Source organism: Gossypium raimondii, chromosome 7 (genome assembly GCF_025698545.1).
Source record: "Gossypium raimondii isolate GPD5lz chromosome 7, ASM2569854v1, whole genome shotgun sequence".
NCBI classification, from domain to species: Eukaryota; Viridiplantae; Streptophyta; class Magnoliopsida; order Malvales; family Malvaceae; genus Gossypium; species Gossypium raimondii.
Genome location: NC_068571.1, coordinates 36,870,762 through 36,942,070, shown reverse-complemented (window position 1 = coordinate 36,942,070; position 71,309 = coordinate 36,870,762). Strand labels below are relative to the sequence as shown.

Below are 71,309 nucleotides of genomic sequence, written 5' to 3'. Positions count from 1 at the left end.
AATGTTTTTAGCCAGGCTTCTGATCCATTTGGAAGAATAGTGAAATGCATCAGGTTTCCTTTAAAAGAAACCGTCCTATAATAAATCTAATCCTAGTAGTGGTTGCATCACATAAGTTGAAGATTTGAAATTTAACATTTCTACCTGGTTTTTTTTTTTTTAATCCGAAGTTTCATCTAATTTCACAGCATATGTACACATAAAGAACAATATATAATGTTAAAATTTTATAAATAAATGAACATATACGTATATGTATATAAATGGTCTTCTCATAAATTTATGCAACAATTTTATCCATGGGTGTAGTTGCATTCTTGATCCTGATTGTTTCTTTATTTCTAACCTTTACCCGGATGAGTTGGATTCATTATTCATATAATTGATGAATATTTTTTTAAAAATTGTATTAATTAAATCTAAATTATAAGATAATATTGTATTGTTAAATAACAATGTTATCTGAGATTCATGAAAATATTGTACCGTTCGAGTTTAGTACGTATTTAGGGCAAATCTTAAGAACTATGATAAGAGGGATTGATTCTCTTATTTAGAGAAAATTTTAAGGTGTGGTCTTCAAATAATAAAAATATTGAGCTCAATTTTAATCCACTAAAGAAATACTTTTTTATAATTTCGACTAAGAAGGGAATGTCAGATGAAATTAGGTGTAAGGAGGAGATGAGTCATATTCCTCAAACCATGTGCTGGGGGATCAACCTTGATTTCCGCTCTATCTGCTTTTTCTTTTCAATTATTTATTATGTAGGGTAAAGTCGGTGGATAGCATCCTCGCATGGCTTCTTTTGCCTTCAAACAAACAACACTTGGAAAATATAAATGTTCCTTTTGCTGTCAAACAGGAATAACTACTTCAATCTTTATTTGATTATATTTAAAAGGAAATTTATAATAGCACCATTTCTTGGTGAAAATTAGAGGATCTTTCATGTTAATCATAAATCTATTTACTCATTTAAACGATACTCAATTTGTGATGTTTTAGTTTAGAATTTTTAATGGTGTTAAAAATAGGGACACATTTAGTCCATAAAAATATGATATCTGATATTCCTTTAACATGACATTGGCACTCATAAACAAATTTCAATTTTAAAATATATAGTATTCTATAAATTGCTTTCAATTTTATCAATATATATATAGAATACATATATAAATTTTAAAAAAATAAAACCCTGAAATTCTTTTATGATATATAAATTATTTACATAAAGAATTCAAAATAAAATAGAAGACTAAAATATAAAAGTTCTTAAATTTTATATAAATTTTGAAAAATTTAAAAAATTCACAAAAATATATCAAAATTTTAAAATATATTTCTCTGTAACATATATATATACACACATAAATATTAGTTTTTTAACATGCAATTAACAAACAATTCATAGCTTTTAAATATGTGGATATTTATTTCAAAATCGTATTTGATTTGGAATTTCTATTACTTCTAACTGAAAATGAGTGAACATTACAAATAAAATGAACAAGTTTGTATGTTAAAAGTTAAAATTTAAATCTAGTAAAATTCTATTAAATTGACTAGTCAATGTGAATCTAATAAAGAGATGGAACTTCACATTCTTCCATGAATTTTGGGTCGGACTTGGAAGAGAATATGTAGTGTATTAAATAATTATTATGATACGCAAAAATATATAGTGTATTAATATCAATATTATAATAAGTAAAAAGCTTATATAAAAAATAGATACAAATTTTTCTATTTAGGTACTTTAAAATTAAAATTAACATTAAGTAACAAAAATTCCATCTCTCTCTTTACCTCTCCCGCCCCTTCCTTCTTCATGTTCTGTGTCTTCATCATCTTACAATTTGTCATGTCCTCAAAATAGAGAAAATGGGCTTCTCTTTCTTTCCTGTTTTGATTTTTTAATATTGAAAATGGGGTTTGTTTCAATGGCAAAGAAGATGAATGTTTGTTTTAGTACTGAAAATGGAAGTTTGTTTTAATTGGAGAAATTTGGAGTAGAGTTTATTTTAAACCATTTTAAAAATTTCTTTGTAGAGAAAATGAAAATGATAAAATGAAGGTGGAAGGGAGAGATTGAGAGATTATATTTTTATTTTTATTTATTTTTATTGAATCTTAATTATAAATATTTTTATTTAATTAAAATGTCTCATGTTTTAATTTGATTGGTTTAAAATTTTCTTAACGGGAGTTAACTATTGGTACCTAAACTGGTGGCATAATAAAACTTTAGATACCTAATTTGACAAAAAAAAATACATCACCTAAATAAGAAATTGCATAATTTGGGCACTTATTTTTATATAAGCCTAATAAAAGTTGAATTTTGCATTAGTTATAAGTGAACACACATTTGAATGTAATGGAGCCCAGGTAATATTTTAATTAAATAAGATTTATTTAGAGAATTAAAAATTAAAATCACACACACACAAAAAAAAACTCAACCACCGTCTTTACTATGTTATCATTTCATTTTTCTCTATTTTAAAAATGTATAATTACGCGGATTAAGTCTTAACTCGATTAATATAATATTGTAGTTGTTAATACGTAAGGATGTGGGTTTGAATCTCCTATTTATCAGTCAAAAAAGAGCTTTGAATTCTTTTAAATATTGTATTAAAAAGAACGAATATCATCAAGAAGTTATAATCAGATTGTTAAAAAATATATATGTAACTAATTACAGAGGGTCAATAGAATAAGATAAGTAAATCCTAGGTGGATCTTGAAAAGAAGCGGCAAAAGCTTAGCTCAGGGAACCGGCGGGAAAAGATTGAGCAAAAGCAAATAAAGAGCTTGGCGAGTAAGAAAAATGCGAACTTGAAGGTATCCAACACATCTTCCTCTGTTGTGAACGTCTTAAATCCAATCCCACCGCTTTTAGCACTACAACTTCTACGGTTGTCCATAATCTCCACCTACAAATCAAAGCAATGCTTTTGTGAGAGACATAACACAACTATAGATGCGGCAAAAGACGAGAGAAAAAGAAGGATAAGGAGGAATGGGCGGCGGAGGGGTGACGGAATGGTGGAGAAGAAGAGTTGAGTGCTGATGTTGGGTTGGGTTGTTCTTTTGAAAGAGAAGAAAGAAAAAAAGAATGTAGAGGGGTTAAGTTGGTTTTTTATAGCTATCTATAATAATTTTTAGAATCAATTTGTTAATTTTTGTTTTTTAAATTTAAAATTAAATTAATAAATATATAAATATAATAAAAAACTCACATCAACATCTCAGATCATAACATGGAATGACTATAGTTTTCAAGTTTTCTATTGTCTACATATACATGAATAGCTTAGCCTTATAATTTTTTGAACTACATTATTATAAGGTCTTTGAAGTACTCAAAATTTTCAATTAAGTCTAATTATGATCCATTTTATACGACTTTCTTTGTTAGCACTAATTGCATTAATCAATAACATCTTTCATTTTCCTTTTATTCTACAGTTCAGACTTTTTTCATTCTCTTCTTCCTTCCCCTCTGCTTCCCTGGTCGTTTCTTCCCTTTCGACCTTGCTTCTTCTTCCACCTGTTTCCATCTTCCTCCGCCCACAAGCTCATGGTCGGCGTAGCTCCGGCCACCATGAGCTCTCCCTTCCCCGCTTTCTTCCATTTGCTCCTATCTACTGTTATTGTTTGCTTTTATTTTGTTTCTATGTGCTTATGTTTTGTTTTAGGTACGGATCTTGGTTGCATCCTTGCTTTGCCATGGTTTGACTTGATGGGCTCCCCAAAAGAGGGTATTTGGCTTCTGTACCGGGTAATCTCTGCCACCCCCTAATGCTCCAAGTTCGCAGAGCAATTCTAAGGTGTATGTTTCCGCCTAAAGGCTTTCGTGGTTGGAGGATTCCAAGTGGATTGCAATGTCTATCGAGGTGAAGATGAAGACTAAGGGATTAGAACTCGTGTTGGTTTTTTGGTGTTTAGAACAAAGTTGACGCTTTGTGGGGTTTAGTCTATTTTGTTTTTTGTTGGCCACTTGTGGCTTATTCTATTCGTTGGACGTGGTGGTGGTTTTGAGATTTTCTTAATGTTTGGAAGAAAAAAAACATTTGTATCTATTCTGCAAACGTGATTGGGCATTAATAATTAGGGTTTACATAGGGAATTAAGGACCCATTGTTTAGAAACCCCACCAAAGACAACTCCATATTGATCTTCTTTCACTAGAAAGTTGAAATAAAATTGACGGCTGTTATTTATTACCAGTAAAAAATGCAAGGAAATCACACGACCAAACAGCCCACCGTCCCTCATAGATAAAAACACACTGACTGACAAATACCCCTTTTGTCCACTCTGTAAGTTTCCCACCTTTCATCACCATTTAATAAAAAGGGGTCACCTTTTTTTCCACACCAAACCTTTTTTCCTTTTACTTTTCGTTTCCCTTATACTAAAAGACAGATCCCCTTCTTAATCGATTCCCTTTAACTTGTGCTTTACGTTCAAGCTTTTTTCAGTGTTTCTTGTTAAAATTGGACTTCAGCTTTTTCATCCTCTGTTTTCGTTGAAAAAAATGATGGGCGGCGAGGGGTTTAGAACAGCATCCGCCGCCGCCGGCGTAGCACCGGATAAAGCGGCGAGTTTTAACGATGTGGTGCGTGAATTCATGAAGGGATTGCTGGAGATGAGCGTGGAATTCGGGAGAGGTTGTCGGGATGTAGTGCGGCAGAGTTTGGTTACAGAGGATTCGTTTTTAGTGAGGAATTTCGGTAACGATTCTTACATTGGTCGAAAAATCAAGGTTCCTAAAGACAATGTTTTAAGGAGATTGAGATTGTTTAATGAGTACTTGGTTCCAGAAGACAAAGATCCTTTGCATGCTTGGTCTGTAATACTCTCCGTCTTCCTTCTTGCTCTTGCAGGTATTCTTAAGAAATAAAATGGAACATGGTTACTAGGATTATTTCTCAAGTTTTAAGATTCTCATTCAGATTCAAAACCTTATTATTGCCCTCACAAACATAGGTACCTTTGGTTTTTATTTTTCTGTTGATCAATTACTGATAAAAAGGAGCATTGCTGCAGTCTTGAGTTTAAGTATAGAGTATGATACTGCAATCCCGGTGGCAAAGAACGTGTACATACATCCTCCTAGTGCGGATCGAATAATTCTACCGGACGGTAGATATATGGCATATAGAGAGCAAGGCGTTCCAGCCGATAGAGCTAGATTTTCGATCATCATTCCACATTCATTTCTTTCTTCCCGACTTTCAGGTTTGGTATAGAAATGATAGAGTATATAGCAACTTGGTTTTATTGACCTATATGTGTTCATACAATTCATACTTAATTTTCTCAGTTTGTGTCCTTTTGCCCCCCCCCCCCCCAAAATGCTAGGGATTCCTGGACTTAAGGCTTCGCTATTAGAAGAATTTGGAGTGCGGTTGTTGACATATGATCTTCCGGGTTTTGGTGAGAGTGATCCTTACCCCTATAGGAACCTCGAGTCATCAGCATCGGATATGTTGTTCTTAGCAAATGCGCTTGGTGTTAGTGACAAGTTTTGGGTTGTAGGATACTCAACTGGTAGTGTGCATGCCTGGGCTGCTCTCAGATATATTCCCGATAGACTTGCGGGTACTAATTTCATTTAACTTCAGTAACTTAAGTTTTTACAACTGACTATGCACTCTTGGGGAAGTGATCATCTTTGGTTCACCATGGCTAATTTGCAGGTGCAGCTATGTTTGCTCCAATGGTCAATCCTTATGATTCACTGATGAATAGGGGAGAAAGATATGGAATCTGGGAAAAGTGGACTCGGAAAAGGAAATTTATGTATTTTTTGGCTCGAAGATTTCCTAAATTTCTATCTTACTTCTACCGGCAAAGCTTCCTCTCTGGAAAGCATGGTCAGATTGATCAATGGCTAGCATTGACACTGGGAAGAAGGGTGAGTGATTTTCTACACTATGAGCTCTCTAAGGTTCCGGAATCCAGTTAAGTACAGTGCATGATATGCAATTTTTTGTTTCCAAGGGCACTCTACGGTCTTAAATGTGGAAATGCATAATATTCTAAGCGAGTTACTAGATTTTTGCAGCATTTCACTTGTCAAGCATCGAATCTAAATTCATATATTGTCTTTACAGGATAGAGCTTTGATAGAAGACCCTATCTATGAAGAATTCTGGCAAAGGGATGTCGAAGAATCAATCCGACAAGGAAATGCAAAAGCTTTTGTGGAGGAAGCTGTATTGCAAGTTTCTAATTGGGGATTCAGCCTTGCAGACCTCAAATTACAGAAGAAACAGACAGGAAAAGGAATCCTAAATTTGATCAAGTTTTTTCTTAGTGGCTCTGAGGAAGAATATACTGGTTTTCTTGGTCCAATACACATATGGCAGGTATAATTTCATCCTATGTTGCTGTGACTCTTCCATTTTCTTGAACTACTCGTATCTTTCACTTGTGTCCAACACATATCTAGACATATGATCCTTCAAAGACCCTCCAATTACATGGAAAAACTTGTTAAAGAAAAAGAACATACCTATGTTGGAATGGACCTGTATCTGGTACTCAAACTCACCTGAGTAACATAGATTCCATCCTTATTCATACATTGCCGCTGCATTAAACTGTTCTGCTACACTTTTTCCTGTTCATTGAAGCATTACGTATTTACTGATCTATTGTTTTCTAGTGTAATATGTGATAGCTGAGAAGTTCTTTGCTTTAGAGGCTTCCATTTTACTTTTGTTTTTGTGGTTAATTTGTTGCCAACGATTATCATATTTAACTTGCTTTTTACATTTTGGATTCTTGAAGTCACGTTAATATAATTTCTTGGAACTACATTTTTTCCAAAACCTATTTGCTCAATTTGGTAACAAAGAAGCCTCCTTGTACTAATAATAAAAATAAAAAAAGGCTAGCTTTCTGGTATTGCTTAAACATGAAATGTCTAACCCATAGAGCACTTGATAGATGCTTAGTACATCAAACTTTCTTTTCGGAAGAAAGTACCATGGCACTGAGTTACTGCGACGCTTCATTTTTCTTGAAGAACCCCTTTTCAACTTCTATGTCCAGCCCATAGGTATAACCTCCATAGACCCACATGATATATGGAAAAACTTAGAAAAGCTTGAATATACCCATGTCAAAACCCGAGTCCTAGTAACAAAGCCTTGGTATATAAGATCATCAATGAAACAACATTTGGTTTTGATTCCCAAGATATGAACTTTTAATCTAAAATTGTACGAGTCCTAGTTTGCTTGCAACCTATAAACTATGGTTTTATTTTGCAATTTGAGAGCAGAACAAGACATGGATTTCTATTCCCAAGGAAATTTTAGTTGAACCTTCTTTCTTTTTAATTTTATTTGCTAAATTTTTTGGTGTTATACAGGGGATGGATGATAAAGTAGTCCCACCTTCAATGACTGATTTCGTTCATAGGGTTCTGCCAAGTGCTGCGGTTCATAAACTCCCATATGAGGGTCATTTTACATATTTATATTTCTGTGATGAATGCCATAGACAGATATTTACCACACTTTTTGGAACCCCACAAGGCCCTCTTCCTGTCAACAATACCATAGAAGTGGAACAAACACCATTGGATGATATACAAGTGCAGGAAGATGCTTCAACTCAGGATGATTTTAGGACAGACTGAGATATCAAAGTTTTCTACAATTAGGTTTGAGTTTTGACATGTAATGTAAGGTTGGTTGTATATATAGCATAGGTTTATTCTATCACTTGTGATTAGAAAAGTTGAATAAAATTTTCTCATATATTTATGTGGCAATGGAATGGAGATTTGAGAAACATTTTGAAGTTGTTGGCTGGCTACAATGGAAATAAACATAATCAAGGAAAAGGTGATGACTTGTTCTAATTTGTTGTTAGCTGCTTTCAATTTAATCTTGAGACAATAGTTTTTTTACAGCTTATTATTGTGAATTGTGTTATGGGCTGACCACCTAAGGCTAATTGTTGCCTTAGCTGTATCTAATGTCTGCAATAAGCCATGACCACTCCACTGCTAAACAAACTAGATTTAACTGTGAACTCTGATACCCCATGTCCTTAAGAGACTTTCCACGTTTTCTAGTCAATGTTTTCAGCGAAGTTAGGTTTGGCTGGGGAAACAAAACATAGAAATTTGGCTAAATTATGTGATAACATAGGGGATGGGATTTGATTAATGGTTTGGCCTTTAAATTATATCAAGGTACTTTGAACATTGAGTTAACGACGTATGTTTTAAAAATACAGTGACATGTGAAAATTATTATAATGCATTTATCCATGTTAGTGGCATTCACATAAATTAAATTTAAAAAAGATATGCAACAGTCTAAAAGTTTAAAACATATATATGCAGAAACAAATAAACACCAAAAATTAGATGAACATATTTAAAATTATAAAGATTCAAAAATGGAAATTAATAAAATATATAAATTTGTGAAGAATATATATAAAATTATAAACAATTAAATATTTTCAATAATTACAAAAATTCAAAAAAAATATTTTCTAAAATATTCAAAATTAAAAAGAAAAAGAGTTAAAAAGTTTTAGAAAAGGAATTTAGTTAAACTTTTAGAAAATTACAAAATTCAAAAAAATTGACTGACTTTGACCACTGTTGACTTGACTATCGTTGATAGATCATTGATGGACCATTGATCGGTATTGACTGATCAACAATGGTGAATTTTTAATTTGAATTTTTTTGTATTTTAGAATTCTTTTAGAAATTATATATTTCAATTCTTTTTGAGTTTTTGAAATTTTGAATTTTAAATTTCTTTTAGAATTTATATATATTTTTGTATTTTTACTTTCTTTTATAATTTTCTAAAAGTTTGTATTTTATTAATTTTAATTTATTTTATTAATTTTCAAAAGTTTTTAGAAATTATATATATTTTTTAATTTTAACTTTTTTTTTTTTTGAAAGTTTAGAATTTTTTAGAATATATACATATTTAAAAAAAAAATCCGTGTAAATGCCACACTATCGTTGACACGAATAAGAATGCCACATGATGCATTCTAATAAGCTTTCATGTGTCGGGTTTTCAAGTATCAAAGACAAAAAGAAGTGATATAATTAACTAATTAAGGGTCAAATCATCAATAAAGCCTAGAAGTTAAGATTCAATCTGATATCTTTTGCCATTTGCTGTTCAAATACACCTGTAAGGAATGCTTTATAACATCCTATCAAAAGGCTCACGGACAACTTGTAATACCAAACTTAACCAAACCAAAAGCATTATTGCAATTAAGGATGAAATGTGTTTTGACTGAAGCACTTGGGTTTTAGAGTTGATATGTAAACTAAATAATAATAATTGAAAATTGAAAAAATGTCAGTCAACTTTCTGCAATCCCAACAGTTATCAAGCTGTGTAATAAATTCATGACTTACAAGTTCAACTTTATATCAGCTTCTTCTACTATCATGTTCCAGAGCTAGAGTTGGTAGAATTGCCATGGCCTCACCATCAAGAACAAGAAGCTCGCCATTCTTTAAGCACTTTGTTGATAGTTTTGCTCTGAACCGTGTAATAACACCGAAACCATTAAGTCAAACACTACAATCTGTTGTTTAGTTGTGCAAATTTTCAAATTAATTGAGGGCATCTAACTTACATGTATCTCTTCTTGCTTTGTTTAATGCTGATAGCTTTTACCTCACCCACAATTTCATCTCCAACGTAAACAGGAGACCTGAAGTGCAAGCTTTGGGAAACATATATAGCTCCAGGCTAAAAAAATTCAGGTATTCAAAGTGTTAAATTTCAGTCGCATAATAACACTTTACTGAAATAAGGAAAATGCTGTCCGAAAAGAGAAGATAAACTAAAAGGACAAATACATGTTTCAATGAACTTAATTCCAAATTTCCACTTAAAAGTGCTAAATAGATAAGAGATAATTCATATAAATCTTACTAGTTAGAATCCATGTATCCGCTTCAAGAGATATTTTGCAAGCAATCTAACTTGGTCATCCAAAACAATTGTACCTTTTCCTACTGTCTTTTCATTCTAAGCAAAAAATCATGATCAATGTTATTTTCGTTAAAGATTGGTGAGTTTAAAAAGAAAAGAAAAGAAAACTCTTTTATTGAATATTTAGTAAGTCCAAAAATTTATGCAGTCACACCTTCAACAACATTCATAAACACCCTGTTAATTCCTTTTCGTTATTCTTCACTTACTCCCCCACCACATTAACAGTGAGGCAACCACGGACATTGCATCGAAACAACTAGTAGATTCATAGAGAAACCAAGAATACATCTTATGGATGCAGCTAGATGTGTAAAATAACTATTGGTTTTGGACTTCATAAAGGGGTATTCCATGCCAAGTTATAATAGGTTAGTTGCAATGCTGGATATGGTATACCTGGTTACATGCTCAGTCTTGGGTTCAACATAATCTATTGATGTAGCAAAGACAACCTACAGTATTGTTGTCACTTCAAAAGCGAAATATGGACCAGCAGTTGTGGCAACATAACAAAGCACGAGGTTGATACAACTCACACCAACTGATTGATTCTCTAGTGCAACTCCATTCCCATAACAAGTCAGCATACACTAGACCGAGAATTCATTCAGAACCAAACACACAAACATGCACTCACTTTGAACGAGAAAAAGTGATTCAACATTAAGTTGAACTAAATATATCAAGACTGAAGAACAAGTAAGTGACTTGTAAACCAAATGGGCTTAATGATGCAAAACTCGACGAGTCAAGAAGGCAGCTTGGCAGGACTACCAAACCAACATCAGGAGAGTAACCAATGGGGGAGTATTTAAATTGCTAACCATTCTCTAGAATTCTCTTCCCTCTGCTTTCTTTAGATTATATTTTAACACACATAATAGAATGTTCTAAGTTGGTAACAACATCGATCTAAGAACCTATAAATAGAGCTTTTCAATTTAGTGTGCTATGCGTGGAGTGAAGTAATCAATGAGGAATGAGTTAAAAGTTTAAGTCTGAGTAAACATGAGTAGGTGGTGCTTAGTAGGGTGTGACCTGAGTGAAAGAATGACTGACATGAGGTGAGTGTATGCAAGAGTCAAGTGTGGAAGTAAGTGAGAATAAAGAAAAGGAATTAAGAGAATGTTTATGAGTGCATAGTTTTTTTTTGCTCTTCCTAAACATTCAATAAAATTATTTTTTATAACTCGCCAATCTTGAAGAAAGTGGTATCAAAGTTGGTTAGGGGACTGAAAAATCAAAGCTAGAGAATCCAAGGGGCTGAAATATAAAAGCCCGCCAATCGAGGGATACATGTGGTTCATGAGAATGGAAAAGACAGGCAGCTAGGGTTGCTTGGACTTAGACAATTGAGAATTGCAATTATTGTAGACAGAGCAAGTCGTGTAAAGGGAACCCTGGAGTTGTGCCAGAGTTGTCACAAAAAGAGGTGAAAGCCACTGCCAGAGGAAAGAGCAAGATAAGCATGTAAAATCTTTCTCAAAGACATGGAAACTCAGACAGACATGGACTTCGATAGGATACAATCTTGAGGCATTTTCAAGTTGAAATGGAAGATTTTTCAAGTATTGTTAGTAAGATTTAGGTAGTATTCACTTGCAACTTCACCTTGAGGACAAGATTTATCAAAAAATAAAAAAAAACTATTAGCAGGGATAATACAATGCCACCAACGGATGTCGAAGAAATTCCTCAGGCAAGTATAGATTCCTCTTCATTGTTCTAATAACTAGATTCTTCTCTAGCGATATAAATGCTTGATATTTCCTTGGGTAAACCAACATACTGCGATGTTGTAAGTCAGTTTAACAATATGATCACCAGCATTGTATCAGACAATTAGATACCCCTAAAGAAATGGTTGAGGAATTCAGGAAAAAACCATTAGAATTCGGAGATACCATCAGAGCAAGCACTAACTTACAAAGTGGGAGGAAATAATCCAAGGAAACAGTGATGCAACAAGCAAGCCATGGACAAGCCGATCTTCAAACCCAGCAGCTCGAGCAGACTCAGAATCAAAGTGCAAAGGATTTACATCATGACTCAGTTTAGAATACTGGCCAACATCGTCATTTGAGAATGTTCTTGTTTGCCTTAAAACATCTCCAATTTTAAGTACACCTGATGACGACGATGAAGAAAAGTATCTCAACGAAGACCCTTTGGCTAAAACAGAACTCCTACCAAACATCTTCGTAAAAATAGGTAAAATGTCCTAATTTTTTCTGTGGGTCATTTCGGCAAACGTTTAAAGTGCAAGCCAGTGGTGCCTCTTGAAAATCTAATAAAACTCACCAGCCGAGGAGGGTCCCTATTAAATTAAAGGTTGATAAAATATGATTGGGATATCATATGAGCTATTGGCAAAGGCCTGGTTCAATATTATCTGCTGTATTGATTTCATTTTAATATTGTTAGGAATTGAAATTCGTGTTTGTTTTTACTATTTTAGGTTTAAAAATGATTTATTATTGTACAAGCAAAGGATACAGTCTCTCCCGAACATAATAGACAACTCAAAAGAAATTACAACTAAAAAAAGGGGCAAGACAACCATAAAAGGCCAAAAATAAAGGATTGGGCCCAAAGCCCCAAAATACAACAATGAGTACAAAAACAAGGTCAAGAATCCAAACCCAAAGAACCCTAAGTCCACTCTAAACGAAACCTTCAGGCCGGTCGGCAAGAATACAGCTCTCGTCCCTACCAATGGGGAGGAAGAGGTTTTCTTGCATAGCGAAAAAATAAAAAATTTTAAAAATCGAGTTGGTTTGTAATATTTATAATAATAAATATTTTCTGAAAAGTACTTGTGTTTTATGTGAGACGGATTCTTGACGTTCCTGGCTTTCAACTGAACGACCTTCTTTGCTATTCTCATACCACGAACTACTTCAAATGTAGGCTTGAACAATTTCAAACCAAACACAAAACTAGAAATTATTTACTTACTTTCGATAAGAAAGCATATCTCTCTCTTATAAAAATCGGTAAACTCACTATTCACGAAAAGTAGAATTTATACTTAGAAATAGATTCTGACTATTTTTGGGCAAAATAACAGTATTTCAAAAATTTGTATTTTTAGTCCTATCAGTATCACCTATGTATAGGGAGAGGAAGTGAAACCCTAGTTGAATTAGTAGAATGCATTTCATACATATTTAATAGAAACACAATCCCCTAATTGAATTAAGAAAGAGAGGGGCTAATAGGGTGTGTCATCCCTCATATGTATTATGATGGGGATTTGAGCCTCTCCACTATTTGGTTCAGTTATATGTGATTCCTGAACTTTTAACACAACACTTTATAATTTAATCCAACCCAATACATGTTTTTCTGTTTCCCAAAATAGATATTATTTATCAAATTAATTTTAATTAATTAATTTTTAATTAAATAATTTTCTCAACTTAATTCTAGTTTTGTTAAAATCATGGCAATTTTACCATGAAAGAATCTATGAGAAAATATATTTAATTTCTACATTCAACGGATTCGAATGACCAATTAATTTAATTCCATTTTCGAACTTCAATTAATTAAATAATAATTCAAAAAATTCATATTAATTCTCAGGTCATTTCCATACTTAGTGAGAAACATTATTCATTTTCGAATGTAAACTCATTTTTCTAACTTTATCATTTCTATCAAATTTTGTTCATTTGATTCAACGTGCAATTCATTTCTAATTTCAATGAGCTAGCGAAAGGACAAATTGAATATATGTAATTAGGGTTCAAATGATTTATAATTAAGTTCTAGCTAGATCTGATCATGGGTTGGGCCACCCACCCAGACTCGAAGACTCGCCTGAAAAGTGGAAGGGTTTAGGAAAAAATATAGGCCTGAAAAATTGGCTCGAATAAAAAATAATATCCATTTTCTAAACGGTTCAAGCCTCGGGTAAGAATTTTTTAGCCTGATCTCAACCTGAATTTGCCTTTTTTTTTTCACTTCTATTTACTACTATTTTGCTAGTTTTTGTTGTTGTTTGATGTTATTTTGTTGTTGTTTGATGCCATTTTGATGTTGTTTTGTTTCCATTTTACTATTATATTACTACTATTTTTTTGTTATTGTTTGAATATTGTATAACTCTTATTTTAATGTTATTGTTGCTACTATTTTAGAGTCATTTTTCTTGCTAAGTTGCAACTATTTTAGTGTTATTCAAGTATGAAGACTTTTTTAATGTATTTTCAATTTGTTGGAAAACATTTATTTTAATATTTTTAGTGTATTTGATGTATTATATTTTTTAAATTTTTTTATATAAAAAATACAAAACATAAAAAAAATTAATACAAAGGATCGAGCTGGGCTCAAGTTTAGCATTTTTTATCCGAGTCGGGCTTGGGCAAAATTTTAGGCCCATTTTCGGGTTAGGCCAGGCCCAGCCCTAAAAAAATGGGCCTAAAATTTTGCATTGGCCCGTCCCGGTCCATGATCAAGTCTAGTTCTAGCTTTTCACCAATTAATTATAAATTCATTTAGTCATGAAGTTATTCCACTATAGGATCATGATTGAGCTATCCCTAATTACATATCATTACGAAAGATACTCGATCAGTGCTCGTCCAATTACCTTATCATAAGTGTGCTACCCTCATAGGTTATCCTTAATCTCTTTGGGATAAATCCGCTCTCTCAATATGATCCTATTTTATCTCATGGTAACCATTACATCTTCCTTTATGAAAAGTCAATTACTATCAAATAGTAATTAAATCATTTATCACAAAAACAAATGACCCGTGGCCACATTTATTTTTCATCTATCATATAATGCCAATAGGAGGATATCATTTACCCATGTCTAGGGCTATGAATCCCACTATTGTAAATAATGTTACATACTGCAGAAGTCGTATATGTCACACCCGGATTTCCTTAAGACTTGGATTTAAAGAAATTTTGGGCAGTTAATTGAGCAAAGTAGAGAGTTGGAGAACTATATTGGGAAATTTTTGAAAGTTTTGTGTCGACCAAGCAAATAATTAGATTTCAATTCTAGTTTGGTTATGATGGAATCGACTAGTTCCATAGTGGGAGACATAATGATCTCTGACAATTGGCTAAAAAGTTTTAAGAAATCGTGTATAATATATATAGGTGAAAGTGGACATTCTGGAGAATAAGAAAATTCTTTTTAACTCAATCTATAAGTTTATTTGTATTGCTTTGTCTTCTTCTATTGCTTCGAAGAATGGGAGGACTTAGGAGAGCTCTACACGGAGCTGTTGTTGTAGAAGGTGAAGTCTGGATGTGGAGAAATCGAGGGACTAGTAAGCTTTTTAACCTTTCTATGCTCGAGAATTTGGGAAAGAATGAGGGTAAGGTATGGGTCTTAAGGTCTGAATGTATTCGATTTAACTAATAAATGGTTGTCATACTTAGCTGTTGGACAAAAGAGGCTCTGGCGTTAGGACAAGCTAAGCTGACGATGATAGATGAAGCAATGTGAGTTTCTGTACTCCACTTTTGGGTGATTGATAATGTTATATTGCATGTCTAAACCATTTCACATATATTCTGAGACATGACTAGAACTATGGTTGTGTATGGTTAAGGAAAATGAGTATTTGGTGTATGAATAATATTGTGAGTGTGTACTCTTGCAAGTCTAATTACTGAATGTTATTGGTTGAGTTTAACACATAGATGAATGATGTACTGTTTATGAAAATATTTAGCGAATGAAATGCATGAAAATAATTGTTAATATTGTATGCAGAGTACGGATGGATTTTACCTTGATGGGGTAGATGAAGTTAAGAATAAGGGGCGAAATAGAGGAATGGGTGGATTGAAAAGGGAATTCAAAGGAGTTAGATGACTTCGCGAAATGGTTAGCTAATGGATCGCTAGAATGGAACCGTGATGACGATTATCGATTGGTCCTTCAGGGCGATACCGTGACAATGGTAATTAGGTTCCTTAAAGCAACACTGCTACGGTAGTCTGCAGGCTCTATGCAGCGACACTGCGACGAGGGTAAGGTCCTATAGGGCTACAACTTAAAATAGGTTTATTTATGTAAGACCAGCTTAACTATGGTAGCCAATAGGGTCCGCTAAGGCATTAAACATAGGGTTACATGTGTAAGACCTTAGTTCGGCTATGGCAACATGGGTAGTCTGCCGGACTGTAATCACAAGGTAGTCTACCGGGATAGTAAACACGGGGTAGTTTGTCAGGATAATAAACACGGGGTAGCTCGTCAAGACATTAAACATTAATTTACATGTGTAAGACCTTACCTTGGCTATGGCAACATGTAAAGTCCGCATATCAGTAAACTGAGAGACCTGCCAAGAGATAAAAGAGATGTCACGTTGTGACTTGCACAGCAAGTCAAAAGACAGAATAAATTTGGCGTGTCTGGGGACACGGGCTAACGGGGCAACTAAGGGATTTGCTAAAGGCCATGATGAATGAAGCCTAGGAAGTGTCTTAACTTAATACGTGTAAAAAAAGGGGGGAAAGATTCCTTAGGAAGCATCTTAACTTAGTATGTAAGGTTAGACATACTATAACGACCCGATTTTAGACGGTGTCGGGAAATGTAGTTTTGAAACCTCATTTTCGTAAATCAAGTCTATAAGGATTAAATAGGAATATTTACAGAGTTAGTATGAAAATATATTAAAGATCGGTTAGGTTATTTAACCAAGAAATCGTTAATTAAAGCTTAGGGACTAATTTATGAAAGTGCAATTGCTAAAGAGTTTTAAATTAAAAAATGCTTGAGGACCTAGTTAGAAATTATCCAAATGACCTAAATGGTCATTAAACTATTGTTTTTCCAATAGTTAGTGGGAGGTGATGGTGAAAGCCACTAAACTCTTATAATTTTGATTAGTACATATATATATGTCTTAAATTAGCAATGAAACATGGCTAATTAAGATTAATTAAATCTTAATCTTAAATATATATAAGTGAATGGAGAGAGAATTGAATTATGCAATTCATTCTCCTTAAGACACCATCCATAGTCATTTAAAGAGAAAAGAAAACTTTCAAGTTTTATTACAAGCTTCGGTCTTCAATCTCCATAGGTAATCAAGCTATTTTCTTCAAAAAAATTTATAGATTCTTGATCATGGGAGCTTCATTAAGCTAACCCAAGCTTAAATTTATCAAATTTCTAGTTATATGCGAATTTGTTATTAGCAGGGATTTGTGAAATTGAGCTTAATTTTGATGATAATTTGAAGTATGAGCATGAGCATTTTAGGACTAAGTTAAAAGGTAGTGAAAAGTAACGGAATTGACTAGAAATTTAACTAGGTTTGATAATTGATTTTGTGACATTAGGGACTAAATGGAATAAATTGTTTAAAAAGTATAGGGTCCCTAATGTAAAGATGTGAAATCATATTTTGATTTGATGTTAGATATCGAAAAATATGAGTATTTTGAATATAGAGACTAAAATGAATACAATGCAAAATATGTTGATTATGTGTTTGTGTAACAGCCCGTTTTCAGTGATGTCAAAAATAATGGTTTCGGGACCACAATTCTAACTAGTAAGTTATTATTTTATTATTATTTTAATGTCTTGGGATTATATTAAGGTCGTATTAAAATTTCGTTAAGAAATTTTGAAGTTTATTTAGTTAATTAAGTAAAAAGACTAAATCATAAAAAAAATATAAAAGTTAAGTTCTATTAGTTAAAGCGGTCTAATGGCTATGAAATCTTAAACTAAAGGACTTGAATGGTAAATATGTCATTTAATGAGATAGTGGATGTGCATGGCAAGGTTTTATTGTAATTTTGATAGTTTTAAAGGTTAAAATGGTAATTGAATATTTAAAACCTAAATTAAATAAAACCAATTTGGCTTCATCTTCTCTAATCTTCTTCATCACCGAAATTAAGAGAGGAGATAGCCATTTTTATATTTTGAAGGTTCAATCAAGATGGTTTCTTGCATGTAAGTGATTTCGAGTCTCGTTTTTAATGATTTTTATGTTTTTGAATCTGTTTTAGCTTAATTTAGCTAGCTCGAGAATTAATTTGCAAAATTATTAAAGGTTGAGGGGCATGTCATAGTTGTTTTTGAATAAGTTTTGATGTTAGTTGATGGATTATTGATCTTTGTTGTTAAATAAACATGTTTTGTTAAGTGATTTTTAGGCTCCGTTTGTTTGTCAGTAAAACATTTTCTGTAAAATATTTTCCTTATTTTACGGTGTTTGTTTGGGGGAAAATAAATTACTATAGGAAAACATTTTCTAAAACACAGGTAAATGAAATGGCTTTTTACTGAAAACGTCTTACCGATTTTATTTTTTAAGACATTTTCCATTTTCCTCTACTCTCATCATAGCAGTCGTTCTCCTTCACTCTCTTCACAGCAGTCGTTCTCCTTCCTCTCTGTCCATCAGCCTCCGCCTTTCCTCCTCATCTCTGTTTGTTGGCCTCACCTTCGAATCTGAGTCTCGTCATCTCGTCGTCCTTACCAAGTTTGCATTTTGAAGAAACCCCAAAATCTAGCTTTCTAATCCTATCAAGGTATATCACTACCTTTTATTTTGATTACTCTGTAAATGAGCAATTGGAATTTCCTTCATCGGATTTAATTTGTTGCTTTTCTCTTTGGCTATTTCCCTGATTATTTTTTTCTTCAAAGTTATTGTATTTTGGTTACTCTGTAAATTCGTTGCTTTCTCCATAGCCATATGTGAGTTTCTCTTTTTCTCTTTCTATGTGATTTTTCAGAGTAAGTTGACTAAGATTTTAATTAGGGGTTTTGGTTGTTTTTCAAGCTTGGTTCTTGAATTAGCATTTTTTTTTGGTAATCTCTTGAATTAGCTTTTGTGTGTAAGGGAAAAGATATTTGGTATATTTGGTTTTTGTTTTGTTAAGAGACTGGGATTTTTTGGAATTGGAATTTGTTTCTTGAATTGTTAAGAGATTGGGATTCAAGACCGATTGCCATTTTGGGTTTTTATTTAGCATATATATATATATATATATATATATATATATATATATCAGAAATTATTTTTCATTTTTTCATTTGTTTAATAGTCTGTTTCCAATTGTTTTTTCATTTTTCGTTTGTTTTAAACTCTAAATGTTAACCTTTTGTTTTATCGGAGAATATCAATCTAAATATTTTGTTGCAATGCAGCATGTTTGACACTATAAAAAGCTAGTTCATCTACAATTTTCTTTTGTCGCATGCAGCTTGTGATGTATGCGCTGTTGTAAAGCTTGAGTTAGCATTTTCCATCCTTTGCAGGCAATAAAAGTTTGTTTCTACTATATTGTAGTGAGAAGAAACCTGTATATTTTTGCCTTTGTACTTCCATTCTGACATGCACGCTCTGACATGTTTGATAGTTTCTGATTATGCTACCATGTTATAGACTGATAAAGCTGTAAATTTGCTTGTAGTAATGTAATGTATCTATGCATGCATGACATGATGTAGACCTTGCAGGGCCACTACATTTGTTGTGCATATTATGATCTTTAAGCCTGATGCTTTGCATTCTTTGCTTTGAGATATAAGTCATAAATTAGATGTTGGAAATGCTTGAGTCTGATAGATGAATTCATAACTTTAAAAGTCTAGAAAACCTTTTTGTCTCATTATTAATCTAACATGACTTGTCTAATTGTCTCCTTACAAAATCAATAAAGATTTTTAGCAATTAATTATCTTATCATTGCTTGAGAAACTTTCATATATGTATGTATGCACTTTAGTCATGGTAGCTTACTGTTGTTTCAGGTAGTTTAGGAGTTCCAAATATTAAAATTCCAAAGTTGTGTTTCGGGAAATTTGTAGAAGGCAAAGACCAGTGCGATATATTTATGGCGAGGGATAAATCCCTGCTTGATGTACTTTATTCGTTGCATAGTGAGGTATGGGGATATAGAGTTGAGATAATAAACTATTGTGCCTTCACTAATAGTTCTTTTGGTTCTTAAAGAAATACAACAGTCTCATAAAGACATATTTACTATGTAATTTTGCTCGTTTCACATTAGTAGCGTATTCCCTCGTGGATGGCTTTACTAACTCATATTTTCTTAAAAGCCTTTCGCGAGTGTTTGGTAAATAATTCACATATGCAGAGTTGTGTTTATATGTATAACAAAAGAAATACACACTACTTGTGTAGTGGATTATAAATAGAAAAGTAGTTTTTGGTTTGTTTACATTGGAGGAGAATATGATAGTTTCTATGGTGCAACTTGACAACATCAATTTCTTCTCTCGTTCCTGTTAATCCACAGTCTAATATTATCCGAACCTAAGCCATAACATGTATATGGATATTATAAGGTAATACTCCTGTAACACCCCTTACCCAATACCGTTGCTGGAGTCGAGCATGAGGCGTTACTTGACTTAACTTAAAAGTTCGGGGCATAAAAATTTACTTTCAAATTTAATTTCATCATTCATAATAAAGCTGTCCACCTGTACAGCAGTCACTAAAATAATTATAATTCAAGCTACGAAACTCGAAATTTAGATCCGTAAATTTTCCCTGAAACTAGACTCATATATATATTCACCATAAATTTTTCAGAATTTTTTCTTTAGCCAATTAGTACAGTTTATTAGTTGAAGTCTCCCCTGTTTCACTAATTGACTATCCTAACCACTCATCACTAAAATTTAATTATCTCTTATTAAAGGCTTCATATGGTGATTAAAATTATTTCCACTGAAAATAGACTCATTAAGGAATCTATATATATAAATTATAACTCATAATTCCTTCTGTACAATTTTAATGAATTTCTAAAGTCAGAACAGGGACTTCAAAACATTCTTGCCCTGTTTCACTAAAATTCAAATATCTAAAAGTATATAATTCTTTTGCTTACTCCACTTCTTTCATATGAAAGTAGACTCTTTCAGCTTTAATTTCATATCTCACTCAACTTCTAATTCTATTTACACTATTTTTTGTGATTTTTAAAAGTTATATCAATGCTGCTGTCCAAGAACTGCTCCATTGCAATTTTAAAAAAATTCAATATAACCCTTTATAATTGTCTAACCTTCCCTGCAAATTTCAAATCACAACCAATTCCAGTATTTCATCTACTTCATTTAAATACTAATGAAGTTCAACCAATCAACCATTTCAAACTAAAAACATGTATATATTTCGATATCTAACGCAACCATAACATTCAAATTTACTTTTTACTTCAATTCCCTATACATGCCATATAAATCCAAAAAGTTGCTTAACATAATCTACCGGAGTATATCTGGATAGTGTGATTCTTGATGTAGATCCGATCCTCCAAATGTATAAATACGTTAATCTACAAAAACAATAAACACACACATGTAAGCTTATAGAAAAGCTTAGTAAGTTCATAGACATAAAACATAAATCTTACCAAACACTTGTACACTTATACAATATACACCATTACTAAATTTACCTGTCAACCACAATCTTTGGTGAGTTCCTTGGTATAAACTCACTACTACTTATTCTTTTACCATAATTCCTTTGGGCCCATTTGTCACTTACCATCCTTGATCAAAATTAAGGAACGGTTACGGAAAATTGAGTACTTCACTTTCACTTTGACATATGACCTCTTATCACTTGTCCTTGATCGATAAGTGTAGCTAGGCTACCACTTATCACTTTGCCACTGATCGATAAGTGTAGTGAAGCTACCACTTATCACTTTATCATTGATCGATAAGTGTAGCCACTTATCACTTTGTCTCTTAATCGATAAGTGTAACCACTTATCACTTTGTTTCTTGATCGATATTGTTTCTTGATCGATAAGTGTAGCCACTTATCACTTTGTCACTTGATCGATAAGTGTAGCTAAAACTACCACTTATCACTTTGTCACTTGATCGAAGTACTCAAATCCGTTCCACTTAATTTGATCATTTATTCGATTTTCACATTTTATTTTATTCTCATTTCAACAATAAATACATTTCATCATACATTGTATAATTCATGAAATTAACATTTAATCATTAAATTTCAGCCATATGAACTTACCTGGGTCGATTTGCAGAATTTGCAAAAGTTCAGGGACTAATCAACTACTTTTTCTTTTCCTCGGCTTGCTTCGGGTTCTCGATATGATTCAAATATATGAAAAACCAGCTTGTTTCAGACCTCCTATGGCGTTTTTGCTGATAAATTGTGAAGAGATCTCTAGATTTTTCACTTTTGTCTTTGTTTTAAATGTTTAATTTGTTAAGTTTCCAATTTTGCCCCTATTTCTACTTACATTCTGCTGATTTTTCTTACCCAACCGTCCAGCCCATAAAATTTGGGCCTAATTGCCTTTTAAATCCCTCCTCATTAGTCACTTAAGCTATTTAATCACAATTTAACAAATTTTACACTGTTTTCAATTTAGTCCTTTTTAGTTAATTAACTATCCAAACGTTAAAATTTTCTAACGAAACTTTAATACCAACTCAATGACACTCTATAAATATTTCTAAAAATATTTATGGCTCGGTTTAAAATCTTCGAGGTCTCGATACCTCATTTTTTATTTTAATTATTTTAATATTTATTCCTAGTACACTATTCACTATTTCAAAAATTTTTCTAACTTCACATTTAACTTATACTTACTAAATTTATAATATTTTCTACTCGTTTGTCAGATTTAGTGATCTCGAATCACCATTCCGACACCACTGAATATTCAGGCTATTACAACTCCCGAATGAATATATTTTCTATTAAAATTATATATTTATAAAATTATTTTAATAAATAATTATGGGTAAAGTGAAAATGTAACAGTCCGTTTTTAGTGAAATCGGAACAGTGGTTTCGGGACAACAAATCCGTGTCCAGAAGAAAATTTATTTTAAAATTATTTTATGGTCTATCGTATGATAGGAATATCGTTTAAAAATTTTGTTAAGAAAATGTTACCGATTACATGTTTAATTGATAAAATTACCAAATTGCATGAAATGCAAAAATTGAGTTCTAATAGCTATAAGTATCAAATAGTTATGGAATTCAAAATTTGAGGTCCTTATATAGCAAATAGACCATTAAGAGAAGTTAGTAGATAAGTATGATGATTCATCCATGGAAAATCAAATAAAGAAAAGGAGAAAGTAAAAAATAATTAAAGATGATAAGTAATAAAATAATGAAAATATCATCATATTATCATCTTTCCCAAATTATTTTACATAGAAACCCTATTTAGAAGAGCTTGAAGGTAGCAAGCTTATTTGGTTCAATTAGGTGAGTATTCAAGTCTCGCTTTTAGTCATTTTATATTTTAGAGATCGTAATAGCTTAATCTAGCTATCTCGTAGATTAATTTGTAAAGTTATCAAATTTTAGGATTTTTCCATGGATGAATATAGTTGAATTATGAAATTTTATGGTAGCAAATGAAAGGTTGTTGATAGATAAACAACTTTTGTAAAGGAATTTTGATGAAATTATGATTTAGGGACTAAATTGAAAAGTTGTAAAATTCATGGAAAAATTCTAAATTTTATGAAATACATGAGCTGTTATTGTGATATGTAAAAATCGGCTAGGCTTGGAATAAGGATTAAATTGCATAAATTTCATTTCCCGAGCCCAGGGATGAAATTGTAATTAAATAAAAATATAGAGGTAAAATTGTAATTTTGCCTAAGATGTGAATTGGATTGAATTGAGTATGAATTGTATTAAATTGAGCTAAATTTTCTCGTATATATCTGAATAGACCAAATACGGAATTGGATCGAGGAAAAGAAAAAGTATCGGATTAGTATATTACAATTCACGAACACTTGTCAAGGTAAGTTCGTGTAACTAAATTATGTATGTTTATATGTTTAAATTTAATGTTGTATATGTGAATTTTATGAATGCCATATGTATGAAAATCGGTCACATATCTGATAATGCCCGACAAATATTAAGTATCGTTTGAATAAATGAAATTCAATGGATATAGGGTTCTCATATTGGTTGTGGTCCTGCATATGTTGTGGACACACTACAATTCGAAAGAGCGTCCCGTTATTAGCTCTGATGAGCATCCCGATATTTGGCCTTCTCGAGCTTCTCGTTATATGGTTCTTGCGAGATTCCTGTTAATAGCTCTTCGGAGCATCCCGATTTGGTTTTGTTTCTGCATGTGTTGTAGACACACCACAACTCTTATGAGCGTTCTGACATTTGGCTCTTCGTGAGCTTCCAAATTAAAGGCTCTTTGTGAGCTTCCTAATAATTGCTCTTTAGAGTTTCTCGATATGGCTCGCTTGAACTTCTCGATATATGGCTATCCGGAGCTTCCCGTTAATGGCTCTTTAGAACTACCCGTTATTGGCTCGCACGAGCTTCCTAATTATGACTCTTATGAGCTTCCCGTTATACATCTTGGATAAGCTTCCCTTTACATGGCTCATATGAGCTTTCCGTTATATGGCTCGAGAGAGAGCTTCCCGATAATGTGCTCTAAGGAGCTCTCCCGAATATGAATTGACGAATTACAGTTTGTACGCTTCAGGTGCACTACCTGTGTATCCATCGATATTTTTAATAAATTTAACAGGCAAAGTTCCGACATGGAATAATCTAAATTTGAGATGAATTATTATGGAAATGAACATGTTATATGGATATATGATATGGAAAGCATATGTATATGAAAATTTTTACATGATAAGCTCATATTTGATTCTTGATATTTACATGAAGTAAATGACTAACATGTGTCTTGAGGTTATATGTGTTTAGGCAAATTGCCAAATTTCTTTGGATGAATTTTGTATTCTTACCTTAAATGTAAATGTATGGTAAGTTAATTTCCCGTTATACGAACTTACTAAGCATTAAATGCTTACTCTGTTCTATTTCCTCTGTTTTATAGTACTTCAGAAGCTCGTTGGGTTGGAGCCTTGACGGAGATATCTCACACTATCCATCAGCTCGTTTCAATATATATAGTAAATTAAATTTTAGGTTATAATGACATGTATAGGCTAAAAGTGGTCAAGAATGGCATGTATGTGTTTGGTTGAAATTAGCCATTGGTATGGCTTGTAATTGATATGTAATAAAGTGGCCTTAAATGTTTATGTGTGTTTGAAATGGATAAATAATGGAAATCATATAGGCATGTTGAGGATTGATTTGAGATAGTATAAATTTGGTAGAATATGTTTATATGTATTGTATGTATCGTTGTTTTGGTAAGTTTGTACACTTGGTTATATGAGGTATTATATCATGTAAAAGACTTGATTTTGGTTGGTTTTGAATGTCTTGTATTGGCTTGAGAATATATTTAAGTGTTTATGTAGGTGAAAGGCAAGTTTGGGTGAGAAATATGGCTTGAAAATGACCTTATTTCGTCCATACGGGCAGAGACACAAGCCTAACACATGGGCATGTGTCTTGGCCGTGTGTCCCCTGCATCTTTAAAATTTAAAACATAATGCTCAGGATTTTTCACACGGCCTAACACACAGGCGTGTGGCTTGGCCATGTGACCCCTTACACATACACACAGCCTAGCACATGGGCGTGTGACTTGGCCATGTGACTCAAGTTAGAGAGTTACACAGGTACAGACACAGGCTGAGACACGACCGTGTGCCCTAATTCGAATGCCCACAAGGCCTGAAACACGGGCGTGTCTCTTGGCCGTGTGAGCCACATGGGCTTGTGTCCCCTACACCTTGGATAAATTTTGAAATTTTGCGAAAAATTTTTGAGTAACCGATTTAGTCCCGACTTGTTTCTAATGTATGTTTTGGGCCTTGAGGGCTCATATAAGGGACTTTATGAATAATATCTAACATGAATGTTAAATAATATGAAATGTCAGTATTTGATCTGTTTATTTCGGTAATGCTTCGTAACCCTGTTTCGGCGACGGATATGGGTTAGGGGTGTTACAGAAAAACTAAAAATAGTGTATTTACAAGTTACCAACCATGTATAATCACACTCAAATATAATTATTAAATGAATATTTATTTTTATATTCAAAACTGGAACCTTTGAAAATCAAAAGTGAAACAAAAAAACAGTGAAAAATAGAATTTTGTCTTTATAATTAAATTAAAAATAAATAAATAAGAATGAGGTGAGAAATGATATTGTGGTCTTAATATATATAAAAAATGTAAAATATAAATTTATTGATAGATATAAAATAAACTCAATTAAACTTTCAAATGTATGTTTCATTTAAAATAATTTTTCTAAAATATTTTCAGAAAATCTGCCAAACAACAGAAAATATTTTACACAAATTCATCCATACACCAGAAAAGTAAATTATTTCCAGAAATCATTTTCTGGACAATATTCTACTGGCAAATAAACAGAGCCTTAATGAATTTTGGAATTAGGGATTAAATTTTTAAAAGTGAAAATCTATAGGTTTTACTGTGAATTGATGATAAATATGGGTTGCTCTATGGTCCCTTACAACATGGGTTAATTTTGAATTAAGTTGAAATGGTTAGATTTCAAATTATGAGCTTAAGAACTAAATTGTGAAAAGTTAAGGTATTAGGGGTAATTTTATAATTTTGCATAAATATGAATTATGGATTAAATTGAATTATATAAGTACTTAATTGAATGAAAATATTTATTTAGATCAAGATAAATCACATACGGACTTAGATCAAGGAAAAGCAAAAGCTTCAGATTAGCTTGACTAAACTACTACGCCCTAACTATCAAGTTAAGTTCGTATGAACTGTAATCATTTTAGTGTTATCTAAATTGAATGTTAATTATGTTTTTTTAATATGGATGAATCAATATATGAATGTATCAATGCTATGATAAATTGACGGATAATGAGTCTCGGTTGAACCTTAAGAATTCTTAGGATACAAATGACATGTCATTAGGGATTTCATGTTTCGGGTGCTGGTTCTGAATGTCCTATCAATGGCTGAGGTCCTGCATTTATAGCGAATTCTCCACAGCTCATGTGAGTAGCATCGTGTAGCTTACATTCTGACCCGCAGCTCGTGTAAGCAAACCCATTTCACAGCTCGTGTAAGCATTGATGTAAAGGAAATGTTACAGTTATATTTAAAGGCACACTATGTGTGAGCTTTCCTGAGTATCCGATGTTATTCTAGATGGTTCAACGGATATGAAAAGGGAACGAAATGGTAAGTATGCAAATGGATTGAATAATGACTTTATGAAAGCATTTATGAACTAAATGATGTTAGTACATATGGAAATTTATATATCTTATGGTTAATTTCATTTTGTATCATGGACAAGTATAGGCTTTTATTAAGCTTATGGCATTGGTAACGATTTATACTTATTCTATGAATTGTATTATTGAAATGGTAAGTTAAGTTTAAGTCTATATGAGCTTACTAAGCATTCGTTGCTTACGTAGCTTCTTTCTATTGTTTTATAGATTATCAAAAGCTCGACCGGTTGGAACTTGTCGGAGACTTATCACACTATCCAGCGGTCAATTCGGTAGTTTTTGAGTATTTTGGCCAAGGTTTATAATGGCATGTATAGGTTGTTTTGTAATGGTATTTAATGAATGGGTTAATGTAAGTTTTTGGTAAGTTTAGGCCTTGAAGATACGTTTGATTTGGTGAACTATAATGTAACAACCCATTTTTAGTGGAATCAGAACAGTGGTTTCGGGACCACAGATCTGAGTCTGAAAGAAAATTTATTTTAATATTATTTTATGGTCTGCATTATGATAGGAATATCGTATAAAAATTTTGTTAAGAAAATTTTACCGATTACATGATTAATTGATAAAATGACCAAATTGCATGAAATGCAAAAGTTGAATACTAGTAGCTAAAAGGATCAAATAGCTATGGAATTCAAAATTAGAGGTTCTTATATTGCAAATAGACCATTAAGAGGAGTTAGTAGATAAGTATGATGATTCATCCATGGAAAATTTGATAAAGAAAAGGACTAAATTGAAAAGTTGAAATAATAAAATATGATAAGTTAATTAAATAATAAAATATCATCTTTTTTATCATCTTTCCCAAATTTTTTTATGGAAACCCTAGCTAAGAGAAGAGAACTCAAGCAAGTTTACTTGGCTTAATTGGGTAAGCATTCTTGTCCTGTTTTTAATTATTTTTATGTTTCCGAGATCGTAATAGCTTAATCTAGCTATCTCGAGGATTAAGTTGTAAAGTTATCAAAGTACTAAGGTTTTGCCATGGATGAATATGTATGAATTATGAAATTTATGGTAGAAAATGAAATGTTGTTGATAGATAAACAACTTTTGTAAAGTGAATTTTGATGAAATTGTGATTTAGGGACTAAATTGTAAAGATTTAAAATTTATAAAAAAAATTTAAATTTTATGAATTACTTGGGCTATAAATGTTACATGTAAAACTCGACTAGGCTTGGAATAAGGATTGAATTGCATTAATTTCATTTTTCGAGCCTAGGGATAAAATCGTCATTAATTAAAAGTATAGGGGCAAAATAGTAATTTTGCCTAGGATGTGAATTGAATATGAATTGTATTAAATTGAACTAAATTTACTCGTTTAGATCCGGATAGATCAAACACGGAGCTAGATCGAGGTAAAGAAAAAGTAACGGATTAGTAGCAACCAAGTTCACAAACATTGTCTAGGTAAGTTCGTGTAACTAAATTGTGTACATTTATATGTTTCAATTAAATTTTGTATATATATGAATTGTGTAATTGCTAATTGCATGAAATTGACTACATATTCGACAAAGCCCAATAAATGTCAAGACCCGTTTGAATAAATGAAATTCGATGGATATAGGATTTCCCGTATTGGTTGTGGTCATGCTTATGTTGCGGACTTGCTTATGTTGTGGACACACCATAGCTCGAAAGAGCGTCCCGTTAACATCCTTATCGAGCTTATCGTTATATGGTTCTTGCGAGCTTCTCGTTAATAGCTCTTTGAAGCATCCCGATTGATTGTGATTCTGCTTGTGATGTAGACACACCACAGCTCTTATGAGCGTCCCGTATATATGGCTCTTCGCGAGTTTCCTGATTAAAGGCTCTTTATGAGCTTCCCAATATGGCTCTTGAACTTCTTGGTATATGACTATCTGAAGCTTCCCGTTAATGGCTCTTCGGAGCTACCCGTTATTGGCTTACATGAGCTTCTCAATTATGGATCTTATGAGCTTCCCGTTATATAGCCCGGATAAGCTTCCCTTTACATGGCTCACATGAGCTTCCCGTTATATGGCTCGAGAGAGGGCTTCCCGATTATGTGTTCTAATGAGCACTCCTGAATATGAATTGACGGATTACAGTTTGTACACTTCAAGTGTACTACCTGTGTATCCATTGATATTTCAAATAAATTCAACGGGCAAAGTTTTGACATGGAATAATCTGAACTTGAGATGAATTATTATGGAAATGTATAGTTATATGGATATATGATGTGGAAAGCATATGTATATGAAAATTTTTACATGATGAGCTCATCCTTGTTTCTTGATATTCACATGAAATACATGACTAACATGTTTCTTGAGGTTATATGTGTTTAGGTAAATTTCCAAATTTCTTTGGATGAATTTTGCATGTTTACTTTAAATATAAATTATTGGTATACGAACTTACAAAGCATAATATACTTACTTTGTTTTATTTCCCTCTGTTTTATAGTAATTCGGAGGCTCATTGGGTTGGAAGCTTGGTGGAGATATCATCACACTATCCATCGACTCATCTCGGTATAAATAGTAAATTAAATTTTAGGTTATAATGGCATGTATAGGCTAAAAGTGGTCAAGAATGGCATGTATGTGTTTGGTTGTAATTAGCCATTGGAATGGCTTGTAATGGTCATGTTTTGATATAAATATATTGTATTATCATGTTTGAAGTATGAAATTGATGAAGCATATATGCATTTGGTATCTAGGTAAGTATAAGTTTTGGAATGACATATTAATAAATTGTCTATTAGGGTGCCTAAAATCACTTTGGTTATATGTGTAATATGTCAAGTTTAAGACATGGTTTTGGTTTGTTTTAAGTGATTTGATATGGTTTGTGAATGTATTTAAGTGTTATTGTAGGTGGAAGACAAGTTTGGGTGAGAAATATGGCTAGGAAATGGACTTATTTTGTCCACATAGGCAAAGACACGAGCGTGCGCCTCAGCTGTGTGTGACACATGGCCTAGCACAAGAGCGTGTACTTTGACCGTATGTCCCTTGCATCTTTAAAATTCAAAACAGAATGCTTAAGATTTTTCACATGGCCTAGCATACGGGCATGCGACTTGGCCGTGTAACCCCTGTACCTACACAAAGCCTAGCACATGGGCGTGTGACTTGGCCGTGTGACCCAAGTTAAAGAGTTGTACGAGTACAGACACGGGCTGGGACACGACCGTGTGCCCCATTTCGAATGTCCACACTGCTTGAGACACGGGCGTATCTATTAGCCGTGTGGGCTACACGGCTTGACTACACGGGCGTGTGTCCCCTACACCTAGGAAAATTTTAAAATTACGTGAACAATTCTCTGAGTACCCAGTTTAGTCCCGACTTATTTCTAATGTATGTTTTAAGTCTCGATGGCTCATATAAGGGATTTTATGAATAATATTTGACATGATGTTAAATAATATGAAATGTTTATTTTGATTTGTTTATTTCGATAATGCTCCGTGTCCCTGTTCTGGTGGCGGATACGGGTTAGGGGTGTTACATATAATCCCTTTCCAAACCATGTCATTTTGGTCACTTTTAAATACATGTATATAAGGTTCTTTTGGTATGTTTGTAATGGCTTGATAATAGTCATTTGTGATATAGTAGGTAATTGAACTAGGTTATAATGTTTGAAATAAAGTAATGTTGACTTTTTTTGGTATGAAATGTTTTGGTATAATTGTAGTGCCTTCGAATGGAATATTGGTTAGGTGATTTAAGATGTTTGAAATGGCATGTTTATGCATGTTTGAACCCCTTGAATATGTGCTTAAATGGTTTGTATAGTTATACATTAACTGGTTATGAAATGACTTGATTTTAGGTAGAATTTTGAATCCATACGGCTTGAGACACAAGCTGTCACACGGCTGCGTGAGACACACGGCCTTGCGACACTGTCGTGTATCATTTGTGAGTTCTTAGGGTTACAAGTCAGTGAGCTACACGGCCTAGCACACGGCCTGACATATGGGCATGTGTGGCATCTCAGTGAGTTACACGGGTGAGGACACGGGCCGGGATACGGTCGTGTGTCCCTTGTTCGAAAGTTACACGGCCTGACCACACAGCCATGTGACCATTATTTTCCAATTTTTACAACTTTTTCTTAAACTTCTCGTTTTGTTTAAAATTAGTCTCAAATTGTTTCTAAGTTATTTTTAAGGCCTCGAGGGCTCGATTTAGGGATAGAATGCATGTGGTTGAATGAATTATGATATGTTTAATTTATTTAAATAATATGATGTTAAATGTTTTCAATTGTACGATAATGCTCTGTAACCTTAATCTAGCGACGGAGACAAGTTAGGGTGTTACAGTTTGAATGTGATTTGGATGTGAACTAGTGTCATTTTTATAATTAAATTATTGAGTGTAGCTAAAGACGACGCTGGGTTATCTCAAGAGAAAGGAAAAACGAGAGTCATAGATGAATGACGAATCTATGATTTGTACTTTTATTATTCGAATTCAATATATTTGTATATATATATGTTTTGTTACAAATTGGCTATTGAGGTAAGAATCCTACTTGTTTCATGATTCGGTAAGTATATAGTGATACGAAACGTATAAATTGATTTGAGATACGCATGGTATAGATGAGTAGCATATGAGAATATGATATGTGAACATGTATATAATATGTAATTGGAACATTTGTTACCCTATTAACTATCTCGAGCAGAGTCGGGTATAGTTGACATGCCATAGGATTGGATTTGTTTATGGGATTATAGTTCGGTTTATACTAATGAGGTGTAGAGTGCATAGTATACTTCGGACATCCAATGAAGTGCGAAACACACTTTACTTCAGTTATATTGATGAGGCACACATCGCAATTTTTACTTCGAACGTTCCGTTGGGACACTAGGTGACAGATATGTTGGTGTGATGGTTGGATGATCTGTGTATCCATCTTGAGTTTGTATCCGATTAATAGGGATTATAAAACATGAACTTGTTAAATGATAGTCGATATGAAATGTTGATGAAAATGGTATACCATGTATATATATATGAAATATGACAAATGATAGCATGTGAAAGATCATGCGAACCGATTAAAGAGAGCCTTGAAGGTCGATACAGATAAGAAACGAATCAATAGATTCGAGAAAGAAATGAGATAATGAAATAAATGTGATGTGATGATAGAAAACATGGTATAATATATTCATATGTGTTGCCAACTGAAATAAGAAATGAGTTTGAAACGTGAGGCATGATTTGTAAATTGAAATGGTGAAAACTAAATTGTGCATTGATTGAAATCTTGTCATGCTATTTCTAACGTATTATTGATTTGAATCATGAAAGTACCACTGAGTTTTATCGCTTAGCGTATAGTTTGTTTATTCCGTGCACAGGTACCAGTAAATCTCAAGGTTTCGAAGAGTGAGACAGCATCCAGATCGCAGCTTTTGATTCAACAAGTTTGTATAAACTCACTTTGTGGTCAATAGATGGCATGAACCTAAGGTTGAGTCAGTCTTAATTTGTGAGTTACTATTTTGGTATTTGAAATGAAAATTGTAACTTGAATATAAGTAGATGAATTGTAAGCATGTATGGATGAAGTTAAATGGGTAGTTGAATTAACATTTGAGATTAGTTGAATTGCATTTTTGGGTTATTAGACCAATTGAGTTATGGATTTGGTAGGTTGAATCGAATGATGCAAGGTTTGAGGGAGTCTTCCTTCAAAGTCACGATACCATTTTATGGATGTCACGACACTGGCCCTCAACGTCGCGACGTCCCTTGCTGAAGTCACGACATCAACCTCCTGTTTTCAGAGTCGCGACACCACACTATTGAAGTCGTGATATCCAGCATTTTGCGTTCAATGTCGCGACGTGATTCCCTAAACGTTGCGACGTCAACTCGGTACTTTGGAAAATTTTACATTTTAGTCCTCAATCAACCTCAGTTCACATAAGAGCTTTTGTAAGCTCGTTTATAACCTAAATTTGATTGAATAACATATTATAATTAAGAATTGATCATAAAGACTTGTATAAATTGTTTATTTAATATGCAAATGAAGTAATAGTTGCTCTAGCAACAAATGTGACATCTTGTATTAGGACCCGATGATCGAGTCGAGTATGGGGTGTTACACATATATTGAGGAACGACAATCGGACAGTTGATCAGCTGGCTAAGGAAGCATTTGACAGAGAAGAAAGCTTATTCTGGGTGGAGGAGGCTCCGAAAAAGGTCTTTGAGATTTGCGCGACAAATCGATGGTGGATTGACCTACTAGATTAGATGCAGGATTAGGCTTAGATGAAGGGAGAAACAACTGCTTGTTGGGAGTATTAGCTCATGGGACATTGCCTGGTGCTCTTCGATGGAATGATTGAACTTGGCTGGAGGCTTTTTTGGATTTTCTCTTGTGATTTTCACAATTTACATGTAAGGGGATTTCCTTCTGTAGCTGTTGAGGAAGGGAGCACTATGTCTATTGGTTTTCTAATGAGAATTACAAGTGTGAGTGACACACAACTATACTCAATTGCCTGTTCTCTTATCTTTTAATGAAGCTTTTATTATTCAAAAAAAAAATCACATGCGTCCTTAATTGATATTTAAGAAAATAAATAGATTAAAACACTGAATAATTTTAAAACTGCTTGTGAAGTTAAACTACTTTATTAGTACTGTGTGTAATAATCTATTTTAATGAATTTGACTTATTGATGGTTTATTTTTACTATGTAGAATTATATTAGTAATTATTATGAGAATCAAGCAATCGGAATAATTAATTTAATAAACTAATTGAATTCAAATTAACTTACTCACACTGTTTAAACAAGTGAAGCTCAAACATAAAATCTCAAAGTTAATTAAGTGAATTGATATCATAAATAAATATTAATCTATACTAATTATAAAGTGATTGATTGAATTAGTATTACCACTCAACATCACATTAACTCGATAAAAATTTTAAAATTTATAAATACTAATATAATAGTGTTGTTTTTTTATTACTAAGGTTGATTATTTGTTTTTATTTTATAAATACGTTGGATATTAAGTTTTGCGCTGGTGTTTTTCTTTTCTTTTCCTTTTCTAATTTTCAACCATTTACATGTGCGAATTGTAACCAGACTTTGTCTTTAAGAGATCTGATAAATCTCACCAGATTCCAACGGTGTCTAAACTGTAATATGCCACCTAAACTCTCAAACCATGCATGCATTCCACGCGTCTCCCTTCATCCTTTCCTCTCCTCTACATATACCACTCCTTTTCAACTCAAAACCAGACCCATAAACAACTACAGAGAAGATCATCGATCGGTTAAGGGGAAAAAAAGGCTAAAATGGGAAAAGGAGTGAGCTTTTTGCTTCTAGCACTTGTTCTCTGCTATGGGGTCACAGTGGCAATGGGTTACAGAGGCGAGAAACAATGGAGGAAAGAAAGAGAAAGGAGGGAAGAGGAGATGGAACCTGAAGAAGAAGAAGAAAGTGAAAGTAGAAAGAGTTGGTTCTTGATGCCAAAATCAAGGCCCGTGATGACAACTGATGCTGGAGAAATGAGGCTGGTGAGAAGCCCTGGAGGGAGGATCGTTGATAAACCGTTGCACATGGGATTCATTACAATGGAGCCTCAGTCCCTTTTCATCCCCCAGTATCTTGATTCCAGTTTGATCCTTTTCGTTCGTACAGGTATTATCCTTTTTCTTTTTGTTTTCCACTAATATTACTCTCTCATCCCTAGCCAGTAGGGGGCAATGCTGATGGGGTTGCAATGGTTGCAGGGGAAGCCAGGGTTGGGTGCATTTACAAAGATGAGATGGTGGAGAGACGATTGAAGATAGGGGATGTGTATCATATACCTGCTGGGTCAACATTTTACATTTTGAACCCAGGTGAGGGGCAGAGGCTTCACATCATCTGCAGCATTGATCCCTCAGAGAGTTTGAATTTGGATACTTTCCAGGTAATAATGAATTAAAACCATCCATTATTTATCTCCCCCATAACATTTTCTTAGCTTATTAAAAGTTGGTTGAATTTGTGGATTGCATGCAGTCTTTCTTCATTGGCGGAGGAACCCATCCAACATCTGTCCTTGCTGGTTTTGGTCCTGAAACTCTTTCTACAGCCTTCAATGTAAGCAAAGTACATGCTATCTATGGCACCAGAGCTTGGTGGTTTCGTGCAATGGGCTAGCTCTAACATAATAATCAATTCACATAATTACAGGTGTCGATGTCGAAATTGGAGGAAATAATGAGAGGGCAACAAGAGGGTCCAATTGTGCATGTGACCAAGTTTCATGCACCAAGCATTTGGACAAAGTTGTCTCAACTTCAAGAGCAAGATAGGCTAAAGCAGGTGAAGAGAATGATCCAGGGAGAAGCTGATGAAGAAGAGAAAGAGTGGTCATGGTGGAAACTGTTTGGTATGTTTTCTGGGAATGAAAGAAGAGTTTTCGGGGATAAAGCCCCCGACTCATACAACATCTACAAGAGAAAAGCCGATTTCAAGAACGACTATGGATGGAGTGTTGCAGTGGATGGATCCGTTTATAAACCTTTCAAACACTCTGGCACCGGCGTTTTCCTTGTCAATCTCACTGCGGTAATCAGTCTTTGAACTTGGCAACTCTATCCCATTGGACAATTGCTTATAAGGTAGCTCATGTACAATTTCAGGGATCAATGATGGCTCCACATGTGAATCCCAGAGCAACTGAATACGGCATTGTGTTAAGGGGAACAGGTAGAATCCAGATTGTGTATCCAAATGGAACATTAGCCATGGATGCGAGGGTAAGAGAAGGGGATATGTTTTGGGTACCAAGGTACTTCGCATTCTGTCAAATAGCATCACGATCAAGCCCTTTCGAGTTCTTTGGGTTCACAACAACATCAGACAAGAACCGGCCTCAGTTCCTAGTGGGTGCAAACTCCCTGCTGCACACCTTCAACACCCCAGAGCTGGCGGCTGCATTTGGTGTGACGGAGGAGAGGATGAGGCGTTTCATCAATGCACAAAAGGAAGCAGTTATCCTGCCATCAGCATCAGCAGCACCGCCTGACGAGGATTTGAAGGAGAGGGAAGAGAAATCTGAGGATGGAGGCCCAAAGGTGATAAGGAACTTTGGGGATCAAATGATTATGGGTTTTGATTAAATGAATTGAGTTGTTGGGTTTGGGGTGTGAATGGGAATGGGAATGTAGTAGGGTTATTGCAGGCTAGGAAGCTTCTTGTTTTCCAGTGTTAGGTTTTTGAGCTTTTGCTTGTTTTAATGTTTTATTTTCAACCTTTTCTTCTTCTTCTTCTTCTTCTTCTCTTTTCATGGAATAAAATCAATAACCATGTTCATCCTTTTGTAGTTTGTCATACAATAGTCTCCCGATCAAACAATATAAAAAAATTTACACCATCTTTTCTTTCAATTCTAGGATTATTATTGAGCTCAATCAAAATGACAATTATATTTATTTGAACGTTGTTAAACGATATTTGCTAGCAGGGCCTTGTCCACTTTTTAAGGTTTTAAAATAAATTTAAATTTTAGCATTTTTTTATTTTTTGAATTTATAATATTTTGGAATTTTTAAAGTTTTGTAATTTTATTGCGAATGAATTAATTTTTAATCACCACTAACAACAATTATTTCAAAACTAAAATCAAAATCAAAATGCATATCCTACCATATAAATTAAAACACCAAAATTGACCCTAAATTTTTGTAAACAAGTCAAAACATAAACCCCAAATAAAAAAGAAAAGGAAAGGTAAAATTGAAATCTATCTAGTATAATTGATGAGCACGGTTTATAAATAAATATTGGTAACTTTATTAAACATAATTAAATAATCATTAAATTATTATCCTAAATCTAGAATATTAGTTACTATTAATGTTTAATTATATTTAAATAAAGTTATTAATATTTATTTGCAAATTCTCTATATTTTTGTTTAATTTAATGATGATTGTTATATTATTATTTATCTATGGTGCATGAGATTTATTATGACGGTGCATTAAACATTATTCAAAAATATTTATATATTAAAAGGAGTAAATTACCTCATTAGCCACTTAAAAATTAGGTCATTCTTATTTTAGTCACCCCAATTTTTTTCTTTTGTTAATTTGATCACCACCGTTAAAGAAATTGAACAAATTAGTCATTCCACAGTTAAATTTAACAGAATACCCTCCTTTTCTTTTCTTTTTTTTTTTTATCTTTTATCTTTTTTTTTCTCTTTCTCTTCCTTTTAACTCAAAAACCCTAGTTGTCATCTTCTTTAAAGATGTCGTTGCTTCCTCTCTTAAACCACCATTGATCATCGTTGTCTTGTTAATGAACGACGCCAATGGACACTTCTTTGTCCCTATTTTCCATGTTTTCTTTCTCATTTTTTCTTCTTACCCACAACCTCCTTTTCTAATCATCGTTGTTGTGATCATCCGATATCTTTTCTAGAGTAAAATTGTCAATCCAAAGCCACCAAAGCGAAGCTTAAAGACTCCTATTCTTATCTATAAGATTAGATTTCTCAAAAAACCCCTCAAAATTTGTGAGGTCATTCCCAAAGCTTTAGAAGTTTTGTGGTTTGATCTCCTAATCCCGCCATTGACATGGTCTAATTTTGAAATGTCTTTCTATTTTTGATCTCGCTGGTAGTGGTTTAAAGGACGCAGCAATGATACCTTTAAGGGAGGCAATGGCTAGGATTCTTGGGTTAGAAGGGAGAAGATGAAGAAAATGAGAGGAGAGGAAAAAAAAGAAAAATTATAAAAATTATAAAAAGACAATTAATTATGAAAAGATGGATTTAAAGATTGAATGATCAGTTTGATCAATTTCTTTAATAACGATGATCAAATTAACAAAAAAATTAGGGTAACCAAAATAGGAATGACTTAAGTTTAGAGTGACTAACAGAGTAGTTTAAAAATAATGATAAAAAGCAGAATTTGGAAAAAAATTCAAATTGGCGAGAATAACAGTTTATTAGTATTATTATATGATAATGATAATAATAAAAGTAAATTTAATTAAATATTAATTAATATGAAATTAGTTAATTTTGTTATATCTTTTAAATGTTCTACTTAAAAGATAACAAACATATTATTGATTAATAAAATTATAAATCTATAAAATCATTAAATATGATTGGAGAAATTAAAAATAATAATATTATGTTTTAAATAAATAAATAAATACAATTTTATTTTAAATATGATATAGTTAATAATGTTAAAATTATTTTTTATAGTTAATAAAATTAAATGTGAGAGATTAACCTTATATATAGGGTTAACATTATATTAGCCCCTAAAGTTGCACCAAATTGTCGTTTTGGTATTTAAATATTTTTATATCAATTTGGTACTTAAAGTTTCTAACTGTATCAAAGGCAATAAAATATTAAAGTAATAGTTCTTTGTAGATAAAATTTTAACTGATATTCAAATGACAAATTATTTTGTCTAATTATTTAATATTTTACTAATGAGCTGTTTTTCACATTTTATTTTCATTACTTTTAAAATTTTATTTTATTTTTCAATTATTTTCAGAATTAGTGGACTTTTATATAAAGTAGACCGATTTTCATTTAATTAGAAAATATATATTTTCTCAAAATTATTTCTATAATATTTAATATTTTTTAAAATTAAACATATAAAATCACAATGATTATTTAAATATTTTTTATTCTTATAATAAATTAAAATAAAAAATTAATGAAATTATATTTTGGGCCTAAGTCTAGAAGGTGGCCTGAGTCCATGAAAAAGAAAAAGAATGAGGTGAAAAGGCACGTGACATGTAGCTTCGTTGGGTTGTTTTGTTTACCGACTCTCGGCGGAGCCGTTGAGTTGAACCTGAGAACTGAGAGAACTAAAACTCCCAAATCTCAACATATCTTACGATACATCTCTTCCTCCCGCTTTTCGATTCTAACCCAACAAACACACACAAAAGCTCACCAGTCATGAAAAACGACTGTCGTTTCGCTCTCCTCCTCCTTTTCTTGACTTCAGTTACCCTTCACACAAAAGCGGAAGTCATAACCCTAACTCCCGACACCTTCTCCGACAAGGTAACCCTTTTACCCTCCCTTTATCCCCCATTTAATGTCCCCAATTTAAATCAAACAAGCTCTCTTTTTAGGGTTTTTTTTGTGTTTGTTTTTGTCAAATTTTAATAGCTTTGTGATCAGTTCCAATTTTGTTTAATTTCATTTCGATTATAATTTATCCCTTTGCGCAACTTCTTAAACATATTCTCTTCTATGGTTATTGATCTTTTTCAAATTCAAAATCTGCCATACTGCACAACAGAAAATCCCGCTGGTTAACAATTGGGTATATGAATTCGGATTTAGGGGTTTCTTTTTCCCCCTATGATAAATAACTCGACGTATATATTGAATTTCCTTTCTTTTTCAGGTAAAGGAGAAAGACACGGCCTGGTTCGTGAAATTTTGTGTTCCTTGGTGTAAACATTGGTAATAATTTTCTGCCTGGTTTATTAGTTTTGTTGGATCGAGCTAGACCTGATTATAGAGCTTCCACCATTGTAATTTTTTTATTAATGACTTATGATAATTATGGGTTTTGATTTTCCTTTTTCTTTTTCTTTTTCAGTAAAAACTTGGGGACGTTGTGGGATGAGTTAGGAAAGGCAGTGGAAGGAGAAGACGAAATAGAGATTGGAGAAGTTGATTGCAGTGTAAGCAAACCTGTATGCACTAAAGTAGACATCCATTCATATCCCACGTTTAAGCTCTTTTATGATGGCGAAGAAGTTGCTAAATATCAAGGTGACATTCTAATTTCACTTCTTTTTTAATGCAAACATTGAATTTCAGTTCAAACTCAAGATCCTCTCTTTGTGTTGTATATGAAGGATTAATGTTTTTTTTTTCAAAAATGAAGATATTGCCATCTGTACTTAGTAATTAGCACCCTTTACACTTAGTTACTTCAACTCACTAGGCATAGAATGCTTTTGAGACCTAGATTGGATACTCAAACATACCAAAATAGGCATTGTATGGTATTAGTGTAGGTCAACTGTGTACTCTGATAGTAGAAGCAAAGAGGCTCAATCGAGTAGAATCTTTTATAGAGTAGTCTCTATACGATTGAACTACTTTATCTAATGCCTATCTATATTGCCTGAGTTCTTCTAAAAGGTACCTTTACCCTGTCCTTAGTGCATCTAGTGTGCTGCTTGTCGGTTCTTCTGGATCCAATGTCTGAGAGGCTGGCATTGTCCTGAAGTATGCCTCAACTGCTTCTTGAGAGGGACATGTCCGCTTTTTTTAAATAATCACATAAACCAGTTGCTGTGTAGTGAATTCTTAAGATCCATAAAAAACATAGTAGAAGCCTAGAAGGAACCTGGGATGGTTAACCTACATCTGAGAGCCCTTTAAGTTTTATATGTAGGAAGAAAATGGAGAATCGTCTTCTGCTGTGTATTTTCTTGTAGCTCCGGCTGTTTTGGGTTTAAGCAAATTCAGTTGGGAAAAATAAGTAAATAAGTGGTTGTATATCTCTCATCTTATCATTTTTGTTCTCCTCTATTTTTCTTGAGCATTTTTTCTTTGGAATTGAAAGACTTGAAAAGTAAACCACATGTATATCATCTCATGTGTGCATGGCACAAAAATCTAGTTCCATTGGTTGTTCTAAAATTAGCATCTTTTACATTAGTGACTGAATCATGTTGCCAAAAGTTTGAGTTCATTTTTCTTTGGAACTCCGACCATTATAAATGGTTATGATGTCGTGAAATGTCTGATGTGAGCATTCTTGTGTATTTATCGTAAATCTGTTTCTGCTTAAAATAGTAAATTTTCCTTAGTGTACAAGGCTTTTCTTTTTAAAGGCTATCTAACATGGTGTTGGGTTTTGTTGTGATTTGCATCTGGCATTCAAGGAAGCCTGATTTTAATCTTCGGAACTGCTTGAATATTCTTTTCCATTCTGAGTGATTTGAGTTGATTTTAACTGAATATGAGTCTAAACCAGCGAGTAGAATAAATCTGGTTATTTGTAATTGATCTGATTTTGTTGCATGATGCTTTATAGTTGTTTTGCTTTTCACCGTGAAATATATTTGGGTTTAACTTCTATGCATAATAATAAGCTTCAGCTAATAAAGATTTCAAATGACTATGTTTCGGAACTATTTTTGGTGTTGAATTATTTTCCCCACTGCATGTCATGCAAAATGTTAGGGAAAAGGGATGTAGAATCGCTAAAAGCATTTGCTTTGGAAGAAGCAGAAAAGGCAGCAGAAAAAGCACAGCTAGACACTGATAAAGAGTTATAATCATTCAAAAGGTAAGCACCAAAGTCTCTGCATTGTGCTTAGATGTTCTTCCTTTATATAATTTGCCTGAAATCTTTGGAAGGAGGAGAGATCCACTTATACTGGTGCAAAACTAATATTACTTTACACCCTTTCATAACTTTTTCTACAATTGATATTTTAACAATCCAACCATCATATTTCACTTTCTATTCATGCAGATCGTGCATGTAAAGTTTGGAGTAAAGAAATATTTTTTAACTATTTGTTTTATGTAAAAACTCTCAACTGTTAAATATATGTTAATATTAATATTTTAAATTGATATGATAGAGATGTCAGACCGATTTGAAATTTTACATGCATGACAAGTATGATTATATTAATAAATTTAACGGTTAAATCATTAAAATATTAATAGTAGAAAAAGTTATGAGAGGGTGTAGAACCATGTTATTTACAGCACTGCAAGTGGATTCTTCTCATTTGAAAGTATAAATCTGCTTCTATGAAACCAAGATCCAATGTAAAAAAATGCAGCTGATAGGTTCCACAAGATAGGACCATCTAAGATCCACTTACACCCGTTTTACACCGTTTTTAAACCATTAGATAAAAAATGATTTAGGGCTGAGATTAAAGCACATCTTTCATCGTTTTCATAAATGGTAAAATATTAATTTTTTTCTTCTTTTTGGCACACAAAAACTTTCCTTCTCATTGCTGCAATATATATATATATATATTTCCTTTTTTGGTTCGTCTGAAACAGACAAAAATGAGCAAGATCATTAGTCCTCAAGAAATTATCTCCATTTTAAGTTTTATTTTATTAAAATATGTTTTTGAAATCATTATTTACGTACTTGTTTTTATATGCGTAAGTTTGAACTTCTAGAACTATTAAACAAATCAAGAAAACTCAAATTCGAGATTGAAATCAAGCTTGAAAATAGAACTTATTTTTTCTTCTATAAAATAAATAAGCTTAACCAAATGAAATAGAAAGAAAATCTGATTTTTATGTCAAATTTTAAAATAAAATTCAAACTTAATTGAACCAAATTTTAGACCTTGAGTTTCGAATTGAGCTCAACCTTTATTCTACTTGTGCAAACTACTTTATCTGTACCAAGAAAATAAACTTTCAATTCATCTCAACATTTTTCGTATTGAAAATATAATATCAAAGCTAAAGCATTGCAATGCAGTGTGATTGAAAATATAATGCTGAGAAGGAAAATTTGAACCAAAAAAGAACGACCTCTACATTTGTGTTAATGTTTTGTTGCGGATCTTGCTCATCTTCATCCATTTCATTGGAACCAAAAAAAGAAAAATTGTAGTAACGAAAAGGAAAGTTCTTATGCCAAAAAGAAAACTTTTAATGTTTTACCATGAATGAAAATCAGGAAAGGTGTTTTTTAACTCATTAATTTTGATCTAATGATTTAGAAATGGTGTAAAACTCATTTGAGTTTTATATTGATGTAAGTGGATCCCTTCCTCTTAGAACAGTGCAGCTAATAGTTCCACAAGATAGATGACCATCTGAGTTGCACACCACCAAAATCACTTATTCATGCTTCCAATATATGGTGCACAAAGTACAGACATAAAATCTCTTGCATCGGATGAAGTTGCAAGTATATATATATATATATTCATCTTGCCCTGTTGCTGTAGAATCTTGCATAAATGTTACTCAGGGAAATTGGTTTTACATACCGACTGTAATTCAGCATGTTCTTGGATTACTGCTTGATGCATAATCATCCATGCAGGAATGGAACTCCCGAGCAGAAACAGGGTACTGATGGTCGTTTACTAGGGGATGCTTAAATTTTGACGGCACCCCCAACCTACACATGTTATTTGCTTTTCTGGATTTTGTCGCTGATCTGATTTTTTTTTTTAATGCTTAAAACATGTCTGAATTTGAGAATTTTTAATCTTTAGTAAAACAAACCAAATTTTCCATAAAAGGAAAAGAACAGTATCAGAGATTTTCAGGATCTGATTTTGTATTTGTTTTATAATAATCAAAGTAAAGCTTATACAAAAATGAAATTGGATAACTTCAAATTTGGACAAGGTGGACGGTCTAAATTAAATATTACTTCATGGGTCATGCATTTATTACTTATTTTGATTTAAATTAATTTAAATTTTAAATATTTCATATAGTAAAATAATTCTTTTATTTTTAATTATTTATCATATACATGTATATATTTTTGGTATTATCAAAATTTTCATTTTAGGTATCTAAAATAAAAGTTTGCAATTTAGACATGTATGTTACATAATGTGTTCATTTTGACTACTTCTGTTAAAAATTTAACAGAAATTTGACATGATATTTTCTTTTTTATGTGTGGATTGGCATAATTTACCATTACATACTACTTTCTTTTAAAATTTAAAGGATTAAAATATAATTTGTTTAATAATTATTATTATTAATCAAAATAAAACATTTTATTATTTTCTTGGTTTGGGTTTCGGCTCACCCACCATCATTGAGCAAAGACATCTAAGTTGTTCGACTTAGGGCGCTTTTTCATTCTTTTGATAAGTGCTTTTGAGAAGTCTTTGTGGAAAAGTCTTTTGAGAAGTGCTTTTGAGGAGTGCTTTTGAAAAATTTGAGTGTTTGGCATTGCTGTGAAAAAGTGCTTTTGAAAAATAAAATGTCCATTTTAGACATGGTATAATAAAGTAACAAATATGTATTTAAATAATATTCAAATTAGTTAATATTATGATATTTTAACAAAAATATAAAAAATAATTTATTATAACTTATTGTTAACATTTTAATATATAATATTAATTTTAAATATTTCTAAGTAATTAATATTAATTATTTATTAAATTTAATTAGAATATACAAATTATATTTAAACATAAAAATTAAATATTTGTAATTAAATATTGACACAATTATATTATTATAAAAATTATTTTTATTTTTAATTAATGCTTTTAACATATTTGTATTATTTTATTTTAAAATGTATTTGAATATATAATTCATATTATATATTAACATAACATAGAAAATATAAACCTAACAAATTAAAATATTACATATATTTAGATTAAAGTTTTAAAAGGGATCAATTTTTTTTGAAACTAAATTAAAAAAATTACCAAATTTAAGGATTAAGGCTAAAATGGCAATAACTTCTCAACCTTAGGTTTGTATATTTGTAATTAAACGTTGAAATAAATTTCTTCTTCATTAAAACCTTGGAATATCAACAAAAGAAAGTGAAATTGAGTGTTATTTGAACCAAAAGGTAGCTTCTTCTCCACTGTATGACTTTCATCACTTAAGCATGTCTTTTGGGAAGAAAATAAAGTATGCATAAGCATGTCTTTCGGGAAAGAAAAAAATGTGCTGATATACCATCTCGACTTGAAAGTAACTTTTGGTTTGACTCTTCTACTACTCAAGCCCTTCAACCCCCACACCACAAAACCAAATTCTTTCAAGCATCTGTCATAGCCATTTCATTTTCATGAATAGAAGTATAAAAAAGTTCATCCATCTAAACTATCTCAACGACACGATGAGACTTCGAAAAAAAAAATACTTATTATTAAGTCAAAGTACAATACAATGAATTTATCTTATAATAAATAATAATAGTAATTATCACCAAGAGAGAATGCTGCATATGTATGTTTGTAAGTAAGAAGAATCTTCCAACTATATTAGAGGTTTTTGGCTAAAATAATTGGCTCGTTTCATTCCAGTACCGTTAAAGGGCGACATACTAGGGCTCATAGTCGGGCTCATTCTCGGACTCTCTTCCCTTAATGTACCATTTAGTAAAGCCAACTCCCTAAGCTGTTGTTTCTTATAGTTATCCAAAGATTCATCCTGAAGAATGGTAGAGATCGAGGAGCTGAAACATATACAAAAAAAGGAAAGACTAACTTTAAAAACAACAATAAAATTTTGCTTTTGTTCATACCACAGGTTTCAGAAGATTTTCTAGTATGGCAACAACGTAGTCCAAACGAGAATTTATCACATCTTTGGGAAGTTCAGCCTCCACCAACACATGCAATGGCTCATTAAGGTGTTCGAATCCAGGTTTATCTTTTAGTTTCTCTTCCTACATGTTAAAAATGGGTAAGCAGTCAATGAATAACAAGTGAAGCAACATCAAAGGAGAACTCAGTCTTCTTATATTCAAGAAGAAAACGCACAAAAGAAGCCAACTCTCGTCTTTAATTAGGTCAGACCTTGATTTTGCATAACTGTTTTTTTCACAAGGTACTTTTCTTAGTAAAAGTGATCATTTCATTGATCATAATACTGAAAGTTCTTCATAAAGCATGTGAAATGCAAATGGAGATGCATATGATCAGAGTATATATAAGATTAGCCGAGCAATTTTCACATCACCTGCAGTCCAATATGGCCTTGTATTGGGAGGAGAGATGAAAAAATGAATATCATAAAAGCATTTACAGTTGACTTTACCTTAACAGAATCCTTGACAGAACCTTTGCCTCTTATGTACACCCTACACTCAGTCAAGAATTACTCGATAATCAATTGAACCCTTACTAGTTTAAATCATTAGTGTTTCATACTTGTATACATGTGATTGAATCTTTATATTGCAGGATAAAGAAAAGGAAAACAGAAGATTCAATAACCTTGATTAAAAAGCCCGGTGCACTGAGGAAGAACTTGTGTGAAAGGTCCCAGCTTCTCTTTCTCTGTTAATAATTCAGCTAAGTATCTGCTATTGTTTACTTGATTTTAAAACAATCATTAAACATATATAATATATGAAACCAGCAAAACCTACAAAGAAAACAAAAAACCCATCAATAAAAACATGGAATTGGATTGATTAAAGTGATAAAAATTTGACCTTTCAAGATCTGTAGGAATAGATGAAGGTCTATGAGGAGAAACAGAAGGAAAACCAGGTGGAGGGTATTGAAAATAACTCCTGGTAAGATTCTTTCTCCCATCATATTCAACAGCTTCACTGATTCTTCAACCTTCATTCATTCAACAAAGAACCAGAGACTTCTTCAGTGGAGGAGAGGAACAAAGAACCGGCAGAGGAAAAAGAAAATATTAAACAGAAGAGGAACTAATTAAACAGAAGAAGAAGTATAAAAGAAACTCTAACCTGCTGCGGAAGAGGAACAAATAACAGAAAATAGAGCTTTGAAAGCCGAAAATGAGGAAAAGAAATTGGGTATAAAGCTCCGGCTCACCAGCAGAGGGGAAAGAGAACCAGCAGAGGGGAAAAACGTTTGGGGGAGAATATAGGTTAATTTGGTCAATTTTCATCAAAAAGCAGTTCAGCAGAATGAAAAGGAGATTTTTTTAGCTTCTCCATCTAAAGAGAAGCACTTTTCTGATGGAAAAATTTGAAGAGAAAAGGAGGCTGTTCTTTGCTCCTTTTAAGAGAAACGGCCGTTTGGGTGAAAAAGTGATTCTGAAACGGGGAAAAGAACGGGCCCTTAGCCGTTGCCTCCCAGCTCTGCTCAGCCATCCAGTTCCTGTATTTTCAAGTGACTTGTTCTCAAGATAGCTTGTTGCCGCTAAGATACGACTCTATCAAAGCTTCTAGATTACCTAAACTAGAAGGAATTACCCCTTCAAGCTTGTTTTCAAGTGAAACCCTTTGGAGGGAGACCAGATATCCCAAACTGGGTGGTATTTTCCCACCTAGTTGGTTGTTTTGTAGCTTTAAAAATCCAAGTGTGGGCATTTGACCAAAATTTGATGGAAATGGTATCTCTCCCTCTAGATGATTAGCATACAAATACATGACTGAAATGGATGTTAGATTGTTTACCGTTGCTTACTTAGTAATGCATCATTCAAGAGTTCCATATTCCTAAGGCCAAGACCACCTCCATATAGCAAAAACATGCCTCCACCAAAAGCATCTCATAAAACGATCAGCTCTATCAACAATGTATGGAGCCTTAAAACAAGCAAAAGATAAATAGGAATAGAGGACAAGACACTTGGAATTAATGTATATCTACCTCCTGGGAAAAATGTATGAAGATCTCTAACTTGCCAGTTTTGATTGTATCTTCTTGAGAAACGATTGAAAGAAAAGCTTCTTATTGCTTACGAAGCCCACCTGGATACCCAAATACTTACCCAGATGGTTAATTTGCTTCGCCCCTAAAATGTTAAACATCCAACGTCTTTTTCGTATCTGCCCTGAATGGCTAAAAAATAGTTTCCACTTACTCAGATTAATCCACAATCCAGAGAATTCTAAGTATTGAGCTAGTATAATTTTGAAAGCTCGACATGACTGTATCGTAGCAACTAATAAGTATTTAACACTCGTGTCTAGTATTTCCACTTTCTCTTAATCGTAGCTAGTATAATTTTTTAATAACTAAAATGTTTTTGGTGCAACTAATCCCAAAAACCATATTAAGCATTTAAAAAACCCAAAGATATTTTATCCACTAGCAACTAAGGTTTAACCCTTCTTAATTTTTGACTTAATCTCTTTTCGCCTTTGTATTTGTTAGGATTTGCTAACTGTCAACCCAAATGGCCAAATAGAATTCGGATCTTCGACCTTGAAGAAGAATGTTCGCCAACACAGATAGTTCGCTGGGGACCTCGCTGGGATGCTGGATGCTCGCAAAGATAACTCGCGCAGAAAGCTCACTTGGAGGGCTCACATAAGCCTCGCAGGAATAAGGTCGCAAGCTATGTTCGTAGAAGGGATCGCGAGCCCTACAAGAGACCCTCGCCTATGACTAGCAGGTATGAGGCTCGTTAGAGGAGTCAATCCCAGGATAAAAAAAGACCGCTTGCTCTGCAGACACACGTCCAACAAGCCAACAGAGGCCCAGTGAATGTCATCACCAAAGACAATGAATGTCAATGCCATCAGTCCCAAGACTAAGACAAAATAATGAGTCCTATTGTGAGTTGTAAGCAGTAGAAACATGTATAAATACGCCATGCGTTTCCCTTAATATGATACGAGAAGAATATTACTCAACAGTATTATAGTTAAATTATCATTTTGGTGCCTATATTAATTTTTAACACTTTGGCCTTTGTAATTTTTGCTATTAACTTTAGCCTTTGTATTTTATTTTTGATATATAAAATAAAGGTAAACCATATAAATGGTCATCCGACTATTAAAAAATTTCTTGTTAAAAAATTTGAATTAAAAAAATTACAAAATAATTACTTGACTTATCAATTCATTTTTGGGCAAATTACACATAAAGCCCTATTTTTTTAAAATTTACCGAAATGGGCCCGATATTTTATTATTTACCGGAATGGGCCATTTTTCCCGAAATCGCGTCCACGTCATTGCGATTACTTACGTGGCAACAAATCGCGTCCACGTAAGCGCGATTTACTGACGTGGAAGCAATAATTCATGAACAGTTTATGTTTTTTAGCTTGGAAAACTTTGAAAGGCCATAACTTTGGGCTCGGTTGTCCGATTGAGACGATTTTTTTTATTTCGAATAACTTTTCGAGATCTACGCGCTGGCAAACTGCCAGCAGTTTTCATCGAAATTTTTTTTTGCCTCTAAATTTTGATTTTTTTAAATTGAATTTTGAAACATTCAAATCATTATTTTCCTTATTTATTTGAAGTAAACACCAGATTTTTTTTACAGAATTGTTGTATTATTTTTTCTAATTTGACACGTGTATGGAATAGGTCCGATAAATCATTAGAACGTAAGTAATATAATTAAGATAATAACGGTGTTTTTATAATATGTCAATTAATTAGTTTAGTTTAGTTAGTTTAGATGCTTGCTCTTTTCCTTAGTACCTTGGTTTGAATCTTCTTGCCAATAAATTTGAATCTTTTTGTACTTGTTGCATTTATTTATTTTAATCAATTAACTCTTCAATATTACATTAATATATGTTATTAGTACAATAGTCTAGACGGATTGACAATTTGAGCTACAATATTATGAATATTAACTACAATACATAATTTGAGCTACATATTACAGTAATACATTAATATGTATTATTAGGGACAAAATACCAAAAAAAGGGGGCAAATTACACATAAAAAAGGGGTATTTATACTTTTTTTGGACCGTTGGGTACTGTTCACGCGCGGGCCGAAATCGCGTCCACGTCAGCAACTCGCGCTGATGTGGACGCGATTTCCTGGCGCGTACCCTGACATCGCGCTGACGTGGACGCGATTTCGCGGAAAATGGACCATTCCGGTAAATAATTAAATAATTGGCCTATTTCGGTAATTTTTTTAAAAAAGGGCTTTTATTGGTAATTTGCCCTTCATTTTTTTAGTCTAAAACCGTTAAAACACTAACGGTAGACTACTGTGGCAGTTAACTTAATGACATGTATTTTTTTTCTATTATTTTTTTCCCATAATTTTCATGTAATTTTATAATAAAAAAAAACTATTTTTAACCCCAAAACGGTGTTTTAAAACTCTTTGATTGTTGTTCATTATAACAGCAGAAACAGTGAACTAACACTAATGAAAATTTGAAAATTAACTGAATCAAACAACATTAGATAATTACAAGCTTGCTACCCATCCATCATTTATAATATTAAAAGTTAAAAAAATGGGGAAATAGTGTAATTTGATTATTTTTAGTTACCGATTCAAGAATAGGTCATCGATCCCCAAAAAAATGAGACCGGGTCGGGTCACGATTCATAGTCCAGCTCCAGCTTTGGCGCGATATATCTTGCCAAAAATGTGGAGAGCGGCGACAAATGCAATAAAACAAAGAGTCATGATTAGGTCAACGGTAGGGGAGATCTTCAAGCCCGGAGCATCGTCTGTGTAGAACCAGAGCATGTTACTTCCGAAATCGGAGCCGGCGGAAGGCGGGGCAGAGGTGGCAGCGCCTCCCATAACCCTGCAGCAACGCATTTCGGCCGTTGCGACTACTTTTCCCCTTTATTCTTTAGGGCTTTAAAGCACCTAAAACTTATCAAAACGGTACCATTTTGGGTTTATTTTTTATTTTATTTTAACGGTTTTGGACTAAAAAGATAAATTGATAAGTTAGGCGACTTGACTAGAGGTGTCCATGGGCCGGGTCGGGCCCAAAAAAATTCAGCTCGCATCCTAGGCCCTGGCCTGACCCAAAATATGGGCTTGAAATTTTGTCCAGGCCAGGCCCGGAAAAAAATTTCTAAGCCCGAGTCCGGCCCATTTTTTAATAAACACCAAAAAATTATTTTTAAAAAAAAATTTTAAAAAAATTTTAAAAAATAAAAAATATATTTATTATATATTCGGGCCGGGCCGGTCTGGGCAAAAAAAGTGGTGCCCGAGGCCCGGACCGTTTTCTAAACAGGCCTCTTTTTTACCCAAACCCATATTTCTGGCCTATATTTTTACTCGAACCCTCTCATATTTCGGACGGGTCGCCCGGCCATGGACACTTCTAGACTTGACAATAAAATTTCTAATAATCAGATGACTGTTTATGTCATTTACATTAAAATAAAAATAGAGATTAAAAGAAATAGCACAAGTACCAAAGTCACGGTACGGGCCAAAAGAGTTTATGCAGAGAACTAAGGGTTCTGAAGGCATCTGGACGTAACCTCTAACTTAACCCGACCCGCGATCACTTTTTCCGCGAACCTTATTTCTACAGATTCTTGAATCTTCCGTCGATTCCGATTAACCCTAGAAGGAGCACTTTATTCTCCAAGTTTAGCAATGGAGATGAAGTCGATGACACTACTCATACTATACGCAACTCAGACGGGAAACGCATTAGATGTAGCCGAGCGTATTGCACGAGAAGCTGAGCGAAGAGCCTGCACCGTCGTTATTAGTTCAACCGACGATTATGATGCTGTAATTTATCTCTTCCTTTTTCTTTTTCCATTTAAAACTATTTTCTGAGTAACTTACTTGATACTGTTTTGCAGAATTCGTTGCCTGCTGAAGACACTGTCATTTTTGTTGTTTCTACCACAGGCCAAGGGGATACTCCAGATTCTATGAAGGCAAGGCTAACCCTATTTTTTTTTCTTCAAATATCCTATTTTTGTTCCTAGTATGCCTCAAAGTTATTGTTTTCGCTTTCCTAATCTTTTATATACATACATATATTATATTACAGGTATTTTGGAGGTTTCTTCTGCAAAGAAATCTTGGCAGCCATTGGTTGGAAGGAATTCACTATGCAGTGTTTGGATTAGGAGATTCAGGGTACCAAAAATATAATGTAATGGTTTTCCACAGTTGATTTTATTGCATTTTTAAATTCATATCTACTGTTTTTCACATAACATTTATTTATATTATATTTTGTTTTTATTCTTCATTTTTTGTGGCTTATATCAGTGCTGTTAATGTTCCTCATTTTTTATTACAATGTTTGAGGAGCCCAATGACTTCATATACTCTTGATGACATTATGATTATTATCAAATGCCTATTTTCAATGCGGATCACTATTATCCATATTGCTTCATGAAGGCCACTAATTCCAATGTCCCGAGACATCTTCACATTGAAGGAAAAATAGGGAAACAGGGGAGGCCACTCTAGAGACATGCATTAATGTCTCGAGACACATTATGGGATTTTGATTTTTAGAGTTGGATTCAAATCCGGACTCCGCATTCGACCTCGTATAGCCCCGGGGTTTAATTAATGAGATTGTTATACATTTGTAAGGCATGATTACATTTGTGATTGATATTAATTTGATTTATGCCATAAGCTATGAATACGGTGGCTTTCTATGGGTTTCTTGTTTCTATTAAATTGCTTGGCATGTAGTTTAATTGACGCTGTTCCTGGTGCATAATTAGAGCAAAACTTAATTTGGCATGTGGTGGCTGCAGTTTGTTGCAAAGAAGCTTGATAAAAGACTTTCAGACCTTGGGGCTACAGCTGTTGTTGAGAGAGGTTTGGGAGATGATCAGCATCCTTCAGGGTATTATAGTCGAGTACTTTTAAGAAGAATGTCATTTAACTTGGTCTGATAGCAGTTCTTCTACAATATTCTTCTTATTTCTGCTTTCTCTAAATGATTCACTGTTGAATCAAAACCTGTTAGAAGTTACAACATGCTGCAAAAACCATACAGACATCAAGTGAATAAAGTCCTGTGGAAACAAAATGTTGGGGAGTGTGCATGATAATCTAGATTTTAGAGAGATTTAAGTGATTTATAGATGATATTTAAAGAGAGATGTAAGCGTCCATTGGTGAATGGTTACATTCTTGGAAAGCATCACCTTTACTGCCGAGAGTGGATAGTTTACATCAACACTGGTATTCTGAAAAGTATTAAAAGCTTTAGAAGCTAGGTACTGTCATTTAGAGCTAATTGGATATGGATTAAAAGCATAGGGTGGCTTTGAGGAACCTTGTGGCTTATGTCACACAAACTTTGTACTTCATGGTTAAGAAATATCTCTATGCCACAAATGCATTCCAAGATCATCCAAGTTGAAATAAGACATGAACCTTTGTTGTTACTGGTAAAAGTGCCAAATAGACTTGAGAATCATTTAGATTGAATTGCAAGAGATATGGATTTCTTCTTCACCCACCAAAATACAGGATAGTTTTTCTTTTTTTAAAAAATTGGAACTTTAATGATGCTTATTTTTAAATGTGAGTTAAAATGAAACTCAACTAGGATAATATATTTTCCTTCTAATTTATAAAATGTTAATTGATATTTGCACAGGTATGAAGCTGCTTTGGATCCTTGGTTATCATCATTGTGGAGTAGGTTAAATGAGATCAAGCCCCATTTCTTTCCAAAAGGTCCAGATTTTTTGGTTTCAAATGAGGAATTAATTGGCCTACCGAAAGTTCAAGTCACTTATCATAATGTCAATGACATGGATTCCCGATTATCAACTGCAACAGGTAACTCGAAAAGAAAAGAAAAAAGTAGAAGGGCATTGAGCTAGGGGATGCTAAAAATCAGAACAGGCTAATACCAAATTGTTGTTTAAGTAGTCATATTGCAATTGAATCGTCAAGATGTGTAACATGGGGGAAAAGAAAATAACAACACTATTGTCCATTGACTCTAGATGATTAGTTTGGTTTGAATTGTTTTCTCTTTCAGGGGGTGAAAAAAGAAAAAGAAAAATCAAGCAAAGCAAAGCTAAAAATCTGAACTTTCCCCTTCTCAGTCTTCTCACTGACAGAGAAAGATTAAGCAGAAAAAATGTTTTTCTTTTGAAGGTTTTCCCCCCTGTTATTCAGTTTCAACCAATGTCCTCTTTGACTGAAACCTTTGTGCACTTGGTTGATTCCTAGATATAGTTATGTCATCTTCTTTTCTCTTTTCTGTTTTTGTCTTTCCTCTGATAACATGCTCTTGTCTTGTACTTTCTCAGATTTTAAATACCTTCAGATGCAAATTGGGAGGGCTCGTTCAATGTCTTCCGGAAAAGTTCCTCATGAGAAGAGCAAGCCTGATGCCTTTCTCAAAATGGTAGTAGTATATTTTCTATGTTATGATAAAATCTATGTTATTTAATTCAATGTTCTTCATTTTAAATTCATGTTTCGTGACCATCTTGTTCAATCCTCTGTCTTGCCCATTTGGTATTATACTAAACGATGGCACAGTTTTCACATGGAGTCATATTTATCCACTGTTTACTGATTGTTAAAACCTTTCTGGCAGTTGCTTCCCATGGTTGGTTTTTGGGCTGTTCATAAATATTAATTTTGGTGATATTTGGTCTATCTTTCTTCTTATCCCTGATGTTTAATATTCCTTTGCAGGTGAAAAATTTCCCATTGACCAGAGCAAGCCACGAAAAAGATGTGCGTCACTTTGAATTTGAATTTGTTTCTCAGGTAGGTCGTTTCCGTTCTTTCCATTTTATTGGGTACATCTTTACGAATCAAACCATGTGCCTTGTTAGTTGCTTGATGTTTCTGTTCTTTTCTATATGTTGTAGGTGATTAAGTATGAAATTGGTGATGTTCTAGAGGTTCTCCCTTCACAGAGTCCTGCAGCAGTTGATTCTTTCATACAGCGCTGTAATTTGGATCCTGAATCATTAATAACAGTAAGTTCTTTTGCATATTGGTATATGGTAGTAATCCTTCTTTCTGATTTACATGTGTCCTTTATCGATATTATAGATTTTGCATAGACTTCATGTTCAAACAATTTTACAGCATTCATTGAGGGACTTGTCCTGGAAGCTTAGATTTATGATTTATTTGAGAAAACTTTTACCCCTTTCTACCTAACATTATGCTTTGACTAGATTTTGTAAAGGAAGGAAGAGAAAGGAAAATAGAGGTTTTTAAGGGGAAGTTTGCTTCATTCCACCGTTTGGATAGCTAAAAATGAACAAGGGAAAGCAAAGGAAGGGATTATGAAAATCCTTTTTTGGTTAAGGAGTGAAATGGAAAAGAAAGAGTATGCTATGTTATATTGCTCCAGTTATACCCTTTGTCAATTAAATGATTATTTAAGATAAGAACAATTTTTAGATTTTTTTTAAGTCAATATGGAAGTTGAAGAAGGAAAAAGTTTTTCAATGAAAAGAGTTATTTACTGCTTTTCGTGGTTCGACTTATTTCAATCAAGGTAGAAAGCTTGTTTCTACAATAAGTAATATCGTCTATTGTGGTTGTGTAAACTCTTTTGGCCCTGTCCCAATCACATGCATAAGAAACCTCGAAACCTGATCTTGCTATATACTAACCTTCTTGTGCTGTTAATATGGTTTATTTCAGGTCCATCCTAGAGAAATGGAAAACCGCCATATTGATAACAATGTAAATACTTTGGATGTACCCATTAAATTAAGAACTTTTGTGGAACTGACAATGGATGTCACATCTGCTTCTCCCAGGCGCTATTTCTTCGAGGCAAGATCTTGTATGTTTTAACTTCTTTGGTTTTCCATCATGGTATTGAGCTATTCCTTCAAATGCTTTGTTGAAAGGTCTTAAAGGTTATTTTTGAGAAAAAAGAAAAAAAAAATCACAAAGGTTTCTATGATTGATTCTGGTCTGACATCAATGTTTGCAGGTGATGAGCTTCTTTGCCACTGCTGAACATGAGAAAGAAAGACTTCAGTATTTTGCTTCACCTGAAGGAAGAGATGATCTTTATCAGTACAACCAGAAGGAAAGAAGAACTGTTGTGGAGGTAAAGTGAAGTGGATTTTTTACATAAATGATATTTTCTTGCTTTTGATTTATTCTAATGCTCGTCCTTTGTATGTTGCTCTTTTTGAATTTCATTATTTTCTCCTTAATTTTTGATCAAGTAGAGTATAACTTTTGAGAATTACACCTAAAATTAGAAGTGGAACATTTTTTTACATCATTCTGTTCTTAATTGCCTCCTGTTAGTGGGATGCTTTTCTAGTTATTGGTACATGTAAGCAGGGCTAGACTTGGGAAGATAATGATTTAAATCTTGCCAGAGGAAGGATTTTCATTACAAGTAGTGGTTTATTGGGGTAGTCTTCTTTTGTTAATTTTCTGAACAATTAGAGCAATGCTCATTAGATATTTTAGTTGTAGATTGGTAAGTGCCAAACTTAATATTAAATCATACCTAGAAATGTTAAATTCTTGTATCTTATGCTTGCCTTTATATTTTCGCTTCTTTTTAGTATTTTTGGTACATATACTGATTGAATGGTTAGAATCAGTTAAGATAAGCAAGCAGATATTATTAGGTGATCTCAATCATATCTTATGCTTGGCTCGTGTGAGATTTATTAGTAATAGGTTAATTTTTATTCTGTCATTTTTGGTGTCGATATGATCGAAAGTAGGATAGCATGAAATTACCCTCCATACAGTTGTGTACTAAACACTGCATGATTTTAAAGAAAGATTCCAACTTCAGCTGAAAAGAAATGGTCTCAATATTTGTGATAAAAGGTATTGGAGGATTTCCCTTCTGTGCAAATGCCATTTGAGTGGTTTGTGCAATTGGTTCCACCACTGAAAAACAGAGCTTTCTCCATTTCTTCTTCCCCTTTGGCTCACCCAACTCAAGTGCATTTGACTGTGGATGTCGTGTCATGGACAACACCTTTCAAGCGGAAAAGACAAGGCCTCTGCTCAACATGGCTGGCCAGTCTCGATCCTGAACAAAGTATGATGTGCTAGATAGCTCCGATTCTTTTGCTTTCCTTGTTCCAAGTTATGCATATAGCTTGTGTTAGTCTTACTGATGCGGTATTTTGTTCTAACAGGTATATACATCCCAGTATGGTTTCATAAGGGTTTGCTGCCTCCCCCACCACCTTCGCTTCCCCTCATTGTCATTGGTCCTGGAACTGGTTGTGCACCTTTTCGTGGATTTGTGGAGGAAAGAGCTGTACAGAGTCAATGTAGTACGATTGCTCCAACTCTTCTCTTCTTTGGTTGCCGTAATGAGAATAATGACTTTCTGTATAGAGATTTTTGGTTGTCCCATTCAGAAAATGACGGAGTGCTTTCAGAAGCCAAGGGTGGTGGGTTTTATGCTGCCTTCTCGAGAGACCAACCCCAGAAGGTTTATGTCCAACATAAAATGCAGGAACAAAGTGAAAGGATTTGGAATTTGCTGTGTGAGGGAGCGGCCATCTATGTTGCAGGGTCTTCAACAAAAATGCCATCAGATGTGATGGTAGCCTTTGAGGAGATTATATCTAAGGAAAGTGGGGCTCCGAGGGAATCTGCGGTGAGATGGCTGAGGTCCTTAGAAAAAGCTGGTAAATATCATGTTGAAGCTTGGTCATGAGACTGGGCGTTGTGAGTAAAGGGATCAAAATTGAAGGTAATTGAAGGTACTGAGGCAATTTATGGAACCATATAAAAAGCAAAGATTTGATTTGTCTTACTGTGACTGTTCTGTATTGTGGTATGTTTAGGTGTGCAAAATTTGTTGGTCGAGAACAGAAAATCTCAAGAATAGTACCATTATTGAGGTTTCCAGTTTGGAATTCTTAGCTGTTGCCATTTAAATCTCTGGTTTTTAAGTAGACTTGAATCCAACATAGTTGGTTTTGTATCGGTTTTGGCGGTATTGGTTGGTGCAAACTGTTCCAATGCTAATTCATTGTTTCACATAGGTGAAAATTTCAGTCTATATTGAACGTATTGTCTTGTTGAACGTCACATTTATCGCATTGGTTGATGTATAAATAATGTTAAAAATATATAAATTTATTATTTTTCATCCTTTATATAGTCTTCAACTTTAAAGTAAAAAAGATTAATAAATTAATAAAAGACGAATGTATAAAACAAACAAATGAAAGAGGAAAAAAAAGGGCAAAATCTTGTCTATGTTTTTACGGAACTTCTTGTTTGATGAATGAGATGATATTATTTATTGTTTATTTCTAAAGTTTATTGATAATTATTATATAGTTGAGAATAATGTCAGGAACAATAATAACATAAATCACATAAAAAACGAAAACTATGAAGAAAATTGGGAAAGCAAACCAAACCCAAATGAGGCCTCTCTTTGAAGGAGACCTTAACCTGCGTTGAACCTTCAAGCGAAACAGCAAGTGGACGGAACAAAGATATCAAGAAATTCCCTAATTCGAAGCCTATTGAAATCTGGACTGAGGTGGATCGAGCGATCTTCTATCTTCGTTAGCAGCAAAGGTGGCCAACAACGATGCTTCCTTCACCCAAAAACAATCTTCTGTTCTTGACACGCCCCCGTAGTCCAAAAACAATTTTGAAAGCTCATTTGCTTCCTAGATAAGTGCACTAATTTCTGAGAAATCTTCCGAGCTTGCGTTTAACTTTTGGATGACCGACCTGAAATCACTCTCTAGGATTACTAACTAGAAGCTCAAATCAAGTGCAAACCTTAACCCATGTACCGCCACTAGAGCTTCTACCGCAAACACTATAGGTGACTATAAGGTAAGATGACTACATGCCCCCATAATTTGTCCATGTTTGTCTCTAATAATTACTCCTGAACATGTTTTTCGTTGTGTAAGGGAAAAACCGGTATCGACATTGATCTCAACAAATGATATCGGAGGAAAGGACCAGCAAACAGCCTGAGGTGGAGACGACCGATATATGCTTGAAACAAGCACTTCAACATCCGCACAGTAGCCACGAACAAAGGCAACCAAGTCCCCCACCCTCTGGTTTGTACCCTCATGTATAAGCTTATTCCTAGCATACCAAATAACCCACAACACCACCGCTATCTCCACTCTTTTATTCGCAGAATGATTTTCAAACATCCATGATAACCATTCATGAAAGTCGATCTGTTCATTATTACCCGGGCTAACATAGTGTAAAGCTAGCCTCACATCCCTTGCAAAATATAGTATTGTAGAATATGGTTCACATCATCAACAGCTTGATAACATCTAAGCCACAGAGGGTCATTCTCAATTCTCTTGTTATTTAAACTCAATTTTGTAGGCACAAAATGTTTCAGAAATTTCCACAAAGCGATTCGAATTTTTGGAGGGCAAGAAAGCAGCCATATCTGTTGATATAATCTTTATCCATCGGATGTAAATTAGAAGGGATCAGTAATAATTGGTATCCACTACGAACACTATACAAGCTTGAGTGTTCACCACCCTATACTACACAGTCCTCTTGTGGGAAACTCGAATACTCTTAATAATATTAGCTTTGCCGTGGGAAAATACAGAATTAATCAGATCCAAGTTACATACTATAGGATCTCCACTCTTTTATTCGTAGAATGATTTTCAAACATCCATGGTATCCATTTATGAAAGTTGATCTGTTCGTTATTACTCGGGCTAACATAGTGTAAAGCTAGCCACACATCCCTTGCAAAATCACAGTATCGTAGAACATGATTCACATCCTTGACAACTTGATAACATCTAGGGCAAAGAGGGTTATTCGAAATCCTCTTGTTATATAATCTCGATTTTGTAGGCACAAAATGTTTCAAAAATTTCCACAGAGCAATTCGAATTTTTGTAGGGCAAGAGAGCAGTCATATCTATTGATATAATCTTGTATCCATCATGTGTAAATTAGGAGGGCTCAGTTATAATCGGTACCCACTACGAACACTATACAAGCCTGAGTGTTCACCACCCCATACTATACGGTCTTCTTCTGGGAAACTCAAAAATGAAATGCTTTTAATAATATTAGCTTCGCCGTGGGAAAATACAGAATTAATCAGATCCAAGTTCCATGACATAAGATCTTACACCATAAGGTCTGACACCCACGTAATATGATCCATTTGTGGGTACTGAATCTTTCGAGGAGTAGGGTCAGGCTACCACTAATCATTCTAAATTAAGATTGATGTACCCATGCCAACCTTCCATCTGACGCCTAGTTCCAAAAGTCCACACGCACACCATATGTTTCGCCGAATCAATGAAGGGTTAGAACCCAGAGACGTATTAAGGAAACATGTAGATGGATAGTACTTTACTTTTAGTATCCTTCCCACTAAAGTAGTCGGGTTTGTTAGAAGGCGCCAACCTTGTTTACTAAGTAAAGCAATATTGAACTTTGATAAGTCTAAAAAGCCAAGACCACCGTCTCCTTTTAAGTCACATAGAGAAGACTAATTACACCAATGAATTCCCTTTTTCTTAGTAGACTTTTGCCACCAAAATTGAGCCATTAAAGCTTTCAGTTCTTTGCAAAAAGATTTAGGTAATAAAAAATACATCATTGTATACGTCTGTAAGGCCTGGAAAATGGACTTTATGAAGACTTCCTTACCCCCTACCAGAGTCCGAGCACCCCAATAAAGGATCCTACTTCGGAACCTACCCTTAAGACCTGAGAAAGCTCTTTTCTTATTTCTCCCAAACATAGGCGGTAGGTCCAAATATCTCTCCAAGTTATCTGAATTAGCAATTCTCAAAATTCGTCTAACATCTGACTGATTCCCCTCAATCACATTTGTGCTAAAAAGACGTTCAACTTCGCAAATTTTATAAGTTGGCCTGAACATCTAGCATATTGTAGCAGAATTTGTTTGAAGGTATCGGCTCCCATAGTTATAGCCTCCCCAAAAATAATGCTATTGTTAGCAAAGAGGAGGTGAGTAATCAGAGGTGCTCCTAAACAACCCTTGCCCTTCGAATCTGTCCATCCAACGATGCCATTCGTAAAGGAGAAGAAAGGCCTTCTCCATAAATAAGAAATAAATAGGGATTCAAGGGATCCTTCTATCAAAGACCTCTAGCCGGACTAAACTTGTCCCCCACTATTCCATTAACCACAATCAAATATGTCATTGATGAAATAAACCGCATAATACGAATAACCCATCCAGAAAAGAAACCCATCTTTAGTAGCATTACCTCAATAAAGTGCCACTCAACACAATATTAAGCCTTGTTCATGTTTAACTTTACCACAAAAGACCCTTGCTGACCCATCCTCTTATTTTTAAGAGAGTGAAGAATCTTATAAGCTGCCACAATGTTGTCAGAGATAAGACAATTAGGCACAAAAGCACTTTGAGCCTTGTCAATACATAAATAAATCACTTCTTGAAACCTGTTAACCAACATTTTCGAGGCAATCTTAAAAATAAAATTGCAAATACTAATAGGTCGAAAATGATTCATATTAAGGGGATTGGTAATTTTTTAGATTAATGCAATGTTGGTGGGATCAATAGAGGCCAAAGGGACTTCACCTTTCAAGATAGCAATGCAAAAGCTAGAGACTTCTCTTCTTACGATATGGCGAAACCTTTGGTAGAACACAACACTCAATCCATCTTCCCCTGACGCCTTGAGGGGACTCATTGAATGTAAAACGGTAGGACTTCCTCACTAGTGAAATCTTGAGTCAAGTGTTCATTCATATTAGCCGTTATGCATCTATCAACACTTGTAAGTATCTTACTGACATCTAAAATACCAAGTGAAGTAAAAAGCAATTTGAAATATTCATGAGCTACCCATTCTAAATCACTGTCCTCTTCTACCACCATACCACTATTATCTTCAAACATATGGATACGATTCGTCTGATGTCTTTGAGAAGCAAATCGATAAAAAAATATCGTATTCTTATCCCTATATTTTAACCAGTTTGCTCTCGCTCGATGCTTTTAATATAACTCCTCCTTGTCATAAGCTAGATTCAAAGCAAGTTTAACATCAACATTTTCCCCCTAGAACCTTATTTGTTGGAGTTATTTCATTTAACTTTTCAAGTCGTTTTTAAAGATCTAGCTCAGTCAACTTTTTGTCACGTTTTATCTTCCTAAACCACACATTCAGCCTCTCACTAATGACTTGGAGCTTATCTGAGACAAAACCCAACGAGTTTACCCAAATCCTATTCACTTCAGATTCACAAGAGTCTTCCAATAACCATACAACCTCAAACTTGAAATGCCACCGTCTAGGTGACCTAATGAGACCAAAAGTAGTCTAAACCAAAATAGGGCAATGATTAGAAAAAGGATGCGACAGATGTGATGTTTTATATTACAGAAACAACTGCCACCAGGATCCATTCGTAACACCCTTATCAAGCCTTTCCCGAATATTATTACTCATCATTTTCCCTCTCTCCCAAGTAGACACCATTATAACCCAAATCCTTCAAAGAACAATTCTCTAAGGTACCTCGAAAATCATTCATTTGACAGTTATTTCGAAACAACCCTCCTTACTTCTCAAAAGAAAAAAACAATCTCGTTAAAGTCCCCAATTACAAGCCATGGTACCTCCGAGCAATCATCCAGCTGTCTTAATAGATTTCAGGGCTCCACTCTTCTTTGTTCCTTAGGTGCGCCATAAAAACCTATACATCTCCAACAATTTCCTTCAGAATCATCAATAATTAGAACATCAATATGTCTTCTTGAAAAAGAATGCAAAGAAACAATACAGTTGCGTTTCCAACCAAAAGAGAGACCACCACTTCTACCAACTGAATCAACATCAACTTTATTCTAGAATCCACATATTTGACGTATATTCGTCATTCGAGTATTCTGTAATTTCGTTTCAACTGAAAAAATTACAGAAGGGGTTTAGATCCCTTAGCACATGCTAAAGGCAACGAACTGTTCGAGGGTTCCCCAAACTTCGGGCATTCCAATTTAAGAGTTTCTGTTGAAGCATGGTCAACATGCAGCAACCAAGACAGTCGAGGCCATCATATGCAGAAGCTGCTAGTTCATCAAGCCAACAAGCATGTTTTTGTTTCGTTTTGTATTCTAAGTTTATGTAATGTAACTTAGTTTAATTTTAACCATGTTAGGTTTATCTTTGATGTAAAATTGATGGTGATTGAGCTGATTAATCAACTTTGTTCATTTGTACAAGTTAATTAGCTCAAGTTACTAAGTTACTTAGTGGTAGTAGGTTGAGATTAGGATAACCTACAGTTTTGTCAAGTTGTAAACTTGTTTATGTATTGGCTTTATGCCATTTTCAGTTTTTTGAATGAATTCATTCAAGATTTCACCCACATGCTCTCTATTTTAGCTTTACTCTAAAATTTCTTTTGATTTTCTGCTTTTGTTTCTACCGCAAGTCTCGATCCTTGTTTAGCAAGTTTCTTGTTGAACCTTGCTGTTAGTTGCTCTCACTCCAACAATTGGTATCTAGAGCTACATTCTTAGAGGACCTGTTATAACTTAACAAGAGGCACCATGGCTTCATCAGGTTTTTTACCAGCTTCACCACCTGTCTTAAATGGAGAGGGCTTCAACATTTGGGCAGTTAAGATGATGACTTACCTGTAAGAATTCGACCTATGGGAAGTAGTTAACTTAGATGCTGAACCAGCACCTCTCAGAGCAAATCTAACTGTTGCTCAAATAAGGCAACATGCTGATGAAAGAACAAAAATGCACAAGGCCATGTCATGCATACAAAATTTTGTGACAAATGTGATCTTCATGAGGATCATGGCTTGTGAAACACCAAAGGAGGCTTGGGACAAGCTGAAAGAAGAGTTTTAGGGGACTGAGAGAACAAGGCAACAACAGCTGCTCAACTTGAGAAGGGATTTTGAAAATCTCAAAATGAAAGAGGAAGAAACAGTCAAGCAGTACTTAGACCGAACTATGGCTGTAGTAAACAACATAAGGCTCATTGTAGAGTAATTTAGTGAAGCTAGAATAGTTGAGAAAGTCATGTCCACTTTACCAGAGAGGTATGAAGCCAAAATTTCATCCCTCGAAGACTCAAGGGACTTGACAACTATCTCTTTAACTGAGCTAATCAATGCCTTGTATGCACAAGAGCAAAGAAGAGCCAGCAGACAAGAGGAGCACCAGGAAAGGGCTTTTTAAGCCAAACCTAAAGAAGCCTTGAGCATCAATGCTCATAAAGGCAAAAAGTTCTGGAAAAACAGGCCTAAGCCTGATGCTGCTAGTAGTAGTAACCAACCCTGCAGACATTGTAAAAGGGCTGGTCATCCAGAAGATAAATGCTGGTTTAGACCAGATGCAGTATGCCAACACTGCAAGAAGAAGGGCCATGTTGAAAAGGTTTGCAAGAACAGAAGCAAACCAAGGTAGAATCAATTTTAACAACTAAAGGTTGAAGCTCGAGTGGTTGAAGAAAGCAGTGATCAAGAAGAACAAGTTTTTGCTGTGTCATGTGCAGCAAACCAGAAGAAGGGTTCAAAGGGCTGGCTTCTAGACAGTGGTTGCACAAACCACATGTCACCAGATGCAACTATCTTCAAGACCTTGGACAGGACCTGCAAAACCAAGATGAAAATTGGAAATGGTCAGTTCATAAATGCTGAAGGAAGAGGAGATGTGCTGATTTGTACCCCTACAGGTAGCAAAATAATTTCAAATGTACTTTTGGTACCTGAAATTGATAGGAACCTTCTCAGTATAACTCAATTACTTGAGAAAGGTTACTCAGTTGTGCTCAAGGAGAAAGAATGCCAAATTTTTGACCCGAGTGGATCAATACTCATAACAGTCACTATGATTAACAAATATTTTGAAGTAGACTGGCCAAATGACTTACATTCAGCCTGTATAGCCTCCACTGATGACCCCAGGCTCTGGCATCAGAGGCTTGGACATGCAAACTACAAATCCATAACTCTGATGGCCAATGAAGGGCTTGCTAAAAACTTCATCGATTCAGTAAAGAATGATGAGCTTTGTGAAATATGTCAACAAGGAAAATTGGCAAGATTACCATTTCTTACAAGCACAGCATGGAGAGCATCAGAGAAGCTGCAACTTGTGCACACTGATGTGTGTGGACCAATGAAGACTGAGTCTCTCAAAGGGAACAAATACTTTATTCTCTTTATTGATGATTATACAAGATACTGCTGGATTTATTTTCTGAAGCAGAAATTAGAAGTTGCATCTGTGTTCCTCAAGTATAAGGCTGCTGTTGAAACTGAGTCTGGTTGCAAGCTTAGAGCACTAAGGTCAGACAATGGAACTGAGTATACCTCAGCTCAGCTCCAAGCCTACTGTGAAGAAGCAGGCATCAAACACCAGCTGACTAATGTGTATACACCTCAGTAGAATGAGGTAAGTGAAAGAAAAAACAGAAGCTTGATGAATATGGTAAGATGTCTTCTGTTTGAGAAGAATTTACCCAAAACTCTGTGGGCTGAAGCAGTTAACACTGCAGTCTACCTCCAAAATAGGCTCCCAACCAAGGCCCTAGCTCAGAAGACACCATTTGAAGCCTGGTTTGAATTTAAGCCATCACTGGCTCATCTTAGAACCTTTGGTTGTCTTTGCTATGCACAAGTTCCAGCTGTGAAGAGAGGCAAGTTGGATAAAAGGGCTCAAGCAGGAATCCTAATTGGCTATAGCACAGTTAAAAAGGGCTATAGAATTCTAGAACCTGGTACAAACAAGATTCTGGTGAGCAGAGATGTTGTGTTCAATGAAAAGGATCTTTGGAATTGGACAAAGTGAACCAGATCACGATGGTGATGACCTTGTGTTGGATCAAGTTGAAAATGATCAAAACACATCTGAAATGGATGTAGATGATGTTCCAATCAGAGGCACTCGATCACAGGCTGATGTTTATGAAAGAGCACAAGTGGCCATTGTTGAACCAAGTTGCTTTGAAGAAGCAGAAAGCCAGGAGGGCTGGAAGCAGGCAATGATTGAAGAAATCAGAATGATTGAAAAGCATCAGACCTGGAGTCTGGTTGAAAGACCAACAAACAGGAAGATTATTGGTGTCAAATGGGTCTATCGAGTTAAAAACAATGCTGATGGCAGCTTAAACAAGTTGAAGGCAAGATTGGTTGTGAAAGGCTTCAGTCAAAGGTATTGATCAGACTACCTGGAGACCTTTGTAACAGTGGCCAGGCTCGACACCATCAGTCTGCTAGTTGCCTTAGCAGCTCAAAAGCAGTGGATGGTACATCAACTTGATGTAAAATCAGCATTTCTAAATGGATACCTTGAAGAGGAAATTTATGTAGAGCAACCTCAAGGTTTCAAGGTGCTTGGCAAAGAAGAAATGGTGTACAAGCTCAACAAAGCCTTGTATGGCTTGAAACAGGCCCCAAGGGCCTGGTACAGCAGAATTGATGGTTATCTGACTAGTTTGGGATTCAAAAGAAGTCTTAGCGAGCAAACTCTGTATGTTAAATCGACAAACGATGAAACTCAACTCATTGTTTCATTGTATGTCGATGACTTATTGGTGACAGGAGGAGATCGAGAGTTACTGGTCAATTTTAAAGCGAAAATACAACAGCATTTTGAGATGTCAGACTTGGGGTTGATGTCCTACTTCTTAGGTATGGAAGTAACACAAGCTGAGAAAGGAATTTGGCTAAGTCAGAAGACCTTTTCCATGAAGATTCTCAACAAATTCTCAATGGAGAATTACAAAGCAACCAGCACACTAGTTGCTGCTGAAGAAAAGCTATCGAGCCAAGACAAGCATGAAAAGGTTTGTGAAACAACCTACATAAGTCTAGTTGGATGTTTGCTATATTTGACTGCCACTAGACCTGACATAATGTATGCTATGAGTCTACTCTCGAGGTTCTTGCATTGTTCAAATGAAAATCATTTTAGAGCTGCAAAAAGAGTCCTAAGATACTTTGTCCTATGGAATGCTGTTCACCAAGGCAGAAAATTTAAAGCTAGTTGGTTATTGTGACAGTGATTGGGCTGGTTTATTAGATGATATGAAGAGCACTTTGGGTTATGCATTCAACCTAGGCACTGCTATGATTTGATGGAGCTCAAAGAAGCAGGGAGTAGTAGCTCAGTCAACTATAGAGGCAGAATATGTGGCTGTTGCTGCAGCAGTCAATCAAACCATATGGCTTAGAAAAATTTTGACAGACATTAGCCATGAGCAAAGTGAAACAACAGAGATAATGTGTGATAACCAATCTGCTGTTGCAATTGCAAAGAACCCTGTTTTTCATGGGAGGACAAAGCATTTTAATATCAAGCTTCATGCAATTCGAGAAATGGAGCAAGCTCATGTTATTAAACTAGTTCATTGCAGTTCCAAAGAGCAATTAGCTGATATTTTGACAAAGGCACTCAGTGTTTCAAAGTTTCAACATCTGAGAGCTAAGATGGGAGTTTGCAACATGCTAACCAAGGAGGAGTGTTGAAGCATGGTCAGCATGCAGCAACCAAGACAGTCGAGGCCATCATATGTAGAAGCTGCTAGTTCATCAAGCCAGCAAGCATGTTTTTGTTTCATTTTGTATTCTAAGTTTATGTAATGTAACTTAGTTCAATTTTAACCATGTTAGGTTTATCTTTGATGTAAAATTGATGGTGATTGAGCTGATTAATCAGCTTTGTTCATTTGTACAAGTTAATTAGCTCAAGTTACTAAGTTACTTAGTGGTAGTAGGTTGAGATTAGGTTAACCTACTGTTTTGTCAAGTTGTAAACTTGTTTATGTATTGGCTTTATGCCATTTTTCAGTTTTTTGAATGAATTCAATCAAGATTTCATCCACATGCTCTCTATTTTAGCTTTACTCTTAAAATTTCTTTTGATTTTCTGCTTTTGTTTCTACTGCATGTCTCGATCCTTGTTTAGCAAGTTTCTTGTTGAACATTGCTGTTAGTTCCTCTCACTCCAACAGTTTCATTGTGATAGGCTAGCTTGTTGAGCAGGGCCCATCGATAGAGAAAATTTTCCATCATTTGAAATTATATCACTAGAAACTCCTAATTTATCTAACTAGGAGTAAGGTCGTTTAAGCCCATCCACTTGCACAATCGACCTGTCTTCCCCTTCAACACCCATTTCTTCATCAAAATCTGTATATAGTGACCCTTGATTAGGGGCCATAATTGAGTCAACATTCAACCCAATAGTAACCTTGTTTCGCAGGCTTGAGGACTTCACACCTGCTGACGTCACATTAATGGTAATATTCTCAACCATATCTTTTTAAAGATTATCACCTAAATTATAAGAATGAAATTTTAGAGATCTCTCCTGATGTGAGCACGAAAAATCTAACAGATGCTTTACAAGTGCCCATGGAATCAATTACAAGATAAAGGGCTAAGAGGCTTAGAGAGGCTATTAATAGTTTGATAACAAACATTTGGACCAAGTACGAATATTTTGTGTCACAATTCGAGTCGAATATTGAACTAAATCCTTGCAACATGTTGATTGTTGACCCATGAACTTTTGGGCCATGGAATAATCGTTCAGTCTTTCATATTGTTTTTATTTTAGTTTGTGTTTATTTATTTTTCGTTCTATTTAATTAAAGCGTGTTTCTTGTGTGTTATCTTTTAAAAAAATAGAGTTTTGGTGATTTCTATTTATAGCTTTGTAGGTACATCCGATAACAATGAATGAATCTTTAAACAACAAGCATGGATGGACGGTTTCAAGTATGGAGTATGGATAGTTTCATTGCATAGAGGCATTTTTTCTCATTCAAATACATGATTATGGATGGTTTTAATGCATAGAGACGTTTATCTCATCTAGATACATGGCATGAAGAGTTTCAAATGCATGATGTAATACCCCTAACCCATATCTGTCGCCAAATTAGGGTTAGGAGGCATTACTAAGCATAACATAACTCAGAACAAACATACATTAAAGTTCCATAATTTTAATAGTCACGTATGATAATCTGAACCTAATATTAAACATGCAAATTTTAATTTTTAGATTTTTTTCTTCTAACCATTTAAAATAAACAAGGATATTACAAACTAATAAGTCCATAAGAAAATAAACCATTTTCATATATATATATATATATATATATATATATTATAATCACTTACACTATTACAAAATACAACCCACAACTCATTTATCTAGTTTGTACATGCTATAGTTAGAATTTAAACATTTTAAATACCGAAACTACAGATAGGGTGATGAACTTGCTGACGATCCCCAAGCTTGAAGCTTGATCTTTTTAAACTATAAAACAGAAAGACATAAACAAATAAAGTAAGCTTTTATAGCTTAGTAAGTCTATAGCATACCCAAAAATATAATAATTAAATATTACATAAAAATCAAATAATTTCTTGATTCCATAAATATACATTGCAACCTTCACATATCCTATTATGTAATACTTAGAATCAAATATACATACACATCAATTGTGTATAGCGAATGCTTATTTATATACATATATATTCAATAACTTTAAAACCGAATATACATATGTATTTATACATATACATTTAAATGTCAATCTAATATAACAGAACATATCTTTACTTGTCAAATTACAAATCACCGGACTCATAGAAACTAATAATTATATATATCTGAAATACATATATATCATATGCTTAACAAATATAAAGATTGAATAGGTGCAATATTTATCATAAACATATAACTAAAGGTATATGTGTACTTACCTCATATATATACTCAAATATAAATATGAATATATTAATCACATTTCATAACCCATCACGCATATTTGTATATTAATCATAAATTCTAACCTAACTCATACTTAAACATAAATAACCAAATGCTTTATTGATCAACAATTACTTGCAAATAAATAACCAAACATATTTATGTTCCCATATGCATAAGTATATTTCTTGAGTTCTTATGCCAAAAACACATATATTAACATGTATATACCTTTCAATTACATTTAACAAGTGCATAGATATATACATAAATTTGTCAACTACTTAGGCTGAATAAAAGTGCAAACTCCTTCAAATACTTGAGTCTGTACAACTCACACATTTTAGACATATTCACCGGCAACTAGCCTGCTAGGTTTTTAAAACACACACACACACACACACACACACACACACACACACACACACACACACACACACACACACACACACACACACACACACACACACACACACACACACACACACACACACACACACACACACACACATATTGCCACTTAACTAAATTCAATACAAGAACTTTACATATATATATATATACACTTATTCAAACTAACTATACATGTATATTTATGCGTATTCAATACTACCCATATATATAAACTTAACATCCATATCTTGAAATATGTTTGAGACCTATTCGAATGTATACATATATGTTTCAACTCACATTTAAACACTTATTCGAAATTACCTATGCATATGCAATATACACACCTTTAATCCATCCCAAAAGTTATACATGAATGTACATGTATATGTCGAATCTTATGTTTACATTTATAATTCTCATATCATCAAATATTTTCAAATAAAAACATAAACATATAGATATATATTTAAGTATTCAAACAATGTATATATATTTATCTATATACCATTCAGTAACTATATTTAATTCCAAAACTTATATAGGCATATATCCATATATTCGAATATGGTATACACATATATACCATTCATATTTCAAACTTATTCATTCAATGTATTTTTAATTATAACTCAAAGAAAATACAATAGATATACATACATATATACTGATTTAATAACATTAAATAGCTAGTAGACTTACCTCGGATGATGAAAAATCAAAATCGGACGATTATTCGACGGCTTTAGCTTTTTCCCGATCTAACTCTGATTTCTTTGGTTCTTGATCTAAATATATTCAAAATGAGCTAGTTTAAATATTATCACATTCAATTTAGTCCAAAAACACATAATTGGGCAAATTACCATTTTCCCCTGACATTTACACTTTTTGCAATTTAGTCCCTATTGCATAAAACACAAAATCCTTAAAATTTTCCCACACTATGCGAGGGTCGAATGTTCATAGACTTCATACAAGTCCACACATTTCTTTTAGTTCACATTTTAGTCCCTCAAAAATTTATTTTCACAATTTAGCCCTATTTACTCAGTTTCACCAAAAATTCAAAGACAAAACATGTTAATCTAACACCTATTTTTCATATTTCATCAACTAACATCACAAATCACAAATTATCATCAATGGAAAAACACAAACTAATCAACAATTACAAAAATTCAAGCATGGGTCTTGTAGTACACAAAACAACGATTTCAAAAATATAAAAATTATTAAAAACCGAAACCAAAACATACCTTAATCTACAATAGAAATGCCGAAACCTTAGGAAGCCATAGATGAGTTCTCCAAGCTTAATATTCGGCCAAGATGAAGAATGTTTTCATGTTTTCTTTACTTATTTTAATTATATGATATAATTTACTAATTTACTAAATTAACCTTATTATAATAAATATATATAACATATATTAAGGACAATGTTGTCATATGCCACCCACTAACTATTTCTTGGTCTAATTGCATCTTT

The 71,309-nt window shown here is 33.8% G+C and overlaps 7 protein-coding genes across 10 annotated transcripts in view; 5 read left to right on the top strand and 2 right to left on the bottom strand.

Moving 5' to 3' along the window:
- LOC105793446 (E3 ubiquitin-protein ligase RSL1) overlaps positions 1-115 on the top strand; it is a 3,727-nt gene extending 3,612 nt beyond the window's left edge. Inside the window, exon 3 of the mRNA XM_012622357.2 lies at positions 1-115. This exon is cut by the window's left edge and continues 276 nt beyond it. The gene's annotated coding sequence lies outside the window, so the exon portion shown is untranslated.
- Positions 116-2,618: 2,503 nt separating this feature from the next.
- LOC105793460 (uncharacterized) lies at positions 2,619-12,511 on the bottom strand. The gene is made up of 4 exons (XM_052633393.1): positions 11,957-12,511; positions 9,665-9,780; positions 9,441-9,567; positions 2,619-2,946 (listed from the first exon to the last, which is right to left on the bottom strand). Exons 1-3 carry the CDS (start codon positions 12,224-12,226, stop codon positions 9,456-9,458), a joined length of 498 nt encoding a protein of 165 aa, XP_052489353.1. The 5' UTR covers positions 12,227-12,511; the 3' UTR covers positions 2,619-2,946; positions 9,441-9,455.
- Positions 3,475-7,895, top strand: LOC105793454 (uncharacterized). 2 transcript variants are annotated; one of them, XM_052633392.1, is made up of 6 exons: positions 3,475-4,902; positions 5,006-5,257; positions 5,381-5,620; positions 5,719-5,936; positions 6,136-6,390; positions 7,401-7,895. In XM_052633392.1, exons 1-6 carry the CDS (start codon positions 4,554-4,556, stop codon positions 7,668-7,670), a joined length of 1,584 nt encoding a protein of 527 aa, XP_052489352.1. In that variant the 5' UTR covers positions 3,475-4,553; the 3' UTR covers positions 7,671-7,895. The 2 variants fall into 2 exon arrangements, with proteins under 2 accessions (XP_052489352.1, XP_012477817.1); XM_012622363.2 differs by having other exon boundaries at positions 3,481-4,902; positions 5,066-5,257.
- Positions 12,512-34,541: 22,030 nt separating the features above from the next.
- LOC105793465 (vicilin-like seed storage protein At2g28490) lies at positions 34,542-36,619 on the top strand. The gene is made up of 5 exons (XM_012622377.2): positions 34,542-34,948; positions 35,041-35,222; positions 35,315-35,395; positions 35,489-35,866; positions 35,941-36,619. The coding sequence occupies exons 1-5, from the start codon at positions 34,603-34,605 to the stop codon at positions 36,418-36,420; spliced, it is 1,467 nt and encodes a 488-aa protein (XP_012477831.1). The 5' UTR covers positions 34,542-34,602; the 3' UTR covers positions 36,421-36,619.
- A 2,465-nt stretch (positions 36,620-39,084) lies between these two features.
- On the top strand, positions 39,085-43,651 carry LOC105793473 (protein disulfide-isomerase 5-1). Its single transcript, XM_012622381.2, has 5 exons — positions 39,085-39,359; positions 39,709-39,767; positions 39,907-40,082; positions 41,508-41,613; positions 43,366-43,651. The coding sequence occupies exons 1-4, from the start codon at positions 39,252-39,254 to the stop codon at positions 41,600-41,602; spliced, it is 438 nt and encodes a 145-aa protein (XP_012477835.1). The 5' UTR covers positions 39,085-39,251; the 3' UTR covers positions 41,603-41,613; positions 43,366-43,651.
- A 1,512-nt stretch (positions 43,652-45,163) lies between these two features.
- On the bottom strand, positions 45,164-48,492 carry LOC105762131 (uncharacterized). Its single transcript, XM_012580042.2, has 5 exons — positions 48,281-48,492; positions 46,480-46,605; positions 46,080-46,122; positions 45,565-45,708; positions 45,164-45,470 (listed from the first exon to the last, which is right to left on the bottom strand). Exons 1-5 carry the CDS (start codon positions 48,490-48,492, stop codon positions 45,297-45,299), a joined length of 699 nt encoding a protein of 232 aa, XP_012435496.2. The 3' UTR covers positions 45,164-45,296.
- Positions 48,493-51,138: 2,646 nt separating this feature from the next.
- On the top strand, positions 51,139-57,717 carry LOC105793487 (NADPH-dependent diflavin oxidoreductase 1). Of its 3 annotated transcripts, XM_012622397.2 has the most exons (12): positions 51,139-51,450; positions 51,525-51,602; positions 51,719-51,823; positions 52,449-52,540; positions 53,303-53,487; positions 53,967-54,064; positions 54,361-54,435; positions 54,540-54,650; positions 55,330-55,464; positions 55,628-55,747; positions 56,494-56,710; positions 56,811-57,717. In XM_012622397.2, the coding sequence occupies exons 1-12, from the start codon at positions 51,310-51,312 to the stop codon at positions 57,338-57,340; spliced, it is 1,887 nt and encodes a 628-aa protein (XP_012477851.1). In that variant the 5' UTR covers positions 51,139-51,309; the 3' UTR covers positions 57,341-57,717. The 3 variants fall into 3 exon arrangements, with proteins under 3 accessions (XP_012477851.1, XP_052489698.1, XP_052489699.1); XM_052633738.1 differs by lacking the exons at positions 51,139-51,450; positions 51,525-51,602; positions 52,449-52,540; XM_052633739.1 differs by lacking the exons at positions 51,139-51,450; positions 51,525-51,602; positions 51,719-51,823; ... (2 more) ...; positions 53,967-54,064; positions 54,361-54,435 and having other exon boundaries at positions 55,330-55,474.
- The last annotated feature ends 13,592 nt before the right edge of the window (positions 57,718-71,309 follow it).

Bases quoted from the DNA above. Each gene is read 5' to 3' on its own strand.
- LOC105793454 (XM_052633392.1), top strand. From the start codon at position 4,554: ATGATGGGCGGCGAGGGGTTTAGAACAGCATCCGCCGCCGCCGGCGTA. The intron at 5,937-6,135 runs GTGAGTGATTTT...TTGTCTTTACAG, and splicing joins CATTGACACTGGGAAGAAGG to GATAGAGCTTTGATAGAAGA. The intron at 6,391-7,400 runs GTATAATTTCAT...GGTGTTATACAG, and splicing joins GTCCAATACACATATGGCAG to GGGATGGATGATAAAGTAGT.
- LOC105793460 (XM_052633393.1), bottom strand. From the start codon at position 12,226: ATGTTTGGTAGGAGTTCTGTTTTAGCCAAAGGGTCTTCGTTGAGATAC. The intron at 9,781-11,956 runs GTAAGTTAGTGC...GAATTTTTTTAG, and splicing joins GGATTATTTCCTCCCACTTT to CCTGGAGCTATATATGTTTC. The intron at 9,568-9,664 runs GTAAGTTAGATG...TACACGGTTCAG, and splicing joins CAAAGCAAGAAGAGATACAT to AGCAAAACTATCAACAAAGT.
- LOC105793465 (XM_012622377.2), top strand. From the start codon at position 34,603: ATGGGAAAAGGAGTGAGCTTTTTGCTTCTAGCACTTGTTCTCTGCTAT. The intron at 35,223-35,314 runs GTAATAATGAAT...GATTGCATGCAG, and splicing joins TGAATTTGGATACTTTCCAG to TCTTTCTTCATTGGCGGAGG. The intron at 35,867-35,940 runs GTAATCAGTCTT...GTACAATTTCAG, and splicing joins TCCTTGTCAATCTCACTGCG to GGATCAATGATGGCTCCACA.
- LOC105793473 (XM_012622381.2), top strand. From the start codon at position 39,252: ATGAAAAACGACTGTCGTTTCGCTCTCCTCCTCCTTTTCTTGACTTCA. The intron at 39,360-39,708 runs GTAACCCTTTTA...TTTCTTTTTCAG, and splicing joins CCGACACCTTCTCCGACAAG to GTAAAGGAGAAAGACACGGC. The intron at 39,768-39,906 runs GTAATAATTTTC...TTTCTTTTTCAG, and splicing joins GTTCCTTGGTGTAAACATTG to TAAAAACTTGGGGACGTTGT.
- LOC105762131 (XM_012580042.2), bottom strand. From the start codon at position 48,492: ATGGCATTGACATTCATTGTCTTTGGTGATGACATTCACTGGGCCTCT. The intron at 45,709-46,079 runs GTAAAGTCAACT...TTTAACATGTAG, and splicing joins CTGTCAAGGATTCTGTTAAG to GAAGAGAAACTAAAAGATAA. The intron at 45,471-45,564 runs GTATGAACAAAA...ACCATTCTTCAG, and splicing joins AAAATCTTCTGAAACCTGTG to GATGAATCTTTGGATAACTA.
- LOC105793487 (XM_012622397.2), top strand. From the start codon at position 51,310: ATGGAGATGAAGTCGATGACACTACTCATACTATACGCAACTCAGACG. The intron at 51,603-51,718 runs GCAAGGCTAACC...ATTATATTACAG, and splicing joins ATACTCCAGATTCTATGAAG to GTATTTTGGAGGTTTCTTCT. The intron at 53,488-53,966 runs GTAACTCGAAAA...GTACTTTCTCAG, and splicing joins CCGATTATCAACTGCAACAG to ATTTTAAATACCTTCAGATG.